The sequence below is a fragment of the Ixodes scapularis genome, unplaced genomic scaffold (genome assembly GCF_016920785.2).
Source record: "Ixodes scapularis isolate PalLabHiFi unplaced genomic scaffold, ASM1692078v2 PGA_scaffold10__122_contigs__length_95168666, whole genome shotgun sequence".
NCBI lineage: Eukaryota > Metazoa > Arthropoda > Arachnida > Ixodida > Ixodidae > Ixodes > Ixodes scapularis.
The window spans coordinates 40,967,651-41,038,020 of record NW_024609836.1 but is presented as its reverse complement, the minus strand read 5'-3'; the positions used below and the strand labels follow the sequence as shown (position 1 = coordinate 41,038,020).

The following is a 70,370-nucleotide window of genomic DNA, read 5'->3' as shown; positions in this document are numbered from 1 at the left end:
GTCATCAGGTACTAAAGTACCTGATGACCGATAGAGAAGGCACTGTTTTCACTACAGGGAACTCTATGATCCCGACGGACTCTGTCACTGCTGAGGGATCTACAAACACCACTTATTCACTCACCTCACCGCCATTTGACTCAAAAGAGGCATCGATTCTGGCGTTGCTGGACGCGATGCGACCGGCGTGCTCGCATCCGGCGGCTGGAAGCGCTGGGCCGATGAAGTCACGACGGGCTCCGGCTGGGCATCGGGAGGGACCGTTGATTCCTTTGTAGTCGTAGCTGCTGAACTCTCACGGACAGCATCCTTGCCAGGCGATGCTGTGGAAACTTTAGACTGCATACGCATAAAAGGCACAGTTATCTTGTCAGTAACTGAATCGTTATCATCGTCATCAAAATATTCTTGTGGCAAACGACTTGTATTTGTGGTTGCGCCTGCTTGTAACGAACTCCTCTGTAACTGTGAAGGTACCGCCGTAAGTTTCTTCGCATTCAATTTTCGGCCACCTTGCATACGGTACGTTGCTGGACCAACTTGCTCTTCAATAACTTGCGGTTCTGTATACCTGCTATGGAGCTTACTCTAATGCAACAGACGAAATAAACGGACTGACCGTCCAACTGAAAATCTCGGTTCTTTAGCCGTTCTTTTAGTGTCTGCATATCGCTTCATCTTGAACTGATACTTCTCAACTCGTTCATGGAGTTGTGCTTGATTCCTATGCTTTTCTGTCACCTGTGGTGTCGGTACACCTTGGATATCCATTCTTGATCTATGTATTCTACCATGCAAAAAAACTGAAGGGACTCGCCCTGTAGCTGGATGTGTCGTGTATCTGTATGCTTTTAAGTATTCTTGAACCGCTTCAGGAAGAGGTCGGTGTTGAACTGTAGCAAGTTGCAGACAAGACTTTAGAACCCTATTAAACCTTTCCACTTGGCCGTGTTTGACTGTGGATGGTACAATGACGACTTGAGATGTTTAATGCCAAGCTGTTTTAGAAACCTTCAAACTCTCTGGAGACAAACTGTGCACCATTGTCTGTGGCGATCTCACGAGGAAGTCCTCGAGCGAAAATGTTTTTTTAGAAACTCGATCACTGTTGCTGATGTCGCTGTGGATGTATGCTGTACTTCTGGCCACTTAGAGTGGTAGTCAACGAGGACTATGAAGAACCTCTGACTCTGCGGTGTTTTATCTACTGGTCCTACAATGTCCAACCCAAGCTTATCCCACGGTTGATCTGGGAACTGGACTGGTTGCAGTGGAGCAGATGCCGTGGCTAGCAATAACGATCGCGGATGATGCTGGCGGTTTTAACGATTCCTTGATGTGTCTCATGCACCATATCTACAATGTTTTCTCGGAGAGCTTGCGGGACAACTATCTTTTCGCCTTGCACCAACAACTCATTATGCACTGATACCTGATTTCTTACACTGTAGTACGGACGCAAATCTGGCACACTGGCTCTATCCGGTGGCCATGTAGACATAGTATACCGTATCACACCAGGCAGAACTGGATCATTGGCCGTAGCTGTCTGAAAATCTGTGCGAAACAAGGGAGCAATGACTAGGGATACTATGCGTCCTCTTCGAAAAACATACCGTTCTCGGTATCAGGACTGGGAAGCCTAGACAGGGCGTCTGCTACTAAATTATCAACACCTTTCTGATACTCCATACGGAAGTTGTAGTTTAGCAAACGAGATGCCCATCTAGTGATACGCAGCGGACGTACTCCTGAGCCTTTGTTAGAGAGCAACGTCACCAACGCCTGGTGATCTGTACGAATGGTGAATGGACGTCCCCATAGGTAAACGTGCCATTTTTAACACGCCCATAGGCAAGCTAGGGCTTCTTTTTCACCTGTGGAATATCTACGCTTGGCGTCGGTGAGCGACCTGGAAGCGAAAGCAACTGTTTGAAGATGCTTCCCAGCTCGTTGCTGAAGTACAGTGCCTAGATCGTAGTTAGAGGCATCAGCCGATACTACGACTGGCGAGGACGGATCGAACATGGATAAGATGGGAGCATTCTGGATGCTCGCCTTAACTCTCTCAAAACTGGCCTGAGCTTCAGGGGACAACACATAATGCATGCCTTTTCGCAGTAGGCGTCACAGAGGCTCGACTATGGTTGAACAGTGCGGAATGAACTTGCTGTAATACTCAATAAGACCTAGGAATGCTTTAAGCTTGACTGCATCTGATGGAGCTTCATAATTCTGAACGTTGTCTACCTATAATGGAAGGGGTGCTAACCCGTCCATGGACAGACTATGGCCCAGAAATGAGTGCTCGCGTACATTGAACACACCTTTCTTGTTTCATTCCCGCTCGAGAGATAGCTGACAACACCTCTCGCAAGTTGTGATCATGCTCCTTCTGAGAGGATCCGTAAACTATAATCCAAGTAGAACTGTACTCCTTTACATTCTTTGAGGGTTTCTGACATTACCTGCTGAAACGCTGCAGGAGCGGATGCCAAACCAAAACATACTCTCTTGAATCTAAAGAGTCCTTCATGAGTAATAAATGCAGTAAGATCTCGACTCAGCGGGTTGAGTCGGATCTGGTGGTACGCGGGTGCTAGGTCCAGCTTGGAAAAGTGTAATGCTCCTTGTAAAGAGTTGAGGAGCTCATCGATGTATGGCAAAGGGAAAGAGTCTGTGACGACGGCCTGGTTGGGCGCACGCAGGTCGACGCACATCCTGATGCTGCCGTTTTTTTTCTTTCTTAACTAATACGATTGGTGAGACCCATTCTGAGGCGTTGACTTTCTCGATGATTCCTTGGCGTTCAAGTTTGAAAGTTTTTTCGGAAACTGCATCACGTAGGGTGATCGGCAGACCACGTAGCCTTGACTGTACAGGAGGCACGTTCTGGCGTACTTTGACAGTATGCGTCTGTTTCCATACCAGACCAAGTTCTGGCGTGAACAAGTGCTCGAACTCCGTGAACCCAGGAGGAAGGTTTGACGTGTCCCAGCGCGAGCGAGCCGGAGAACAAAAAATGCTTTTCTACCGCCGTCATGAACGTGTCGAATTCATCATGTAGCTCTGTAGCAGGAAGACTTGTTAACCCAAAACAACTGGTTGTTTCACCCCTGTAGACTCGATGTCCACGACGTCTGTGCCTGGAGATGAGAGCCGTGGAGCGTTGATACTTGGAAGTACTGGTCGCGATGGTCCGTCGCCATGAACGCTTGGTACCCTTGAATTCTGCCAGTGGAAGTTGACACCTGGTTGTAGTGAAGATGATCCGTTGCCTGGGGCATACGGTTGACTTGATCCCAAATGACTGGACTGCTGTGACGACACGGTGAACGGAGTCCTCCGGGAGTCGTCGGCCGGTCTCACAGGATGACTTGCTGCTGGTCCTTGGACAGCTGCATCAACATAGGAACATTCATATTCCGCGTCTGACATGGTCATCTTCAATTCTCGTACTCCATCAATGCCAAGTAGTGACCTCCCGCCCCGAATAACGTAGAACTCTAATGGCGCTTGTCTGTTTCTGAACTTGACTTGAGCAAGGAAACAACCTAATACTGCAATAGGCTGATGCATGTCGTGCATGAAACGTCTTCGTGGTCGCTGTAGACGTATGTTCCGAGCTCTGTTAATTTGCTGGAAGATCTCGTTTAAGATGGAGATGTGTGATCCAGTGTCAATGAGGAGATTAAGAGGAACTCCATTTTCCTTGACATCTGCGATGAACTGGTTGTACTGGCTGTGATCCTCAGCCTGCGGTTCGAGAGATTGAACTGGAGGGTCGCCCGTGGTAACGTTGTAGTTGCACGCTGATGCTGCTGACGAATCAGGCCTCCATGGACGTCTGGAGTTGTCGTCGTCCTAGGCTTAAGGCTGGATGACGACGGCGATCACCATCCGCAGCAGGTGGTGGTGCACGGCTGCGACAAACTATCGCAAAGTGTCCCATCTTACCGCACCTATACCACTGTGCGCTCAATGCCGGACATTGTTCTCTTGAGTGGGTCCCCCGACCACAAAACCAGCAGGAGGTGTATGGCTGTGGTCCGCACCTCGCAGGAGGCATGTCATGACGTTGCATGTGACTACTGGGGGGTGGGTCAAGTGACCTCGGGTGGCGGGGGGGGGGTCACGTGACCTTGCGGGTCACGTGACCTTGGGGTGTCACGTGATCTGGGGGTCAAGTGACGATGACGTCATCAGTGACGTCATTGATGACGTCATCAGTGATGAGGACGATGCGGAGGCCGGTGACGTCATCAGTGACATCATTGATGACGATGCGCATGCCGGTGACGTCATCAGTGACATCATCGATGACGATGCGGAGGCCGGTGATGTCATCAGTGACGTCACTGATGATGTCGACGGGGGTCACGTGACCTCAGGAAGTGACGTGGCCTCGGGAGGGGTCACGTGACCCCCTTAGGTCACGTGACCTCGAAGGGGTGCGGTCACGTGACCTCGGGGGGGTGCGGTCACGTGACCTCAGGAGGTGACGTGGCCTCGGGGAGGGGTCACGTGACCCTCGTGAGGGTAACTCGTGAGCCTCGTGAGGGTAACACTCATAACCCTCGTGAGAGTAACTCTCATAACCCTCGTGAGAGTAACTCTCATAACCCTCGTGAGAGTAACTCTCATAACCCTCGTGAGGGTAACCCTTCTGAGGCTAACTGACCCTCGTAACCCTCGTGAGGGTTGCGAGGGTTAGGAAGCCTCGTAGCTCTCGTGAGGGTAACCCTCGTGAGAGTAACCCTCACGAGGGTTACGAGGGTTAGTGGCGGTTACGCCAACGGCGACGCCGACGCCGCTCAAGCCGGGAACGGGCGCCTAAGAGCTGCGCTCTAAAAAGGGGGGGGGGGAGACGATGTGTGGACGCTGATGGTCCTCAATTCCCGACGTGTTTTATGTATATGTCTCTCGATTTTGATATAGTCTCACTGACTAGCAGTCTCTTTAGGGTCCGTGCGTGTGGTCTGCTACACAGGCGACGCATGACTCGGTCGTTTGCAGGGTCCCACGACCCAATTGCCCCCACCACCACTGCCTCCACTACCACCCTCTGGAACCGCTGCAGTAGAAGCTGCCGCACGGGCTCGTTCTTGGTGATCCTTTGTAGGCGAGCTTCCTCCAGTGCGGCGCGACGGTTCTCGAAGGGGCAGCAGACGTCGATGATGAGGGCCTCTTCACCTCGGTTGATCACCAAGTCAGGTCGCAGGCTCGTGCCAGCGACGGCCTGGTTCTAATGAGTTATGGCGAACCGGTTAGCAGCTGCAGCCCTGATACGGCTCACCACTTGGTTATGCCTGTCCGTGAGGGCCCGGCTCTTCACCATGCAGTAACAGAGGACGTGCAGCAGCGTCTCCCGGGGGTAGCCGCACGCTCTGCACCGCTGGTCGGCCGCTGCAGCCCACGGTCGTGCGCCGCTCAGGGGAAGCAGGTTCAGCCTGGCACGTTGCACAAACCTCCAGTCGGCAGACAGAGTGTGCCGCCCTGACCTCATGAAATGGGAACTGTTTGGGTCAGAGGTGACACACTCCCTCACCTTGCCCCCCGCAGGGGGCACCTGTGAAAGCAGGTGTTTGGAGAGTGGCGTCTCCACGGACCCCGAGCCCCGCAGGGGGCGCCTGCACCTTGTGTGCTAAGTACTTGGTGAGTGGCGTCACCACGGACCTCAGCCACGTGGGCCAACATACCCGCAAGCAGGGGGCACCTACTTTAGTAGGTGCTTGGTGAGTGGCGTCACCACGAACTCCGAGCCATGTAGGTTCGCCCACCCACGTCTGGCTGTACGTGGCTTAACCCGTGTCCGGGGAAAAGGGGACCCTGGTGGTTGAGCTAAGCCCGAGGTATGTTTGGACCCTTTGGGGCTCCCCGGGCAAAGCAATACACCGCTTCGACCCCTGCTTCTCGTAGACGGGTGTCCTGGCTTTACCCGACCAGGATAATTCATCCAGTCGCCTCTTCTACCCTCTTCCTTCTTTCACTTTTCCTCCCACCTCTTTCTCTTTTCATCTACACTCTCTTCCTTCCTTTTTCACCTTCTTAGGCGGCAAGGGCCAACCTTGAGTGGAAACAGGTCCTGTCCCTGCAACCGCACTAGGGTATAGTGCCCGGGCAGCACTGGTAGAGTAATTGCGTCAGCCAAGCCCATCTTGCTATGGCACATTACCTACCCCCTTGTTGGGCTTCGTGGTGGGCGGTGCACCCAAGCACTGAACTTCCTTTCCCATCTATATGGGTTCCAAAACTAAACCAAACGATCGGGCCCTGAAACGGACCCGCACCGAAGCTCTACCAACATTTCTTTCCAAGGACAACGTGAACGACCATTTTACAAGGTTTTTTTGTTCTTTACTCCGACGACGCATCCAAACCACTTTCAAATTTGTCTTCGTTCCTTGTTGCCAAAGTGCTTCAAGGCACGCTAGGAGCGAAGTATGAAGCCAAAAAGCTCTTCTCGGGTGACCTTCTTGTGGAGGTTTACGAGAAATACCAAGGTACCGCTTTGGCAAATCTCCAAATGATCCAAGACTTTAAAGTAGCAGTGTCAGCTCATCGAACACTGAACACCATCCGCGGTGTGATCCCGGAAGACGATTTGATAGACAGTACCGAGGAAGAAATTGTAGGTCTGCAATCCCAAGGAGTTGTTGCTGAAAGCACATTACAATCTGTCGAGATGGTGGGGAACGACCCACTAAACACGTCCTTTAGACCTTCGAGAGGCACACTTTGCCTCCATCTATAAAGGCAGGCTACATTAATTGCAAGGTGCGACCTCACGTCCCAAATCCACTCTGCTGCTTTCGGTGCCAGCGGTACGGTCACGGATCGCACACTTGCTGCGGTCGTGAGACTTGCGCCAGGTGTGGTGGCAGGGACCATACTGCTGATGGCTGTAAAGCTGCAAACAGATGTGCCAATTGCAGTGGCAACCATCCTGCCTACTCCAGATCACGTGAGCACTTCAAAAAGGAAAAAGAGATCCTTGCAGTTAAGGTTAAAGAGAACATAAACTACCAAGATGCAAAGCGTCGCCTTTCCGTTTTCCAGAAGGGCTTTTTTGCCGAGGCGGTGTCCAGCAGGGGACCTGCGCCGTGTAAGGTATCAGTGGCAACCCAGGTGTCCCTTGGGAATTAACCCTGGGAAACCGCTCCAGTTCTCTACGCCCAGGTTGAAGCTTTCTCTTCCTGGGCATTTCCTCTCGGCTGCCAAGGCAGCCGAGGCACCCGGTTATTCCAAAGACGGGTGCCATTGAGGCAATGCAGGTGACTCCATTGCTCAAACCTCGCAGGTCGTCCTTGGTAGAGAGCGAGCGAGCCCCTCGCTTCTCTCAGAAGAGGACTTCCTCACCCAAGAAACCTCCAGCTTCGGGAGGAAGTACACCAGCTGACTCCCGGAGTCAGAATGGGCAGGCAATGCCTGTCCGTGATTTGAGGATTTCCTCCGGTTAGGAGCGGCACTCTCACCAAACCTCGCTGGAGAGGTCCTCCTCATTCACAGGGCAGCATCGGGCTGCCCCTTCAGGATCTCGGGGGCAGGAACAGAGGGACTCGGGCAATATCACGCCCAGTATCTCCCCTGCCTCTTCAGTGGGGGGTGGTCGTGGACGGGGTTTTCCACCCCGCGCTGCGGACCTACCCAAAACACTAGGAAACGTCTCGTCTGAGGAGGTAGAGGCAATTGACGAGGCTACTGATCCGGCTACTCCTGCGTCTGACCATGAAAACAAGGAGTGGCAAACCGTAAATCGACCCCGCAGGAGGCACCTGTGAAAGCAGGTGTTTGGTGAGTGGCGTCACCACGGACCCCGAGCCATGCGGGTTCGCCCGCCCACGTATGGCTGTACGTGGCTTTCCTGGGGAAAAGGGTATCCTGGTGGTTGAGCCGAGCCCGGGGTAGGTTTGGACCCTTCGGGGCCCCCCGGGTGAGGCAATACACCATTTCGGCCCCTGTTTCTCGTATACGGGAGTCCTAGTAAGGCCCGGCCAGGATGATTCAGTCTAGTCGCCACTTCTAATATCCCCTCTCTACTTTCACCCTTGTTTTCTCCTTCTTTTCACTCTTCTCATTTCTCTTCTTTCCTTTTCAACTCTTTTGGTGGCAAAAACTAACCTTGGGTGGCGACAGACACCTTGTCCAGAACCACTCTTGGTTATAGAGACTGGGCAGCACTAATAGAGTAACGTCTTCAGCCAAGCCTTTCTTGTTATGGAGCGTTACCTATTTCCTTGTTGGGCTCGGTGGTGGGTGGTGCACCACGGTTTCCGAAAACCCTCCCCCTTCATATGGGTTCTCAAGCAAAAAAAACCTTTTGATCGGGCCCCGAAAAGGGTTCGCACCGAAGCACTACGCATAAAAAAAAACAATGTACACATTTTCGAAGTTCCCCAGGTTTCTTGTCATGCACACTGAGGATGAAAAACCGCTTGGCAAGTTGTCCCCTTTTCTCATCTCAAACGTTCTTGAAGGATTGATTGGGAAGAACTACAATGCAAAAAAGATGGCATCTGGTGATCTCCTAGTGGAGATACACAGTAAGCAACAAAGTGATTCACTATTAGCACTAAACTGCGTGACTGATCACAAAGTCACTGTCCCACCTCATAGAACACTTACTGTATTTACTCGCAGAATGAACGCTTTTTGTATTTCCGAAAAATCGATACAAAGTTGGGGGGGGGGGGGGCGTTCATTACCCAAAGTAAATTTTTTGCGTCCGTATTTACTCGCATAATGAACGGTCCTTTTATCCTAAAAAATCGAAGTAACTTCTTATCTCTTTGCGCGCGGCGTCCTACACCGTAACCAAACTAAGCTGTGCAAATAAAAACTCTTTGTTTTCTTTTTCTCTTAGTTCCTTGTTTGTTTTGTTTTTTTTTGCAGCCTTTCGCAAGTTGTTTTGTTTGCTTAGGCGAGGGCTCTCCGCTTATCTTTCTTATCTCCTTGCGCGCGACGCACGACCCCCCCCCCCCCCCCGTAACCAAAAAAGAAAAAAACCTTTTCTTTCTCAGTTCCGTGGTTCTTTTTTTTTTCTTTTCGCTGCCTTTCGCAAGCTGTTTCGTTTGCTTAGAGGGCTTCTCCGCTCCTCTTTCTTACCTCCTTGAGCGCGGCGCGTGACCCCCCTTATTCAAACTGCGCTGTGCAAAAAGAGAAAAAAGCACTTTGTTTTTGTTTTCTCTTCGTTCCGTGTTTTTTTTTTTTTTTTTGCCTCCTTTTGCAAGCTGTTTCGTTCGCTCAGAGCGCTTCTCTTTCTTACTTCCTTGGGCGCGGCGGCGCGCGAACCCAAAATCCAAACTGCGCTGTGGAAAAAAAAAAAAAAAAAAAAAGCTCCTCTCCATGTTTTTTTTTTCTTGCTTGTTGGATCTTTGCGAATTTTTTAACGCCTTTTGCAAGGCGTTTTGTTCGCCCACGCCGCCCCTTCATTCGCGAGCTCGCTGCACCAGGATAGAAAGTGCGTTCATTTCGCGCGCGTTGGGGTAGGGGGGTCAAAATTTTGACGTCAGAGTTGGGGGTGCGTTTATTACGCGAGTGAAAAAAAAGTCAAAATTTTGAGAGCTGACTTCGGGGGTGCGTTTATTACGCGAGTGTGTTCATTGTGTGAGTAAATACGGTAATACAATTCAAGGGGTGATCTCGGAATACGACCTGTTCGAGTGTACAGAAACCGAAGTAGTTGAGGGCCTTTCTACACAGGGAGTAATCGCTGCTCGGCGTATTACCCTTCGATGCGATGGTGTTGAACGCAAGACCACACTCATCATCCTCACATTTGAGTCAACTACTCTTCCTGAAGTTGTGAAGGCAGGAAGTCTCCAGTTCCGCGTCCGCCCCTATGTGCCAAACCCTCAGCGTTGTTTTAAGTGCCAGCGGTTTGGCCTGGGTCACGGAACTGTCGAGGAAGTGACACTTGTGCCAAGTGTTCTAGCAAGGAGGTCACGTCGCTGATGTGTGCGAGAATGAGCCCCGCTGTGCTAACTGTAGCGGTAAGCACCCAGCGTACTCCCGATCTTGCCCATTATGGAAACAGGAAAAAGAAATCCTCACCTTGAAGGTTACCGAAAATATTTCATACGCTGATGCAAAGAAGCGCTTCGCCTTTGTATCAAAAGGCTCTTATGCCGAGGCCGTACGCAGGCGGCCGGTACAGCCTATGGTTTCGACAGGAACGCAGACGTCTACGGACAATCTGCGCCTCCCGTCGAGGTCTCCTTCGTCCTCGGGAGCGGTGCCAGAGACACCGCTCAGTGACACCGCTCAGTGACACCGCTTTCGAACCGTAAGGTGGATGCTGCCTCTTCAGCATCCACCTCAGGGCAGGGGCTGACCCCCCCTGCTCCACCTGGCCCTTTGGCCCTTAAGGGCCGAGGCCTACCCCCTCGCACCTCTGCTCCCCAGAGGAAGCCCGGGGAGCCGCCGAAGCAGTCGACCTCCAAGGGTCAGCTGCCGGTGGCAACAGACGAGCCCATGGACGAAGGTGGGCCCAGGTCCGAGGTGGATGCTCCCCTCTCATGATCAGAGTCCTGCCTTTCTGTCTCCAGTGAGCCCACTTGGAGGCAGAAAGACCCTCAAAAACAACACGCCACGTGTTAAGATAGATTTTAAACCTTAAAATCTCCTTTTAAATCTCTTTTCGTATATATACATTTTTCCTCTCTAGATGCCAAAGTATAGTATCATGCAGTGGAATTGTCGCGGCCTTTTTTTTAAATATTGATGACAAATTTTTTTCTCGATGAGCTTCGACCTGTGGCCATATGTCTGCAGGAGACTAATCTTAGGACACGCATGCCAAAGTTTTACGGCGCCATCAAGTTTTCAGAAAGGACCGTGCATCATCTAGCAACTCGTCTGGTGGAGTGGCTGTTGTTGTCCAGAGCGGCCTAGCCTGTGCTCTAGTTCCTCTCACGACCTCGCTGGAGGTAGTGGCAGTCCGTGTGCTTTTTGACCGCCTTATTACACTGGTCTCAATCTACCTACCACCAGATATTTCACTGCATCTACAGGACCTTCAAGGACTCATTAGCCAGCTTCCCCAACCTTTTTTAATTTTAGGAGATTTTAATGCGCACCACCCCACGTGGGGCAGTCCCCGCCAAGACTCCCGTGGTGGGGTCATTGAACGATTTTTGTTATCATCTGGCCTTTGCCTTTTAAATGGAAGTGATCCAACTTTTTAGTGCATCTCATAATAATTTCACCTCTATAGATTTGTCTCTTTCATTACCATCCTTACTTCCATGCTTTTCATGGAAGTTTTTAGACAATCCCTTTGGAAGTGACCATTTTCTTGTGATTTTAGAAAGTATTGCATCACTCCCTTCTCTTCGAACCAGCATACCCAGGTAGAAGTTGGATGAGGCGGACTAAGCTCTTTTTGCGTTGGAAGCGGTACTTGACTCTACCGAATGTTTATCTATGACGCCGGAGAATGCAACCTTGCACATTACTGACCGAATCATAAATGCAGCATCTATTTCTATTCCACAGACATCAGGGAATCTTTCGAAGCGGTGCAAGCCTTGGTGGACCAAGGAGTGTACTGCCACACGTAGGTCTCAGAACAAAGCCTGGGGCACTTTTTGTCGCTACCTAAGTACTAGGAACAAGATTGAATTTAGAAAAAGTAAAGCAAAGGCTCGTTGGACAAGGAGGCAAGCCAAGAGGAGTTCGTGGATGAAGTATGTTTCTAAAGTAAACAGTTGTGGTACTTCAAAAGAGGTGTGGGACCGAATGAGAAAACTTCGGGGCAATTACATCTCTTTTAGGATACCTCTTTTACCCTCAGCTATGCCAACATTAAAGGGCCAGGCAAATTTTCTTGCAAGTTATTTTTAAGAAGTCTCCAGTTCATCCAGTTACACTGCCAAATTTCAGAAATTGAGGGCTATGGCGGAAAAGCAGCCAATTGGTATGTCTGGATCAGATGCTCTAGAATATAACCAGCCTTTTACATTGTGTGAACTTGAGGTGGCCCTTGCAACAAAAAAGGAATCTGCACCTGGACCTGACAGAATTAAATATGAAATGTTGCGGCACTTGTCCCGTGAATCCCTAGGACATCTCTTGACTTTTGTTTTTTGAGAGGCCCACCAGGGGGCCATTTTTTAACCATTTGTGGGGAGCTTCTGTTTTTCCTCAGTGCTGGAAACGTGCGCATATAATTCCCTTGCTGAAACCCGGTAAATATTCTTCACTGCCTTCGAGTTATCGTCCCATTGCACTGACCAGTTGTCTCGGAAAAACGTACGAGAGGCTGATAAATAGGCGACTAGTGCAGTTTTTGGAGGCTAAAAAAATTTTAGATACGAATCAATGTGGATTTAGAATGGGTCACTCAACCTTAGATCATCTTGTTCGCCTGCAAACTTCCATACGTGAAGCTTTTGTACATCGACAGCACTGTGTGTCGGTATTCTTAGACCTAAAGAAGGCTTACGACACTACTTGGCGTTATGGGATTCTCAAGGACTTGCACATGTATGGCATCCGTGGCCGAATGCTGCGTTGCATACAAGATTTTCTTACTAACCGAACTTTTCAGGTTAGGTTTGGCTCCACACTCTCTGATGTTTTTCTTCAAGAAAATGGGGTTCCCCAAGGAGGTGTATTAAGCGTTACTCTGTTTTGTAGTGAAGATAAACAGCCTTGCTGCAGCGATACCACCATCTGTCTCCTATTTATTTATTCATATTTATTCATATTACCCCTAAAGGCCCTCGTGAGAGGGTATTGCATAGGGGGGGGGGTTATATGTAGACGATGTGCGGATTTCCTTTTCTTCCTGCAACCTCTCAAGTTGCGAGCGCCAACTGCAGGTCTCTATAAATAAAATGAGTAAATGGGCCGATGAAAATGGGTTTAGATTTTCTCCTAAAAAGACAGTATGCGTGCCCTTTTCACTGCGGCGTGGCCTCTCACTTGAGCCCAGTTTACAAATCAGTAGTATATCTGGACCTGTAAAGCAAGAGCACAAATTTTTAGGAGTTGTTTTTGACAAGAAACTTACGTTTTTGGCCCATATCAAGGAACTAAAGAAGAAGTGCCTGCAACCGTCTATATCCTCAAAGTACTTTCCCACATGTCTTGGGGGTCTGACAGGCGATGTCTCATCCGATGATACAATGCCCTGGTTCGTTCCCGTCCGGACTACGATGCAATTGTGTATGGATCAGCACGGGAATCTGTTTTAAAAATGCTAGATCCAGTCCATCATCTTGGCCTTCGACTTGCTACAAGAGCTTTTCGGACTTAGCCTATAATGAGCTTGTATGCAGACGCTTATCAGATTTCTTTAGAAAAAAAGAGACAATATCTTAGCCTTTGTTATGGATACAAAGTTAAATCTGACCCTGCACATCCCGCCTTTAGCTGTGTACAGACTTCTTCTCTCTTACGACTTGAAAACAATTCAAGTATTTCAACCTCCCTGCAGCTTACAATCCCTGAGAATAGCATGATTACAAGGGTCGAGAGCATTTCTCCCTGGAGTGCCGTAAAAGTTTCATGCAACTGGTCACTGGCCAAATTTCACAAGAAATCAGTCAAACCTCTCGTGATTCAGCAGGAGTTTTTAGCATTGCTGGAGAAATATCAAAATTACATACAATTTTATACTGATGGTGCCGAAACCTCATCCTACATAGGTTCTGCAGTGTTTTCACCACAGTACAAGAAAGCAAGACGTATCGATAGCATTGCACGTATTTTTACTGTTGAGCTTTATGGTATAATGATGGCCCTTGAACATATCTTAGAGAATCATGTGATGAAAGCTATTTTGTTTGTTGACTCCCAGAGTGCCCTGCTCTTAGTTTGCTCCCTTACCGACACAAAAGCTGGCTTTCACAACAAGTGCGTGTAAAGCTGCACCGCACTCTCCTACTTGGACTGGATATTAAACTCTGTTGGGTACCGAGCCATGTAGGAATTATCGGTAATAAAAGGGCAGATGAGCTAGCCGCCTCTATCAAGGATAAGATTAAAATATCCCTTAAACTGCCATAAGAAGGTTTTAAGCCAGCTTTCAGAAGAGCAATTACTAAGGTATGGCAGTCAGAATGGGATAGGGAAATTGACAATAAACTACATGTTATCAAACCTTGTTTGGAGGTGTGGGAGAGCTCCCATCACAAGAATCGTTTCCATGAAGTTTTGATGTCCCGATTGAGGATTGGGCACTCGCGCTTGACACATCTCCATTTGCTTTGTGGTGAAGATGCTCCACTGTGTGAGCCCTGCGGCAAAGTAGTGACTGTATTACACATCTTGTGGAATTGCAGGCACCTACATGAACAGCGACGGGCACGTTTTCCAGAACTTTTTAGATGTCATCTCCCGTTTCACCCAGCCTTCGTTCTTGGCGATAAACCTCTTGTCCCTTTTCGATGCGTTTTAGAATTTCTTGAAGTAACTGGCTACATACACCGGTTGTAACTTTTATTCATAAAATATATCACTCCCATTGTATATATCTTAAAATGTTGTAGGTTATGGTCAGTGTGTAATCTTAAAATTCATAGACATAGTAATTTTTATGCCCAGAACTCATGTTTATATGATACACGATTCATGTTCATAGTCTTATAAAATCATCAGCTACTATAGCTCTGTTTCTTCAACCCTTGTTTCTGCAATAGTTTATGCACTTGGCACATTTGGCCCTGGTAGCTCTCCCGCCATAAAACTCAAATCAATCAATCAATCAACCGTAAATCGAAAGGGAAGAAGCCTGTGACTGCGCCTAAATAGATTATACCAATTTACCTCTTTAATTGCGAGCATTAATTTTCTTTTTCTCCTTCCCTTTTTATTAAAGGGCAACTCCACTCAAAAAGTCGACCCTATCGAAATGACCGATATCGCTTTAGGGGGGCAAAATACGGTCATACCCAAAATATCACGTCAAACCGACGCCGCATTACCGATTAAAACCAATATTAAAAATGTTCTCCCGGCTCGCTTAGCTGCCCGAAAGCGGGTGAGCAACGCTGGCACCGGGTGAGCTAGTGAAGCAACACTCGGCAATGACGTAGATTTAGTCCTACGCTCCTACGGACGCCGCGGACGCATCGTTTCCCCTGGCATTCTGCGATTCTGCTGACGGCAAGAGGTGCTTATCACGTTATCCTGTGTTCTCCTATTTTTATTAGCGTCCAGGCAGTTCATTTAACTCCAGCATTGCTTTCGCGACAGCGCGGAAGAGAGCAAAGCGGTGCTGCTCGTTCCCGCACGTGTCGTGGAGCAGGAGAGACTTGCCGGACTCGCGTTGGGCAGTGTCGAGCACGACTTGTAGTGCTGTGCGTTACACCAACAATCCGGTGCGCAACCCGGAGCTGCGGTTCCACAAGTTCCCAAGAGACCGGAAGAGGTACAAGGTGTGGGTCGGTGCCGTTCGCCGGATAGACTTCGGAAGACCGTCGACTTCGAGCTCCAACGCGAAGCTCTGCTCCCAGCACTTTGCGTCAGACACATACACACTGTATCTGCGGCTGCTGACTGTTGCGTGTTTCTCCACGAAACACGCGTCTTTGAAGAACAATGCGCTGCCATCGCTGTTCGCGTACCGTCCGCCGGCTGCTCCAGCACGATCGGCCGGACGCAGCAGGTCGCGGCTGATCTAACTAGCGTGCACATAAAGGCACCTTAGCTTAGCAACTCACACCGCTTGTGGATACATATGTCCCTATATCTCCCATTATTCCTTTTTCTCTCGGTCCGCGAGCAAGAAACAAATACAGTCACGCTGCGTCGGCACTGACCGCGTCATATTTATAGCAGTCGGATTCGCTCTTTGGCCCGGCAAATTTATAAATGCACACTAAATCTTACTACATTTGGTGCATATTAACAAAGTGAAGCGGTAAAATAGAAAATGTGCAACTTACCTTCTGTTTTAAAACTCCACGTGCGACTGAGCCGACATTGTCGGCGCGTCGGCTCGGGAGCGCGGGACAAAAACTAGGTCATGCCGACGACGCGCCACTAATATCAATGTTGCCAGGCTGCTTCAGCCGGTAGTTTCGGTTTCGCCGTGCCGCCGTGACGATACTTGGATTCGCGATATCTACAAAACTATACACACTACCGAAAAACAAATTATATCTCGTGATTCAGGGTCGCCGACTTCGACTAAATAGATCATAACCCAAAAATTGTAAAAATGTGGTGGAGTTGCCCTTTAATTTATTCGTGTACTTTTTTACTTGAGAGACTTTCATTCTATACAATGGAACTGTCGAGGTCTCTACCCAATATCGATGATGTTAATTATTTTATTGCTGAGCTTCGGACAATTGCCCTCTCTTTGCAAGAAACTCATCTTCAAACACATCATACACAAATTTTGCAACATGATCAAGTGTTCCGCAAAGACCGTTCGAACTCCAGTTCTGGTAGGGTAGCAGTGGTCGTGCAGAGTGGGGTTGCCTGCTCGGAGGTTCCTCTTTGCACACCGCTCGAAGCTGTAGCGGTACGCCTTCTTTTAGACCGCCTCATAACAATTTTTCCATTTATTTGCCACCAAACGTTATCATCTAACTTGTGTATTTTAACGGGAAAGAACCTACTTTTTTTAGTTCTGCTCACAACTCATTTACATCTATTGACCTTTCTATTACTTCACCTTCATTACTTCCATGCTTTTCATGGAAGGTTTTTAATAAATAATCCTTTTGGGAGCGATCACTCCCCTATCGTTTTAGAGAGTACTGTCTCTTCCGACTCTTTTAACGCGAATGCCTCGGTGGAAGCTAGACAAGACAGATTGGTCCGTCTTTGAATTGGAGGCACTAATCGATTCTTCTATAATCTCAAACATGAACCCAGATGAAGCAACACTGTATGTAACGTAGGTTATAATAAGCGCTGTTACACGGAGTATTCCTCAAACGTCTGGTCGCCTTCCTAAAAGATGCAAGCCTTGGTAGAATGATATGACTGTAAAACAACACGAAAGTCCCAGAACAAAGCTTCGTGCATCTTTCGTACCCAGTTAAAAATAACCATTGGCTCCAATTAGGATATTCAATTGGAACCAACTGGAGTCAATGGAATTCAATTGGTTCTGGGTCATCCAACTGGTCATTCTAATTAGTTTCAATGTTTCCAATTGGTTACACCAACTAGGAACAACAAAATTCAATTGGCACTCGGCCACCTAATTGGTCACTCTAATTGGATTCAATGTTTCCAACTGGTTACCCCAATTAGGACCAACAAAATTCAATTGGCACTCAGCCACCTAATTGGTCACTCTAATTGGATTCAATGTTTCCAACTGGTCATCCCAATTGGGATCAATAAAATTCAGTTGGCACTGGGCCACCTAATTGGTTACTCAATTGGATTCAATGTTTCCAACTAGTTATCCCAATTAGGATCAATAAAATTCATTTGGCACAGGGTCACCTAATTGGTCACTCTAATTGGATTCAATGTTTCCAACTTTATGATTGATCTCCGATTGGGATCAATAAAATTCAATTGGCACTGGGACAGAACTTGCCATTATCTCTTTCCTCACCACAGTTTCCAAAGATCGCAATTTATTTATTTTCTTTTTTCAGTATTGCGTTGCAAAAAAAATTTTCAACATCGCAATTTGAAAGGGGGAAAAAAATTCGTACACTATTTAATAAAAAAAAAAAAAATCTGTTTCTAGAATTAGTCGGAATTGCCGGCAGCGTCGGTATACACTGGGCGGCAAAGATGGCGCCGCGAGGACGGAGGAAGCACGAAGCACATGGCGCCGATGGCGTGTACGGCATTCGTAGCATGGTTATGGCAATGATTCAAGAAAGCTTTTTGTGTTTTACCGCTGCAGAGTGCTCAATGGTGCGGTGATAACTACTTCATTTGACCTGCCAGCTTGTTAGAGCGCGAATGAGTGGCAACAAACGTTTATGGGAGCAAGGTAAGAAATTTTCTTTGTCCTTGCTGTGCTGCAGTTTGGGGATTTCGGATTGTTAAATCTGTTGAGACACTCGTTGTTTGATCTTCAGTGAACGATGCGAGCGTGAATATATAGCTTTAGAGAAGAAAATTTTCCGGGCAGCTATCAGTTCGGAAGTTGTTGGGTATCCGCGAGGAAAGTTAAGTGCGTTTTAAGCATCTCAAAACTAAACTATGAATTGCTGAAAACACTGACTGGGCACAGTTTCAAAAATTGAAGCTTTGGGATTCAAAATTAAGCAATTTCGGGGGCATTTTCGATGAGTGGGAAGTGGGGTGGGGGGGTCGGTCGGTCGGTGATGTCGGGTCATTGCTTCCGGAAGTTGATGACTTCTAATAAAATAACAGTAGGTGCCGAAAATTTTGCATCTCATCCGGCGGACTATTTGCAGCTATGTTTCAAAATTTACTCTGTCTCCACTCAGGGTAAGTTCAAAAACCTACCCGCGTCTTGCGTTGCCTCTGATCCATTCGAGTAAGATTTGGAACACAGCCTGCAATGCACGATTTCTTTTCGAGATACGAAAGACACTTATTTTTTCACCCATGCACACTTTAAGCATATTTCAGGTGCACTGGCCAGCTTTACAGAGATGCCTTTGAATTGACTGTTTCTTCTCCTTATAGCAGAGATTATGTCTCACAGGCTCATAGGAAACATAGTAGTCTTAAACCATCCCAGATGCAAATTTAGCCCAGTCTCGGCAAAATCTTCATCTCCTAATTTTGACCAGAGTGTTTCCGTCACCCAGGGATGTTTGCCTTTTAATGCAAGGCCTGCAGGTTTATACCACTGCAACTAATTTCTTTGCAGCGAAAAAAAAAGTTTAGTATGTTTCTAAGCTTGATTTAAACATTTATAATCCAATAAGGTCATTTAATGCATATTTATCCTTTATTTTAGGGAAGCTGCAGCTGCTATCCTGGAAGAAAACGACGATGCCTAGAAGCAAGAAATCATTTCTAATAAGTTAAATAAAGACTGTGTGATTATCTACCTTTAGATCTAGTTGCAACTTTTTCTAGTTTGGGATATCCAAACACTAATGGTTGTCCCAATTCATATCTGTCAATATGATTTGAACAGTTGGACCAATTGCTTTTTTCCTATTGGGAGTCCGAAAACAGAAATAGGTTTTTTGCAATTGGTTGCATCCTATTGACAATGCCAAACTGGTTCAAATTGGTGATGTTCAATTAGATTTCGACAATTGAAACCAATCGACTTTTTCTAACTAGGAGTCCGAAATCACAGATAGGATTCCCCATTGGTTCTAATTGTCGATAACTAATTAGAACCAATTGACTTTTTCTAACTAGGAGTCCGAAATCACAGATAGGATTCCCCATTGGTTCTAATTGTCGACAACTAATTGGAACCAATTGACTTTTTCTAACTAGGAGTCCGAAATCACAGATAGGATTCCCCATTGGTTCTAATTGTCAATAACTAATTGGACCCAATGGTTATTTTTAACTGGGTAGATATACAACTTCTAGGAACTTACTTGAATTTAAGAAAAGAAGAGCTAAAGCTCGCTGGACAAGACGCCAGGTGGAGGGAAGCTCCTTGAGGAAGTATTTGACGTCCTTAAGTAGCTTTGTATCTGCAAAAGAAGCGTGGGATCGGCTTAGAAAGGCTTAGAAAGGTCAGAATTACACTTTTTCCTGCATCATCTTCAACGTCCCTGAAAGATCAAGCGAATGTTCTTGGGGAACATTTCCAAGACGTTTCTAGTTTACGCAACTGCAGTGAAGCATTTAAAAAGTTCAGTTCGACAGCAAAGAAACAACCAATCATTCTGTCTGGGGCTTGTGATGCTCCGTACAACCGGTTTTTTAAACTCTGAGCTCGAAGTGGCTCTCAGTGTAAAGAAACAGTCTGCTACTGGACGAGACAATATTCATTATGAGATAATAAGGCACCTGTCACCTGATTCTCTAGGCAGTTTGCTGACCTTTTATAACTCATTGTGGCACTGCTCTGCATTCCTCGATGTTTGGAAAAGAAAACATATAATCGCTCCTCTGAAGCCTGATAAATATTCTTCTCAACCAACTAGCTACCGTCCCATTGCACAAACAAGCTGCTTGGAAAAAACCTATGAAAGAATGATTAATCGACGTCTCGTTCATTTCCTGGAGACTGAGAATGTGCTTGACATTAATCAGTGTGGTTTTCGAGCTGGACGTTCCACCCTTGACCACTTAGTCCGCCTTGAAACCTCTATTTTGGGAGGCATTTGTACACTGCCAGTTTTGTCTCTCTGTGTTCTTTGATCTGCAAAAGGCGTACGACACGACCTGGCGCTATGGGATCCTACGGGATCTCTATGCTTACGGTGTTCAGGGCCGCATGTTGCGACGTATATAAAACTTCTTAATGGGACGTACCTTCCAAGTACGCCTGGCTCCAACTTATCCGACGTGTTTTTCAAGAAAGTGGTGTCCCTCAGGGAGGATGCTGAGTATCACACTCTTTGCTGTTAAAATCAATAGCCTGGCTAAGGTGATACCACCGACAGTGTCTTATTTTCTGTATGTGGATGATGTGCAAATTTCAGTTTCTTCTTGCAGTCTGCATAGTTGCGAACGTCAACTGCAACTTACAATCAACAGAATGAGCAAGTGGGCAGCCGAAAATGGGTTTCGTTTCTAACCAGACAAAACCGTATGCGTTCCTTTTTCGCTGCGTCGAGGGTGGTCACCCGATCCTACCTTGCATCTGAATAACCTTACCATCGCTGTAAAGGAGGCGGATAAGTTTCTAGGCGTGATATTCAACAAAGAGCTCACATTCGTATCCCACTTGAAAAAACTAAAACAAAAATGCCTACGATCTTCCAATATTCTTAAGGTGTTGTCGCACACAACTTGGGGGTCTGACAGACGATGCTTGCTGCGAATTTATAACTCTCTAGTACGGTCCCGGTTGGATTATGGTGCACCGGTATATGCGTCGACACGGCCATCTGCTTTGAAGATGTTAGACCCAATCCATCACCTGGGCCTGCGTCTAGCCACAGGTGCTTTTCGCACGTCGCCCGTGCCGAGTCTGTATGCTGAAACGCATGAGATCCCCTTAAGCGACGCAGACAATATCTTAGTCTCTGCTATGCCTACAAATTTTATAGTGATCCACACCACCCTTCATTCTCTGCATCATTGTGCCTTTTTGAGAATAAGCCCAGTATTGTTCGGCCCTTGACCTTCGGGCTGAGAGCATGGCACGGTCGCTGCACCTTTCTTTTGATGAGCCTCCTTTGTTGAGACAGGCCTATAGGGTTGCTCCTTGGGATTTGGTGCCAATCTCTTGTGATTGGTCACTTTCAAAGTACAGCAAAAAGGTTGTTCCTCCTCTTGTTCTCTTGCGGGAATTCGCGGACCTAGAGGAGAAATATAGTGACTATCTCCACTTTTACACTAATGGCTCGAAAACATTGAATTGCGTAGGATGTGCAGTTTACTCCCTCGCTTTCAGTGAAGTTAGGCAACTCAACCCTCTAGCAACTATCTTTACTGCTGAACTGTATGGTATCCTGATAGCTATTGAATATATTCTAGAAAATAACATTAACAAAGCAGTTCTGTTTGTTGATTCCCAAAGTGCTCTCTTAGCTATTTCATCTTTAGCAGACAGCAAGAACGCTCTTGTGCAACAGGTTCGTTTTCAAATAAACAAAGCTTTCCACCTAGGACAATTTATAAACTTCTGCTGGGTGCCCAGTCATGTGGGCATTCCCGGTAACGAGAATGCAGACCACCTTGCACTTTCTGCAAAAAATTCCACGGTAACGTATTTCGGCCTGCCACACCAAGACTTCAAGCCAGCCTTAAACAAGTCAATTATTAAGTTATGGCAACAGGATTGGGACACACAGATGGATAACAAACTTCACATTATTAAGCCCAACTTAAAAGTGTGGGAGAGTTCCTCCCATAAGGACCGCCGTTCAGAGTTTCTTTTGTGCCGCTTGAGAATTGGCCATTGTCGATTGACTCATCTGCACTTGCTCTGCGGTGAAGATGTAAAACTGTGAAAAGCGTGGGGAAATGTTAACTGTCCTTCACATCCTGTGGAATTGTAGATTTGTCGATCATTAACGTTGAAGATATTTTTCAGAAACCACCTTCCATTTCATCCTTATTTTTTGCTTGGTGATAGACCTTTGGTACCATTTGCTCGCACCCCAATCATCATCATCATCCATCACCTTGCCCTGGTTGAGCCTCTGATGGAGGGCCGTGTCCCCTGCTGCTGTCAGGATGAGCCGAAGAGTCCGGATCACCCTGTGGCGATGTTTGGCGGAGACCGAGACGTCTCCGCAAGTGATTCGGGCACCGTCGGGCTGCAGCTTCCAGCCCACTTCAAGGCGATGGAAGGCCTTCCGGGCCTCGGTCCACACAGACTGGACCTGCGTTGAGGTGGCCCGGAAGTCGCCCTCGGTCTCCCCGGTCAGGTACCTCTTGACGTCCTCTGCAGCTGCAACCCGCCTTAAGCGTTTTGACTCCACCTGGGTCACGGCTCGGAGAGCCATGTCGCCGATCTCGGCGTCGGCGGAGGAGAGGAGCTTGAAGGCCCCGTCGACCTCGGCAGGCGACGCTTGTGTCCACCGCTACAGGTACGCCCGCCGCACCTGCCGCCGCGCTCCCATACAGGTATTCGTTGCAGGCGTTGCTTGGCAGGTACAGCGTGCGCTTGAGCAGCTGGCGCAGTGCGTCGTCCAGTCTCCGCCATTCCACCTTTCCTAGGATACCCGCCCTCATGGCAAAGTTGAGCGCAGGGAAGAGGAACGTCTTTACCGCATCCAGCCTCTGCCACACGCCGACACCGTGTTGAGGAGGCACTTGCTGAGGTCCACGGCATCGCTGATGGTTGCATTGTCGTGGAGCACTCTGTACCCGACGGGTCTGCCCAGAAAGGCGTGTCCCACGAAGTCCCCGATGGTCGGGACAGGCTCACGCTCGATCAGGAAGCGGGTGGGTCTTGTGCCGACCGGGTGCTGGCCGGAGAGGTGGAGGGTCCTGCACTTGGCCGGCCGGGTTCAGCCGGAGTTTAATCCGGGAGAAGAGGGCCGCCAGAATGTTGATGCGCTGCTGCAGTGTCCCTGGGTTGTCGGCCAAGGGGGTGAGGTCGTCGGCGTAGGCGAGGATGTTGTGCTGCCCTTTGCCTCCCTGCACTGCCCTGATGACAGGATCGAGAACCAGGTTGAACAGCAGCCCGCTCAGTGGGCAGCCCTGTCAGATCCCGGATGAGATGTTGATTGGCTCCGTGATGCCCGCCTCACCGACGATGGATGTCGTGTTGTCGCTGTACAGGTCTTCCACTATGGAGGCGAATGCCTCCCCGGCACCAGCTCCCCGGACCGCGTCGACGAGGGCATTGTGGGCGACCGACCCGAAGGCGTTGGCATAATCAAGGAAGGCCACACAAAGGTCTCCACCGCCCGTCCGGGCCGCATCCTAGCGCTCCTGCAGCAAGAAGTTGTGTTCAAACACTGTCGTGTGGCATGAATTCTTTCTGGCACCGTGACAGGACGCGGTGGTCAGACAGCCACTGCTGCAGACGAGCCGCAAAGCATCCGGCGTAGAGCTTCGCGACTGCAACCGAGGGAGATTGGGTGCCAGTTAGTGGGGTCTTGCCGATCTCCCTTCTTGTAGATGAGGATTGTCCTCGACTCCCTCCAGGTGTCTGGCACTCGGCGATGACGTAGGTAGATGTTCAATGCCGCCGCAAGGAAGGAGGCCTCGGGATCAACAGTTCGCCAGTGTTGGTAAGTCAAGCGGTCGCCCCCGGGTGCCGTACTCTCGCAGCGTCGCAGGCGGTTCGCCACCTCGTCGTTGGTGAAGGCAGCCATGGATATCTCGCCTACCGCTGGCACTCGGGCCATTAGGAGGTCCGTGTCAACCTCCCTAGGGGCCTATGTAGTGGTCAAGTGGGCCTGGTGCTCGTCCAGTGGGGCTGGACACTGCGTGGAGGGACTCTCGATGATGAGTCTCAGTGCCCGGCGGCGGTTGCGGCGGTACAGGGACTGGATCTGCTGCGGGCAGTTGGGATTGGCTTCACGGCGAGGCCTCCCTCCAGATGTTGCGGATGGGAGCTTCACGGCTGTCGTCACTGCCTCGATTCCGGCCTCAAGAATGGTGGTGAAGCTGCTCCAACCTGCAGCAGACACCGGTTCCCTGAGTAGCCTCCGCAAGCGCTTTGTGTGTTAAGAGAGCACGCAGGACTCGTCGGTTGGTTCCCATGGCACTGAGGTGCCGGCAGGGTCCTCACAGTGGCCGACATCACCGGTTTCGGTCACGTTGTCGGCATCAGTTTGGTCGTTGGGGGTTGAGCTTCTTGATGCGCTCGTGACGTCTCGGTCCCCGGGGTTGGTGGGGACTTCATCTGGAGCTTCGGCCCCCACGGTCACACTGCTGGCCTCGGTCTGGTCGTTGGGAGTTGCACCATTGGTGTGCTCGTGGGATCTTGGTTCCTGGTGTTGGAGGGGACCTCCTCGTGAGCAGCTTCGGCTGCTTCGGTGTCACTACCGTCCTTGGCGGGATCGTCGGCGGTGAGACAATAATGTGTCGGACGGGTCCCGGTCTTTAGGTGTGCTCTGGGTTGGGGTGGCGTCCAGGGTCGATTCTCCAAGTGGAACCTCGGCCTCAGGTGGTTGCTTGGGGTTGGGGCTCGGCAGTGCCATGGGTGTGAGCTGCATGTACGGCGGCTCCACAGTTGACCCCACAGTGGCTGGCGTGCTTGCGTAGCTGTCCCGTGTGCGGCTGGCGCTGTACGGGATGCGTCGCGCTGTCCCACATGAACTGGCAGGTCGACAGGATGCCTCGGTAGGGGGTCGGCCGTGGCTCACACCGCTGCTTGTGTCTCCATGGCTGGCAAAGACCCCGAGGTCAACAAGGGCCTGCCGACCGGCCCGTTGTTTGCAGTGCCACTGGTGGTGAATGCCCAGACCCTTCCTGGACGCAAAGGAGGCAGGGCATTCCGGGCATTGGTGATACTGTTGGATCGGAGCAGCAGTGTGGCTGCCGTTGGCGAGACATGGGTGCGCAGACGGCCGGGCTCCCAACGTAACTGAGCAGAGTGCGCAGTGATTGGTCGTTCGGCGTATCTGCACGCCATGGTCGCCCTCCAAGTGCCGCTGCAGGGACTGTCGCCTGCTTGTCAAGACAGCTGCGGAGTAGGCAGAGGGGCACCCCTCTTCTGTGCATCTAAACACATGTGGTGTTGGGAAGGAGATGCTAAGGATGTCTCCCTCCCTCCACGGCTGCGGTCCTACAGCTGGGCTTCTGCCAGCTGGTGCCACAGTGGGTGGCGTCCGAATCGCTATGCCACTCCTTCGGCATGCAGGGCCGGCAGGGCAGGCCGAAGGCTCTACCATGTTGGGATGGGTCCCCTATCGACCTCCTGGTCGACCAGTTAGATCCCGGAGGCAAGTCCCGGATGCAGGCCCCAGAGGCAGCTCCCGGAGGCGGGCAGCTCCCTACAGCAGAACCCAGAGGCAGATCCCGGTGGCAGATCCCAGTGGCAGGTCCTGGAGGCAGATCCCAGAGGCAGGTCCCAGAGGCAGATCTCAGAGGCAAATGCCGGAGGTAGGTCCCGGAGGCAGGTTCCGGAGGCAGGCAGGTCCCGGGGGCAGGTCCCGGAGGCAGGCAGGTCCCGGAGGCAGGCAGCTCCCGGAGGCGGGCAGCTCCCGGAGGCGGGCAGCTCCCGGAGGCAGAACCCAGAGGCAGATCCCGGTGGCAGGTCCCGGAGGCAGATCCCAGAGGCAGATCCCAGAGGCAAATCCCGGAGGTAGGTCCCGGAGGCAGGTTCCGGAGGCAGGCAGGTCCCGGGGGCAGGTCTCAGAGGCAGGCAGGTCCCGGAGGCAGGCAGCTCCCGGAGGCAGGCAGCTCCCGGAGGCAGGCAGCTCCCGGAGGCAGGCAGCTCCCGGAGGCAGGCAGCTCCAGGAGGCAGGCAGCTCCAGGAGGCAGGCAGCTCCCGGAGGCAGAACCCAGAGGCAGATCCCAGAGGCAGATCCCAGAGGCAAATCCCGGAGGTAGGTCCCGGAGGCAGGTTACAGAGGCAGGCAGGTCCCGGGGGCAGGTCCCGGAGGCAGGCAGGTCCCGGAGGCAGGCAGGTCCCGGAGGCAGGCAGCTCCCGGAGGCAGGCAGCTCCCAGAGGCAGGCAGCTCCCGGAGGCAGGCAGCTCCCGGAGGCACGCAGCTCCCGGAGGCAGGCAGCTCCCGGAGGCAGGCAGCTCCCGGAGGCAGGCAGCTCCCGGAGGCAGGCAGCTCCCGGAGGCACGCAGCTCCCGGAGGCAGGCAGCTCCCGGAGGCAGGCAGCTCCCGGAGGCAGGCAGCTCCCGGAGGCAGGCAGCTCCCGGAGGCAGGCAGCTCCCGGAGGCAGGCAGCTCCCGGAGGCAGGCAGCTCCCGGAGGCAGGCAGCTCCCGGAGGCAGGCAGCTCCAGGAGGCAGGCAGCTCCCGGAGGCAGATCCCAGAGGCAGATCCCAGAGGCAAATCCCGGAGGTAGGTCCCGGAGGCAGGTTCCGGAGGCAGGCAGGTCCCGGAGGCAGGCAGCTCCCGGAGGCAGGCAGCTCCCGGAGGTAGGCAGCTCCAGGAGGCAGGCAGAACCCAGAGGCATATCCCAGAGGCAGAACCCAGAGGCAGATCCCAGAGGCAGATCCCAGAGGCAGATCCCAGAGGCAAATCCCGAAAGTAGGTCCCGGGGGCAGGTCCCGGAGGCAGGCAGCTCCCGGAGGCAGGCAGCTCCCGGAGGCAGGCAGCTCCCGGAGGCAGGCAGCTCCAGGAGGCTGGCAGCTCCCGGAGGCAGATCCCAGAGGCAAATCCCGGAGGTAGGTCCCGGAGGCAGGTTCCGGAGGCAGGCAGGTCCCGGGGGCAGGTCCCGGAGGCAGGCAGGTCACGGAGGCAGGCAGCTCACGGAGGCAGGCAGCTCCCGGAGGCAGGCAGCTCCCGGAGGCAGGCAGCTCCCGCAGGCAGGCAGCTCCAGGAGGCAGGCAGCTCCCGGAGGCAGATCCCAGAGGCAGATCCCAGAGGCAGATCCCAGAGGCAAATCCCGGAGGTAGGTCCCGGAGGCAGGTTCCGGAGGCAGGCAGGTCCCGGAGGCAGGCAGGTCCCGGAGGCAGGCAGCTCCCGGAGGCAGGCAGCTCCCGGAGGCAGGCAGCTCCCGGAGGCAGGCAGCTCCCGGAGACAGGCAGCTCCAGGAGGCAGGCAGCTCCCGGAGGCAGCTCCCGGAGGCAGAACCCAGAGGCAGAACCCAGAGGCAGAACCCAGAGGCAGATCCCAGAGGCAGATCCCAGAGGCAGATCCCAGAGGCAAATCCCGGAGGTAGGTCCCGCAGGCAGGTCCCGGGGGCAGGTCCCGGAGGCCGGCAGCTCCCGGAGGCAGGCAGCTCCCGGAGGCAGGCAGCTCCCGGAGGCAGATCCCAGAGGCAAATCCCGGAGGTAGGTCCCGGAGGCAGGTTCCGGAGGCAGGCAGGTCCCGGGGGCAGGTCCCGGAGGCAGTCAGGTCACGGAGGCAGGCAGCTCCCGGAGGCAGGCAGCTCCAGGAGGCAGGGAGCTCCCGGAGGCAGATCCCAGAGGCAAATCCCGGAGGTAGGTCCCGGAGGCAGGTTCCGGAGGCAGGCAGGTCCCGGGGGCAGGTCCCGGAGGCAGGCAGGTCACGGAGGCAGGCAGCTCCCGGAGGCAGGCAGCTCCCGGAGGCAGGCAGCTCCCGGAGGCAGGCAGCTCCAGGAGGCAGGCAGCTCCCGGAGGCAGAACCCAGAGGCAGATCGCGGCGGCAGGTCCCGGAGGCAGATCCCAGAGGCAGATCCCAGAGGCAGATCTCAGAGGCAGATCCCAGAGGCAGATCCCGGAGATAGGTCCCGGAGGCAGGTTCCGCAGGCAGGTTCCGGAGGCAGGCAGGTCCCGAAGGCAGGCTATGGCACTTTAACCCAAGCGGGACGTCCGTACTTCGAGTGGCATGCGGCACAGCGCAAAAGGTACTTTAAAGGATAATTTTACAACCCCCCCCCCCCCATAGAGGGGCAGGTGGACAAACGCCCGAAGGCGACATAAGCCCGAAGGCAACACCCGCCCGAGGGCAGATGTACAGTGCTAGTCGGCCGGCACTGATCCAGCCACCACGGGCTGGAAAGAAAAGTTTAGTGACATATTTACAAAGATCTTGGCAAAGCAGCCACACCTCTGACAACAGTGCTAAGAGTTGGTGGCACGCAGGCCACACTTCACCACTCATTTATGTCACATTCCATACCATACAGAACCGGAGTAGGCCGCTATCATTTCCGTAAAAACCTGATGCACCTCATATCGCCTGTGGAGCAATGCGTACCAGTTAAAAAACACTGTAAAGGGAATGAAATGACATCATGATAGATTATGTTAAAAGTACTGGTTCTTTACCTTGAAACATGTTGTATTTATAGTAGGTTACTTCAAGTACACTGCACCCGGTGTACTTACTACTTTACTTGAAATACATAACCTCTCATTTGTTTGGTACTTTACTTCAAGTACTTTTTAGATGTACTTTACGCAACACTGTAAACAAGCAAACGCTGTCTAAAAATCAAGCTCAGGCAGTGCTAAATCTTAAAGTATAAATGGCACGTTTGCAGTACATCTTTGACCAAACAAACAGGGAAGTACAAAACAAGTATGCACGCAGAAGCAGAACCAGCTATTAAAGCATTTCTTTGAAAAACAATCCAATTCATATTTGGCTAGCACAATTCGGCTAACGGATCAAACCTATGTACTTTCTCTTTACCGTAACAAAACATATAAAAGTAACTTCGTAACTTCAAAAGTAATTTGCTACTTTTTTACGGTAATTAGTGATCTACTCAATTACTTTCTATTTGAGTAATTTCTACTCTACTCAAATTACTTTTGAGGTCAATACTCAGTAACTTAACTTAATTACTTTTTTGAGTAACTTGTACATGTCTGGTAAAAGGAATCTGAAAACGCTGGTTGAGCGGGCGCATAAACGATAACGCACGCCGGTTGCGAACCGAGATAAAGATCGAAACAGATAACGCGGCCGTCTAAGTCGAAAGTGCAAAAACTACTAGTGAATAAGCACGGTCGAAAAAAAATCACGCCCACACCCGTGCTGCGCGAAGAACTGTAAGAAAATTAACAAGGAAAAGAAAAACGAGCTTTAAAATCTTTGACATCGCGAGTACCGTAGAAGTTAGTTTCTTGTACAAAAAAAGGTCACAGCCTAAACCCCGGGCGAAATGAACAACTTCACGTTGCTTATCCTCATTCCGGAAACCCTGGACGTTGTGGGATAAGATGCGAAGGGCCTGTTGAAAATCAAGGTTTAACCGATCCTTCCTAGCGCGCGGGCATGGGAGCGGGGGGGAGAAAAAGAGGAAGTTGAAGTAAATCGTTCACCAGTGCTGGGTCGTCCTGTTCCTTTCCCCTACGAGCGCCCTCAAGGCGCAACATTTTGGTGCCGAAACCCGGGAGTTGAACAAAGTTGGACGCCGCATTGGTGAATATGGATCGACTAAAGAAGAAACGAGCGGTTCGACGCAGCCGGAACACCAAGCTCGTAAATGAGATACGAGCAGCGCTAGAGTCGGACCCTATGGACTCCAAGAGACTTGAAAGTTTGCGTGACAGACTGCTTGCTAGCAACGAAGAGCTTCGGAAGGTCAATGAGGAGATAGAGCCCCTCATCGACGACAACGACTCGGAGGAGGACTACAACACCGTGGCTGACTTCGAGGACGAGGTCGCAAGGATTATCAGTGAGGTTCGAGCCCAGACGACACCGCAACCGCCACGCTCCGGAGGCGACAAAGGCAGCAGCTCCTACTTGACTGGAATCAAGCTCCCGAAACTACAACTGCTGCAGTTCCAAGGTGAGCTCACAGAATGGCAACCATTTTGGGAGCAATTCGACGTCGCGGTACACCGCAACACAAGTCTTTCTGAGCCGGAGAAGTTCCAGTACTTACGCTCACTTCTCGTTGGACCAGCAGCCAGCATGATTTCTGGACTACAAGCCACTGCGGCATGTTACCAAGATGCGGTAGAGATGCTGACTGAGCGGTTCGGTGATAAACAACGAATCGAACGCGAATATCTGGGAAGACTGCGTAGGCTACCAGCTGTGAAGTCTGAGCGTGACGTACGGGGACTACGGGACGTCTACGATCACGTGCAAACAAACATCCGTGGCTTGCGTTCCCTGGGTATTTTGAGTGATACATACGCAACTATGCTGGTTGATATACTTCTGAACAGCTTGCCATCCCACATCGTAGTGGAGTACTACCGCATCAAGAGCTATATGCCACAACTGGCTCCTCCTACTCTATTACAAAAAGAAAAAACACAATCATGGTCGAAAAAAAAAAGACTGGAACGCGACATAGAATTGGTGACGAGTAAGGCCTCTTAGTTACGGGGGCTGGCGTCCAATAACGGGACGGTCTATCAAACTCAGACGTCGAACCTTTTTCTTCGTACCTGTCAAGCGTATGGGGCCAGGTCCAGAGTTTGACGAGGAGGGAGGACCCCTTTCCGCCGCTTGGTCCAGCGCCGGGAAGCTGACGGAGTCGCTCTCTGACGGCGGCGACTTCATGCTTTCCGTGTTGTCGGTGGCAGATTCCACGGGAGTTCGTGACCTCACACCTAGGTCGCTTGTCGAGGAGGATGCAGTGGCTGCTCCGGTTTGAGCTTCTGGGCTTCCGGGCGACTCGCTTTCTGCCGACTCGTCGATGACAAGGGGGGGGGGGACTCAACTTCCGAGTTGGGGCCGTCGCGCCCGCTGGCCTCCGAAAGCGCGGCTGGTGGTACCTGGGGAGCGTCCGGTTGGGTCACGCCGGCGGTCGGGTCGGTCTCTGCAGGCTGGGGTGGAGCACCCGGAGTGCTGTCGGTCGGGTCGGGTGCCGTCAGCGGAGAGGGCCTAGGATCCGAAGGACCCTCGTCTCGATTCACTGCCGAGAAACTCCGGCGCTGCGTGCAATCCGTGGTGGCGTGGTTGTGACTGCAACGCTTCCACGGGGCATTACAGCCGTCAGTGCTATGGCCGAAGACGCCGCACCGGTTGCAGCGTGGTGTGCGACAAGCGGCTCCAAAGTGGCCCTCCAGGCCGCAGCGGGCACAGACTTTCTTCATTCCTCGATGTTCGCACATCACACGGTGCCCTCCTACGTTGACGAAGTTCGGCACGGGCGTCTTCATCTCCATGCGGAGGAGTCGCGAGCCGGTGAAAAGCTTTGGCCGGTCTTTGTAGGTCAGGTGGGAAATGGCGAGCACCTTCCCGTAAGAACTGAAGACTGCCTGGAGGGCGTCGTCGGGGACGTAGGGAGGGAGCCGGAAGACCGTCACGTGGATGATACGCGGTCCCACCTGTTCGAGCAGGACCACGACGTTTCGAAGCAGCAGGTGGCCCTGCGCTACGATCTTTTCTGCAGCTGCCATTGAGCCGACTGCAGCCAGGATCTTCATGCAAAAATAGTCCAAAAGCCGGGAGATGTCATGATTAAAATAAGATCCATGGACCTTCCCGATAAATAGGACTGCGTTGACCGAAGCCCTCTCATTCCTGTGTATGTACTGATGATGCCTCCCGCATGGGAGGCGAAACGTTTAATGAAGTTGTTTTTCTTGTTATGTGAAGTCGGTGTTCTTATTTTAATCAGGAACTTCATTGCACCGAAGTGTTGCAAATGCGTCAAACTGCCCTCACCAACGAGGTCCCTGTCCATTATTTCATCGACAGGGACTTCGGCGGGTGCCGAGAACACGAAAGACTGAGCCTTCGGCGGGGCCTGGGATGGTTGCGGCATCTTCCGTGGCAGTAGGGTGGGGGCCCCGGTGACGCGCGACTGAGGGACGCGGGCCACAGGGAGACGATTCTTGCGTAGAAACTGTCGACGAGCTCGAAACTTGATCTTAGCCAAAAGGCCGAGAAGCGATACTTTAGCATGAAGAAAATTTAGCCCCACCTACAACAAGCTTCCCAGGTGAAAATTTCGCAACTGGTATCCAACTGGTCCCAGTTCAACTGGTTTAAGGAACAATTCCCAGTTGGACCAGCTGGACCAACTGGGACCAGCTGGCCCAGTCCAACTGGTCCCAGTTCAACTGGTTTAAGGAACGATTCCCAGTTAGACCAGCTGGGATCTAACTGGGACCAGGTAGAACTGGGATCTAACTGGGACCAGTTAGATCCCAGCTGCAAATAGGACCAGTTAAATCCTAGTAGCAGCTGCTCCGTTGTCGCTGGTCGCTTGACACTAGAAAATCCTCTTTGAACTAGTTCAAATAATTAAATGCGATGCAATTGCACTTTATTTACAATTTATTCCAAAGAGAGCTGCACTAGTAAGATGCTCATTATATCCTTTGATAGGCCTCTTTGCGCCTCATTGACTTAATAGAATCTTGTATCTTCTCTGACAAGATTTTTCCAAGGTTGGAGACCGCTGCGGTGACGTCCACCTTCTTTAGCCCTGCCCAATGGTGCAAGGTAGCTGCAAATGAATTGACCAAATATTATTTTTTGTTTCATGTTGTTTAGTATTACGTACCCACCTTCAACAACATTGACCTTTTCCGGGGTCAATGCGGGTTTGGGCAGCTCTCCCGAAGCCCTCTTGCTGGCTGGCAGCTGGCCCGACATACTTCTTACTGCCAGCCCAGGTGTAGTCCAAATGGACTGGGCCGTCTCTTTCACGACGAGAGACGGCTTGGTGTGTGCCATCACTCGTTTCGCCTGTGTTGACGTAAGCACTATCCCCTTCTGGAGGTGAAACTGTAAGCAGATTGAACATAATTATGTAAAACGGTGCTACTAGATGAGGTCAATAAGGAACATACACGACAGGAAAGGCACTGACTCACAAGTATATGATTTACTAGGAGGGAATGAAGACAAAGTATAAACTGTCACAAGTGTGTTTGCCAGTCTTATTATAACTGATCTCCTAGTTCACACTGGCATGCACGAAACCTTCATTATCCCCTTTAGAAATTCCAACTCTTCGTCTGACAATGCCATGATGCATGGATCACATGGTCACTTCCACCGCTGTTGATGTGATAGGTCTCCATCTCCTCACAAGTTGTCAATTGTCCTTGTGCCTGCCTAAAATAGTAGTGCTGTGGAAGGACAGTCCACAAACACACTCAATACAGTGAACTAGAACATATCCCGCACCGTGGCTCTAGGAAACCAAGCGTGTCCTCGGTGTCTGTCACTCAGGCACTGCCTTGTCTAGCCAATGCAGTTGCTGCCACAGAAGAGTGGAATGCTCTACACACCTCCCAAAAAAAACTGAACAAACAGTCCAACATACTTCTTGGTGCGTTGTTCCTGTAGCAGCGTGGCGCTGCAAGTCACGGCGCACCACGGCGCATCGGCTGTGCGCACCCCGGTCACGGATGTCACGTGACAAGCGCCTATAAGTATAGCACGTTCAATAAAGAAGCGCTTTTTGCCCGTTGGAATGTCGTCTGCTCAAGTTATCACATTGGCGACGAGGATGACAACGCACCCGCGCTGCCCAGCGGAAGCGTCGCAGACGGCAGCAGACGAGCACCATACGAGCGGGGCCAACTGAACGGACAGCGACAGCCAAAGCAGCGCAGTCATTGCATCTCAAGCGGGCGACGGACGGAGCGGACACGACGGACGGAAGCCAGCAACCGATAAGTACACCGTCGGTTTGCCGAAATATGGCACCTCTTGGAAAGCTTGACGAATACGACGAAAAACAACAGAATTTTGACTCGTATTTAGAGCGTTTCGAGCACTTCGTTAGCGCAAACGACATCAAACCAGAAAAGAAGCTAGCGGTGTTCTTGACCGTTATAGGACCTCGAGCTTACGAAGTTCTGAAAAGCTTGGTCGTACCGGCAGTACCGGGAGATAAGTCGTTCGAAGAAGTGAAAGTTTTGCTGAAAAACCACTATAGCCCGAAGAGCTCGGTCATAGCGGAAAGGTGCAAATTCAACAGACGTGTACAAGAGGAACAGGAGAGCGTTGAAGATTTCATTGTAGCGCTAAAGCATTTGGCAAGGAAGTGTGACTTTGGCCAGTTTCTGCAAGATGCTCTGAGGGACAGGCTTGTGGCGGGAATACGGCGCGAAGAAACGCAACGTGCGCTATTCGCCGAAGAAAGCTTAACCTTCGAAAGGGCATGCAAGATCGCATTGGATCAAGAGCAGGCGGCACGACAGACAGCGTTACTACACGCCGGAAGCAAAGACGCGTCGTTGAACGAGATAAGAGCGAACCAGAAAGATAACGTCAATAAGCGTGACGTTCGAAAACACAAGCAAAGCAAGAAGTCTTGCGAAAGATGTGGAAGGGCGCATGCGGCAAGCAAATGTTGGTACAAGAATGCTACGTGTCACAAGTGTGGCAAGTTAGGCCATTTGCAAAAAGTGTGCTCGAACGAGAAAAAGGGACCCAAGAACGCGAATGCAGTGGACTGCTCGGAGGACGATTCAGAACTGGACGTCTATCACTGCCTTAACACGGTGCGTTCGGGTTATGAAGTGAAAGTCAATGTTGAAGGGGCGGACGTTTTCATGCAAATTGATACAGGAGCGGCTGTAACAATTGTTCCTGAAAGTGTTGCGAAAACCGTGTTCCCTCATGTCAAGTGTGAGCCATCTCGGGTAAACCTAAAAACGTACACGGGTGAACGAATCCCGGTAAAAGGGCAATGTGACGTTTCCGTCACATACGAAAACCAGACTTTGAAACTGCCCGTTATCGTCGTCGATAACCAAGGCAAGAAATTGCCGTTGCTCATGGGGCGGAACTGGCTTGAGAGGCTCAGACTTGATTGGAAAAGCGTCATGTCACTGGAGCATGTAACTGATTCACACCGAATAGAAGCGCTGCGTAACAAGTTCCCGACAGTATTTTCTAATCAGTCTAGTGTCACGAACAACTATCAAGCGAAGATAGTTCTAAAACAAGATTGTACGCCGGTTTTTTGCAAGGCGAGACCGGTGCCTTACGCGTTACGCGATAAGGTTGGAGAAGAGCTGGACAGGCTAGAGAAGAGCGAGGTTTTACGCCGCGTAAGTCACAGTGAGTGGGCGACTCCGGTAGTTGTAATTCACAAGAAAGATGGATCACTCAGGTTGTGCGGGGATTACAAGGTAACGATCAACCCTGTACTAAAAACCGACCATTACCCACTGCCGCGACCTGAAGATCTGTACACTGCCATCGCAGGTGGCAAAGTGTTTTGCGTGCTGGATCTTTCTGCTGCGTATCAGCAGGTACCGCTGGCTGCCGAGTCCAAACCACTTTTGACTATAAACACGCACATGGGGTTGTTTCAGTTCCAACGCCTACCGTTTGGTGTGGCCAGTGCGCCAGCCATTTTTCAGTCCTTCATGGACGAGGTGCTTAAAGGCATACCTCATGTGGGATGCTACATTGATGACGTCATCGTGTCTGGAAAGGACACCCAGGACTGTCAAAAGACGCTGGAATGCGTCTTGCGTCGACTTCGTGACTACAATGTCACTTTGAAAACGGACAAGTGCCGTTTTTTCCAAAGCTCGGTGACCTACCTGGGTCACACGGTGAGTGCCGATGGCATTTACCCGACAGAAGCAATGACAAAGGCTATCACAGAAGCGCCCGAGCCCACCTGCGTAACGGAACTGAAGGCGTATTTGGGGATGCTAAACTTTTACGCTAAGTTTCTCAAGAATGTTTCGTGCGTAGCTGAACCGCTTTATCGGTTGTTGAAAAAAGGTGAAAAGTGGTCGTGGACTCTGAAGTGCAGCGAGGCCTTTGCTGCTACGAAGCAGTTGCTCGTAAACAGCCAGGTTCTTACGTTCTACGACGTAGACAAGCCAATTGCATTGCTGTGTGATGCTTCATCGTACGGGATTGGTGCTGTCATTTTTCATGTAACACCAGAAGGGGAAGAGCGCCCAGTGGCGTTCGCGTCGCGAACGCTCACGTCAGCGGAAAAGAACTATGCGCAGTGCGAGCGAGAAGCGCTAGCTCTGATGTTTGGTCTGAAAAAGTTCCATCGCTACCTGTATGGTAGGGAGTTCACTCTCTATACAGTCCATCAGCCACTGCTTGGGATACTGGGGCACGATAAGCCTGTACCTACGCTAGCGGCAGCTCGAATGCAAAGATGGGCAATGATTCTTGCAGCCTATAGGTACAAACTCAAGTACCGTAAAGGAAAAGATGTCGAGGTGGCTGATGCTCTGTCTAGACTCCCACGACCGATGACAACAGCTGACGACCCTGCTGAGTGTCTTTTGTTGTTTGACAGTACTCCCTTGACCGCGGAAGACGTAGCTAGAGCTACAAAACGTGACTTGACCTTGTCTCGCGTAGCTAACTACGTTCTGAACGGATGGCCTGCCCAAAGTAGCGAAGAGCTAAAACCGTACCATGTACGACGTGACGAGTTGTCATTTGAGCAAGGCTGCGTCACCTGGGGCTCAAGGGTGATTGTACCTGAAAAGCTGCAGTCACAGGTTTTGGCACTGTTGCATGAGGACCATCCAGGTGCTAGCCGCATGAAAATGCTTGCCAGAAGTTTTGTATGGTGGCCAGGGCTAGACCTAGAAATCGAGAGCTACGTACGACAGTGTCGCGTATGTCAGTCTGTTCAGAACGCTGCTCCACCTGTACCGTTACAGCCATGGAGCTATCCAACTAAGCCGTGGCAACGAGTACACGTGGATTTTGCTGCTAAAGAAGGCCATGTCTTCCTAGTACTGGTGGATGCTTTCTCGAAATGGATCGAAGTGTGGTCCATGTCTTCCACCACTACTGGTAAAACACTCGACAAATTGCGAAGTGTATTTGCGGCTTATGGGCTACCAGAGGTACTGGTGAGTGATAACGGACCTCAGTTTGTTTCAGATGAGTTCTCTGAGTTTATGAGGGTGAATGGCATCAAGCACGTTAAGACGCCACCCTATCATGCTGCCTCGAACGGCGCAGCAGAGCGTCTCGTGCAGACCACAAAAAAAACTCTGCTGAAGCAATTGTTAGACGAGAAACAGAGTGGCAAGAAACACTCTTTGCTCGAGCGTTTGGATAGCTTTTTACTGAGCTATCGAAACACCCCAAACAGTACCACTGGTCGCACTCCAGCCGAGCTGTTTTTGAAGCGACAGCCACGAGTGAAACTTTCTTTGCTTAAACCCGATTTTGTAAAAGCCATGCAAAACAAACAGCAGCACCTGAAGGAACAGAGTGATGCGTCGCGAGGTGCTAACCGGTCTTTTGTTGTGGGTGATACTGTGTTGGTCAAAACGGTGCGAGGCGAGCTAGTGTCATGGGAAGAAGGTGTGGTGACTCAAGTCGTCAGTCCTGTGACATATTTAGTGAAAGTGGCGCAGGTTGTGCGGTTCACACACGCCGACCACATCCGAGACCGCCTTGCAAGCCCGACGTCCCTTGCTGCACCGCCTACGCCGGAGGAGCCTACGCTCCCAGATGTTCCGGTGCCTCGAGAAACCCAGCCGATGGTGCCACAAGTTGCTTCTGCTGCTATGCCAGCGGACTCTCAAGCCGGCAGTCAACAAGCTACACGGACGCGTCAGCAGCCGCTTCCACCACCGAGTTCCACAAGTGCGCCAGTGACGACACCGGAGCCTTGTACTGAGGCTCCGACTTCCAGAAGAAGTACGCGAGTGCGGCGTCCACCGGACAGGTACAAACCGGAGGACTTCCGAAGCTGATGTGAGGGGGAAGGAATGTAGCAGCGTGGCGCTGCAAGTCACGGCGCACCACGGCGCATCGGCTGTGCGCACCCCGGTCACGGATGTCACGTGACAAGCGCCTATAAGTATAGCACGTTCAATAAAGAAGCGCTTTTTGCCCGTTGGAATGTCGTCTGCTCAAGTTATCACAGTTCCCATACAGTCCCTTGGCCTTCGCATTTACTCTAGCATATTTCATTTGTTTTCGGGGGCTGCTGAAAAGACCACTAAACTTCAAACCAGCTTTCAACATTTTTTTTTCTTTTTAAATATGAGACATCTTGCGACAGTCTCCTTTTTTTCTGTACTGCGATCAGTATCCTGGATACCCCTCTCCTCTTCAACAGGGTACCTGCCCCATCTAAGGCAGATAATGATCGATACCCTGCTGCTCACAGTCCTTCAATTAGTTTTGTGAAGCTATCTGCCAGTGTGGGAAAACAACTTTTGCAGTGCTGCACCCAGACATGAAAGAGCAATACCCCTCTTGATTGCTTTCAAATAGGCTCGCTCAAAGAAATGCATTTTAGACTACAAGTTGCCCCATTCAAAGGTAATCAAGAGAGGTATTGCTCTTTCATGTCTGGGTACGGCACCGCAAAAGTCGTGCTTTCGCACCCCCCATTGATAGCTTCAAAAAACAAACAGATAAGCAGACAGCTTATCTTCTTTGCCGTGCTCTTGAAGTCTCCTTGCACATAAAGTTTATTAGCTAATGAGCCAGAGACTTTCCTGTTCTTTTTTTTTTGTGGCACTAACTTTTCTACATACACCTTAAAAGACAACAAGATACTTACACGACCATCAGCCATGTATGTAAATTCTGCAGGGCATGAGCCAGTCAACGCTGAAATTAAAAATCAGTCAAACATTTAGGTAAATTACCCTCGACACAATTCCCAACTTTGTTTTCTCAAAAGTCATGCATGCAAGCAGGAGGAAATAAAATCAAACAAGATCACAAAAGTTTCATAGGGAGGTAAATTTTTTTTCAAGTGGCAAGAGTAAACTTACCTGCAACAGGACCCACAGCTTGAGGCGCTTGTGCCAGCCCTCCATGTGCTGCAAAGAATTAATGCAGGTCAGTGTGTCTCATGAAGAAATGCGGTATACACAGAGTCAAAACAATGGTCATAAAACTATTGGCCCAAAAACTCCATGCAGCACGCCTCGGATAGCTACATAAAGCACACTCAGTAAAAAACTGTCTAAATGTCAACTTACCTGCACCAGTACTGGCACAAGAAGCACTCGCAGCCCTCGAAGCACTTGCAGCCCCGGCTTGTTTAGCTGTAAATGTATGCAGTGCACTGAGAACGCTGGGAACACTGTGCAGCTGCAGCATTTGCTGTAGGTGTAAACAGTGCACTCAGAGCAGTCAGTTTAAGATGCAAAAATCTGCGTAAATGTCCACTCACCGGTGATCGAAGCACTTGTGCAAGCAGCTTGGCTGTGGCTGCTTTGGCTGCCTTGGCTAGCTGTGAATATATGCAGTAAATAAAATATATTATGTTTCACGTGTAAAAGCTGCACAAATGCCAACTTACCTTCTACGGAGGATCTCTTTTTCATATTTGTTTTAACCAGCAGCCCCGGGTTTGCTGTAAATATATATAATATATTAAGAATCAAGTGGTCATATCAAAGGGTCATATGTCCGGCCAACTTACCCTCTGCTCTGGGTTTCAAGCCCTGTGCAGCTCGAGGCTCGGCAACCACATCAGCCTCTTCTGCTGTATTATAAAAGTAGCTATGCTTCAAGAATGCGAAGTAGTCATGCGACTGTTGCCCCTCCTTAGAATCTTATTACGTACTAAACCATTGCAACATTAACTTAAAACCTCCCAAGCACTCTAAGCATGGGTTAATTACAAATAATGTATGCCAACTCATACATTCCGGTGTACAGCTGGGTAAATATTTATATATGCCAAGCAAGTTAGTCTTGGGATAGACCTGTAGGATGAAATCAAATCAGACAGATCAAATCACGTAGATGCAAATTTGCTAGCTCTGCGACACTCATACCATCAAAAACCTTACTCATACCTGGACTGCCATGATTCAGAGCTGCCTTCTTGTTCTGGTTCTGCTGCTCTTCCACTGATAAAACAATTTAATGAAAATTTATTTATAAAGTACAATTGATCACATTTTTAGGGCTTAGCTAGATTAAGGCAGACATTACATATTGTAATTAACAACTTGCAGAGTACACCCTATTATGTAATAGGTTCAAAAGCAAAACGGGCAAGCAAGAGCTAACTCAGTCTTACTCACTTGTGAAGAGCTTGGAGCCTAGGAGTGCCTGCTGGGCACGCACTTGTTCTTGCAGGAAGACGTTGTCTTCCCGCAGCTCCTTGCACCTGGCCTTCCAGTATTTCGTCATCTTTCTGGCTTCCTGCAACTCGCTGCTGGAAACCAGCGAGTCATCGGAGTCCGATGTGCTGGAAGCCCGCTGTCTTTTCTGCTGTACATTATTTTGAAACATACAAAAAACGCTGATTAATGCCATCCTGCTAGGATGAGAGAGGGTAACATAGATTTTGAAATGTCACACAATTCGCAATACTCACTGTGAGGGGGTTGATACCAGAATTCTTCCGGTGAGCTTGGTTCATCTGGTTCCGAAGGATAGCTTCGTAGCTATCTTTCTTGGCAGCAGCCTGATTGGATTTCTTCTTTTTTGCTGCCTGTGAGTGAAAGTGATGCGATAAATGATTACAATTAGTTTGGCCAGAGCAGCCCAATCAAATGACGTAGCAACTTGCTGGCAAGGGAACTAAGTAAGTGCCAAACATTGGGCGCGTTAAGTCCGTGCTCCGGAGCATGAGAGTTTGACGCTCTTGCACTAAACAGACAGGAGTGTCATCGGAGACTAACACTTGAGCGCGCTCTTCATGCACCAAGAATTTCTCGGAGCGCGAGTGACTTCTTCGCGCACCGTATGTGACGTCACGTAAACAAACAAGATGGCTGCGCTGCTGTCGAGACCGTCGAGATGAAAGGCGTAGCCAGACCGCTGCTCCTTTTCAGTTGATTAGTGCTTAATCTAGCAGGTAAAAACAATTTGATTTGAAAGCCAAGACAGCAATTAGCGTTCTGAAACAGAAATTTATCTATCAAACAGTCGAGTGCCGATTGTACAGCGACAGAAAAGTTGTTAAAATGAGGAGACATTCAGACCGCTGCTTCTTTTATAATGCTCAGCCCAGTGAATAAATATGCTTTGATAGTATTCAGTGGTGGTCTATTTACATATTATTTACAGGAGAAGACTGCCGAGATCGGAGGTGAGCTACGAGCCCTGCGAACATGTCGCTAGCTCAATCAGGAACAGTGCGTGAGGCGTGGCCCGTGCTGAGGCCGCGCGTCTTGCCTATTGCAAAATGAAGACGACGAAGTCCCATCGTAACACTTCCCCCTTCTCGATAAAACTAATCAGTTTCTCGAAAACGCACTGGTTTGCTTGTAACGCGCTTGGGGCGTGTTCTGGGTAGAGGAACCGGAACAGACGAGGAGGATGGTCCAGGAGAACTTTCTGATGTCGGTTCAGTATTCGGCATAACAGAGCCCTGTCCCTTGATGATCGGTGTAGGCTCTGGAAGTGAAAACGCACCAGATGTGTTCGCTGGTGAGAATTCCGTCTCTGAAGATGCCTGGCCTGAGGCACATACATCTTTTTGTTCATCGGGATCCGAGTCGAAAAGTGGATAACTTGAAATTCGAGACGATGTTGAACTGCATTGTTCCGAATGTTGGGCTAACCGACTTCGCATGTCGTCAATGTGTCTTCTTTGTATTCTTCCATCTGAAGTCGTTACTTCAAATGATCGGGAACCAACCTGACGGAGCACCTTAGCTTCTATCCATTTCGGTTGTCCCGCGAATCCCTTAATAAAGACGGCTTGTGAATTTCTGAACTTAGCGTCTTTGTAGCCTTCTTCACCTTCCTTACCCCGTGGATGAATATAATCCAATGGGCAAAGCAATTGTCGTCCGAACATCAACTCTGCTGGTGTTTTCCCAGTTGTTGAGCTTGGTGTTGTATGTTGCTTATACAAGAACCGTGCCAGTCGGCAGTTCAGACTTCCTTCTGAAAGTTTGCGGAGCGACTCCTTCGTTTCCCGAACCATTCGTTCGGCTTGGCCGTTGGTTGCTGGGTGATAGGGGGCGCTTGTGATGTGCCGGATGTTATTGGCTTGCAGGAATTGATTGGTTTCCTTGGCTAAAAATGGCGTGCCATTGTCGCTGCAGACGACTTTCGGGATGCCAAATGTGGCATACATGGATCGGAGGGCGTCAATGACGGTGGCAGCAGTTGCTGACGCGCAGATGTGGACTTGCAACCATTTGGAATACGCGTCAACAACTATCAGAAGCATCTTTCCTTCAAAAGGACCGGCGAAGTCCATGTGAAGTAGACTCCATGGCTCCTGAGGGCGTTCCCAAGTTGGACTTGGTGCTGGAACAGGAGCACGTACTTGTTGCTGACACTTTGAGCAGAGTTGGACGCATCTGTCGATTTCTTTGTCGAGGTCAGGCCACCAAAGATGACTTCGTGCACAGCGTTTCATGGCTGTTACTCCTGGATGGTTTGCGTGCAGGAGTTTCATGGCTGCTGGCTGTGCCTCCTTCGGAATAACCACACGTGATCCCCATAAGACGCATCCCTTGTGGGTCGATAGCTCGGTAAATTGCCTCATATAGCTTGCGAACTGTTTTCCGGTCATGCATTTGGAGGCTCCGGACTGGACGGCTTGGTAGACCTTCGCCAGGAGGGGGTCCTTTGCCGTAAGACGGGCTATGTCCTTTGCTGAGAGGGATGGTGTCTCGAGCGCCTCAATCATAAGGATGTCTGCTGGACCGTGTGGTTCGTCCACGTTGCTGGGCAGTGGAAGACGGCTCAGGGCATCCGCATTTTGATGGAGTGCACCGGGTCGGTAAACCAGGTTATAGTCATAGGTTTGGAGATGCAGGCACCAGCGTAGCATCCTCGGGGACAGTACCAGTGGCATCTGCCTGTCTGAGTTGAGGATGCCTAGCAGGGGCTTGTGGTCAGTGTATATTGTGACGGACCTTCCAGCAATATACTGATGAAAGTGTTTAACTCCGAACACTATGGCCAACCCTTCTTTGTCAAGCTGGGCATAGTTCCTTTCACTCTTACCGAGCGTTCTAGACCCGTAAGCAATGGGAGCTTCGCGGCCTTGGTTGTCTAGCTGGGCAAGTACGGCTCCTACACCGTAGGGAGAGGAATCGCAAGACAAGAAGAGCGGCTTATCAGTATTGTAGTGCGCCAGGACCTCTGCTGACGAGAGCAGGTCCTTCAGCGCTTGGTAGTCCTTATGTCGGGACTCCCATTTCCATGGCACATTTTTGTCGAGCAAGCGATGCAAGCTTTCGGCCACAGTTGCTCGATGTCTGAGGAACCGATTGTAGAAGGCAATCATTCCAAGAAATGATTGTAGTTCCGACTTGTCTTTTGGCTCTGGCGCTTCTACAATCGCCTTGACTTTTTCTTGTGTCGGCCGGATGCCTGCAGCACCAACTCGGTATCCGAGGAATTCAACCTCCGACATGTCGAAATGGCACTTTTCTTTCTTGACCTTGAGGTTAGCTTGACTCAAACGTCGTAGAACTGCTTCGAGTCGCTTTAAGTGCTGGTCCTTGGTGGAGCCAAGGATGAGGATGTCGTCAAGGTATGTGGCGACGCCCGGTAGCCGAGCAAGACATACGTCCATAAATTTTTGAAAGATAGCCGGGGCTACAGATACGCCGAAGGGTAAACGCTTGACGCGGTACAATCCCTTGATCGTATTGATGCACAATACCTCAGACGTAGCTTCATCGAGTCGAAGCTGCTGGTAGGCTTGCGCCAAGTCAATCTTTGAAAAGTGCTTTCCTCCACTGATTGTGGTAAGGAGCTCTGGTACAGTCGGCAGTGGGTAGGTCCCAGGCTTGACAGATGCGTTGACTGTGCTACGATAATCACCGCAAAGTCTTAGCGATCCATCCTTCTTCCTCACTACCACTACTGGAGTTGCCCACTGAGAAGATAGGACAGGTTCTATTATTCCTTGTTCTTTCAAGCGATCCAGCTCCTTCAGCACAGAATCCCGGATAGCGAATGGAACTGGGCGGCACTTCAGGAACTTGGGTGGTGCGTCCGGCTGCATTGGAATAGATATGGGTGACCCTTTGTGACCGGTCTGTAGTTCAGTGAAAACATCTTGGTATCTATCCAAGACGTTCTGCAGTGAGGTGGAGGCCACAGCGTTCACTACAGAAAGGGAAATGTTCAACGGTGCAAACCAGTCCCTGCCGAGGAGACTTGCTCCTTGTCCTTTTACAACACGCAGAGTGAGTTGGACTGGCTGCGTTCTTGCGGTGGTTGTTTTCAGGACGTTTACCTGAATTTTTCCGAGAACTGGCAGCCTTTGCCCTGACCAGGTGTACAGTTGCTTTTCTTCAGACTGAAGCTTCGCTGTTCCTTTAGACCATAGTCTGCGAAAGGTTACTTCACTGATGAGCGTGATTGCAGCTCCCGAGTCAACTTCCATTTGCAAAGTTTTACCGTCGATGGTGAGGGTAATCTGAAAATGGGGTCGACTTGGTGATTCCTCATACGTTTTGTAGAGGGTGTAAAGTTCTGCATCATGGTCAGCACTCGACTCACTCACTTGATGAGTTTTCTTGCTTTCTCCTCGTCTTTTCTTTGAGATACAAGCCTTCTCAAGATGTCCAATCTTTTTACAGTAATTGCAGGTGCTCTTGCGATAGCGACAGTCCTCCGGTCGATGATTATCGTTGTTGCACCTGTAGCAGCGATTTTGGGCCCGATTTTTCGGCTTTGCCGTTGATCCAGAATCGCGTTGTTTGGAGGAGTTTTGATGGATCTTGTCGACATCGTCTCTCATTTTCGACTGATGAGTTGTCGTTGATTCCATTGCCTTAGCCAAATCAAACGCTTTCTGGAAAGTAACGGCTCTTTCAGAGAGTAATCGCTGCTGGAGGTGAACGTCTCGAAGGCCACATATGAAGCGGTCGCGTAGCATAACTTCCAGTGGAAGGACTGTAGATGTTACTAACTGGTCCACCGACGCTTGCTGCATGGTGCTCCCGGCGCCACTTGCCGATTGTTGGGTAATGGAGCCGCTCGGCGCTTGTGCGGTTGTCGTGGCAGATGCCACGGTCGTGACCGTTGTTGTGCCGAAGTTGCAATCTTTTGCAAGAGCTCGCAGAGCATCGACGTATTCGGGAATGGTTTCGTGAGGCTCCTGATCACGCTTGTGAAATCGCCATCTCCCGAGTAGTTCCGATGGACCAGACTCGAAATGCCGTGATAGACGCTGCATAACGTCGTCGTAGGAGACCCCAGATGGCACTTGTGGGTGAAGCAAATCTCGAACCTTGCCGTAGGTTTCCTCCCCACAGAGGCTGAAGAGTAGCGCTCGCTTCTTTGCCGGGTCTGTCACGTCGTTGGCCTCGAAATAAAATTCGAGCCGTTCCTTCCAGGACGTCCAACTCGTACCGGGAGTGTAGTCCGGAATTCGACCTTGCGCCATCCTCGCTGAACCATTCAGGTTTATCCTCGTCGCCAGTATTCAGTGGTGGTCTATTTACATATTATTTACAGGAGAAGACTGCCGAGATCGGAGGTGAGCTACGAGCCCTGCGAACATGTCGCTAGCTCAATCAGGAACAGTGCGTGAGGCGTGGCCCGTGCTGAGGCCGCGCGTCTTGCCTATTGCAAAATGAAGACGACGAAGTCCCATCGTAACAGATAGAAAAGCCGAAACATCAGTTACCGTCAAGTAAAAGGTTTGTTTGTGCGTTTTGCTTGAAAACGAATTGATCTTTTGAACGAGTGTGCCGATAGCTCGGCGACAGAAAAGTTGTGATGAAAGGACAAACCACTGCCCTGCTTAGAATGCTTAGCCCAGTTGCAGAGAACAGAGATACTTAGATTGGGAAGCCGAAACACCATTTACAGCGTTGCGGGAAAGGTTTGTTCATGCATACCGCCTAATAACAAATTGGTGTGATATCGAAAGACGGTGTGCCGGTATCTGCGTATACCTTCCGTCTCGCTGCGAGACGGAACCGACAAAACCACGGAATCTCTGACAAATTTGAGGGTTTCCTGCGTCGACAAGCGGGTTCAAGAATGTTGTCTTTAACTTAATTCGGAACAGCATGCATGGTCAATAAATGGAACGGCCCAGGTAACCTTCCACATCTGTGCACGAAGCGAGTCTTCCAACCTTTCAGGAATATTAAAACGTTCGTAAAACTTGATAACGTCGCCATCTCTTTTGCTTTACACTTTGCCGCTCCACTTGGGCCTAATTATTTATCTTCGAAATATTTTCGGCTTCTGCCGTATTCATGATTGGAAGAAGCTCATGTGGCTCGTCGATAGTTTCTGGGCTTCCGGACGAGTTTTAGAACTTACTCGATCTAACTCTAGGGTAAAGGTGGTTATCGAAAACCTACCCGCGTCCAGCGTTTCTCCATTTTTGTTGTCACGTGACACAATCCGCCAGGGTAACTCGGATCCATTCGAGTAGGTTTGGAACGTAGCCTCGGTGTGTCGCGCTCCTGTACGCTATGCATCGTTTAATTGCTGCGCTCGGAGTATGAAACTCGGAGCGTCGGAGTAGAACCAAAGGAGTGCGGACTTAACACGCCCATGATTTTCTTCGGAACTGAAACGGGGGCCGAGGCATCTCAGGAGGCGGTCGTCCGTTTTTTTTTTTTTTTTTACATTTCTGATCCGGTTGAAATGAATATGGAACTAGCTGAAATGAAGTTCAGGATTGAAAATTACCTGTTTCCTTTTCTGAGTGGACGTCTCGTCCTCTGAGCTCTCATCCACCGTCACTTTGGGAACTGGAACTCTCTTAGGGCATTCCCTCACCCCTTCTCCGGAAACTGCAAAACGAGGGGAAAAAATTAATTAATTAATCCAAGCATACTCAATTGAGTAAAGCTATACGCACTCCGGAGTGCACTTCGGATGAAAATGGCTATACACACTCCGTGGAGAGCTCATGCCGCTCGGGCCACCCTTATCGAACAGCGCGTGTATCACTGGGAAGCTAGTTAACACAGCCCCCCGCCTGCGTTCACACCGCTTTGCGGCGACAGTGTGTGGCTGCTAATTACAAAACTTAACCAGTACACGCCACTTCGCGACGTCCGACCGGCAACACAAGCCCCGCTGTCCCTGATCGCACCTCCAGAAAGGGAGTCCCATACCATTTAGTTCTCCGAAGTTTCGTCGACAATTTTCGGGTTTTTAGTGTTCATCGCAAAAAAGAAATGCCGTAAATATCGCCAAATACCTCGACAAAACAAAATGTCCGAGAAGAAGAAAAAAAAGAGAAAAAAGTAGGCCCATTGTCGATCGATTAGGGGTTGAGACTGGGCAAAATGTTCAAAAAAGGGAGAAAAAAAAAATGTAGGCCCACTGCGGATTGAACCTGCGCCCACTTGCGTATAAACCGGGGACCTTAACCCCTATGCTACGCCATCGCTCAATAGAAAGAAAGAAAGAAAAAAAAAGTTTTCTTTGTATGTTTATACAACCTTGATAGGGAAGACTAGATAAGAACTTAAGCCAGTGCACTGCAACCACTAACCTGGGATTTTTAACGATCACGCAGAAGTGATCACACGAACACGTGCCGGTACGAAACTCATCCAGATCGAAACGGGCGGGGGTGGTGGGGAATCGAACCCAGGAGGTTCCCAGCACAAGCCGCGCTCCGAGCTGAGACGCGTTAGCCCACTCGGCCACTTCCTTCCCTTCAGAAAACTCGTTGTGACAATTTGTTTTATACGAGTTAAGCGGAATGCGTATAGCCATTTCCGTCCGAAGTGCACTCCGGAGTGCGTATAGCTTTACTCTTTTTAATTGGTGCTAAGGGAACCTAAACGAGGCGTAACAATGAGTGCTTACCGCCGAGCATCAGAATTTGTGCGGAGTAGTTTCCTGTGTTTTCACTGTCCACTTCGTCCTTCCAGAAGACCGTGTATATAGCTTTGTTGTCGAAGTCCATCTTGTGTTGTGGAGCAAAATTGCGGATATCGCGCACGGGTAGCACATGGCGGCGGTTGTCCTGGTCTTTTAGAAATCGCACCAGCGCATACATCGCGTGAAAGTCGTAAAAGATGAAAAAATACTACGAGAAAATATGTTAATTAAAGCACAAAAAAGACGGAGAATGATTGCCGCAAGAAAACAGCACTAAAGAAAAAGAAAGGCAAAAACACAGAAACAAAGTTCGGGAAGATAGGGCACGTGCGATAAGGAAATCAGGGAGATCAACGAACAACCAAAAGTGCGTACATAACAACGTTGGTACATAAACGTTGCCAGATGCCAAACTCCATAGAACCCAACTCCAAGCAGCTTCACCAAAATTGTTGATCGTATCGTTTTTTTTATCAAAATTTCATGAAATTATATATTAACCTAATATGCTCTTTATTTTATGTTTTCAAGAATAGTAAATAAAAATATCTATCAAACCTCATTTGACAAGGCGCCATTTAGTCATATAATCAGCCGACAGAATCCGCATGCTTCTGGATTTGGATTTTGCCGTTGCGTACGAGCAAATGCGAGGCACTTACGGGCTTACGGCACTTATGTGCGAGAGCTCAGGTGAAGCTAAGGCACCTTAGGGGTTGAGTCTGTAGAAACGGGTCAAACCACCGACATGGCTGAACCACCAAAACGGCGGAAGCTCTATTTAGAGCCGTTTTTTGACGGGGCGGGCCTTCCGAAGACGACGGAATACAGATCAGATTGTGCCGAGAGAAGTCGCGCACAAAGGATACGTGATGACTGCGGTGTGTCGACCACACCTGCCAATGATCCATCGGCTCCTGGCAACTGCTCCCTAAACAACAGTGCTCCCGATGATAGGCTAGCTGTGCACGACGTCGAGGTAGGTGACTACGAACAGTCTGGTGGCCTGGCGGCAGACGAGCAAGATGACTGCGAAGTATCTGGCAGCCCGGTCGTGGACGAGCAAGATGACTCCGAAGAATGCGGCAGACGGGTGGTGGACCAGGAAGAGAGCAGCGGCACATTCCCTCCCGACTCCGACTTATCGGTAGAAGACCTAGTCACACTGGTCATGGACTTAGCGGTCACTTCGGTATTGCCGTGGACACAGCTCGAGAAACTCGTGAAGTTTGTGTGTTTCCTTTTGAAAAGAAACGATCTTCCTGACACGAAGTTCCTCTTCAAAAAATTCGCAGGAATTTCGCTGGAGGGCTTAACATTTCATTTTTACTGTCCCAACTGCATGGTTCTCCTCGCTGAATGTGGAGGCGATCTTAAGGAGAGGCAGAAGGTGCAGATGACGTGTGGGAAGTGCAATGAGAAGTATACTGCAGAAGCTCTTACAAGAGATGGCAATTTTTTGTGAGCCTGCCTATCGAGCAGCAGCTTGCTTCTGTGCTCTCGTCCCAAGAAGTCGCCAGACCGCTTAAGTGCTTTTTGGAGAAGATGTCCGAGCGTGGTGACCGAGCTGTCGTGTCTGACATTACAGATGGAGCGTTATACCGCAAGCAACGAGAAGAGCTCAACCTCAGCAAAATGGACCTATCGATGACAATGAACTCTGATGGTAGCCCTCTGTTCAATTCGTCAAAGTTTTCCATTTGGCCTGTCCAGATGACGATCAACGAGCTGCCTCCACATCTCCGAAACAAGCATGTGACCATATCTATCCTCTGGTATGGTCAGTGTCATCCCGATATGACTATGGTACTGCAGGCATTCACCAAGCAAATGAACTTACTTGCCCAGACGGGCGTGGAATGGACCTGCGATGGGGAGACCCTCCACTCAAAGGTATAATTGTACTGAAAATTGCAGTTTTGGTTCTCATTTTAGCCGTATGTGTTCTGGAGTTTTCACCGAGCCAAAAGAATCAAACTTGTTACTTCAAACCCACAAGGAATTATTTTCATTTTCTCAAGTGCCTTTTTTACATTTGTTTTTTGCATCTCTCACTCTTATTCTTTCTAAAGCACACATGTCAGGTGCAGGTCAGCACCTAGTGTGACAGATAAAGCTTCCTTCAAAAACTATTTGGCAAGTTGAGTGTTTTCCTAGTAAAAGTTCTAAAGCGCATACCACCGAAACAGTTATTTTCATGTTTTTTTTCTGTGGTAACAGTTTTCAGTCTACTTGAGGGCAGTTCCTCTGTGATTTTTGGTTTCTTTTCATGGAAAGCATTTAATGCATTCATTTGTGTGACTGCTGTAAGGATACACTTTTCATCTCTATAAATCAGTGAGGTGACATGGCATACTAGGGTGATTTCAGATAAGGTCGACCAAAAGATGGCTTGTCGACATTTTCAAATCAACTGATGTTTTTATATGTTATTGTCTAGTGTCTGGTATGAACGAATCCAAACTTAGTTTTGACTAGAAAAAATACTTGGGGACAGGAAAAATCGTAAGGCATGAAGTGGTGGACAGTTGCATTAACGCGCACTGATGGAGGGGGCCCGTTTGAGAGTGAATAACTAAAGCGATAACATTAGGAGAATGCTAATACGTTTTAGGCGCAAACTATGGGTATAGCTTGCTTGTAATATAAAGTAATCATATTTATTTAAAATTTATTTATTTTTCTAAAAATTGACAAACATGCCTGCTCGAACGACAAATGGCAAACTTTGGAGGTCTGTATCTCATGAAATAATTTAATCATTATGATATAATTTGCAGATATTCTTCTACTAATATATAGCTAATATATAAAAAATAACTAAGGTATCTGTGTGATACAATAGTTAGGATATATTTAGTCAAACATGGAAAAAAAAAGTCAAACAAAGAAAAATTCCGATGCGAATAAAAAAAAAACACCACCCTCGATTTTTTTTAAATTTAGGTAACCTGTTATACTCTATTTCGGCATTCATTTCCATTAAAAACATGTTGCATCATTTTATTGAGAAAGAAGATACAACTCCCCAAAGTAGGGTCCTTTTTCAAAGCCTACACTTAGCAGTGTTTTATACAAGAACTGACTCTGAGTTCCAGTTTCATGAAACCAACACAGATCTTTTATATATTTTTATTCAGATGAGGCCAATGATAACTAAAGAAATCGTTCACACACTTAAATTAAGGAGAAACTACTGTGTACAAAGAGGTATCATATTACGGACTAGTGATCCGAGAAAAGATCATGCAGCCATCGGCCACTAGGAACTTTGTTTACTTTATTCTCCTGCGACACTATATGCCAGGGGTGGCCAAGCTGACCCGGCTTCAGAGCCGGAAACAAAACCAAGAAACCTCCAAGAGCCGCGGGGAGGGGGGGGGGGGGGGGAGGGGCAATCTCTTGTCTAGAGCAATAAACGAAACTCGAACTACTTTCAATCTATCCGGGTCAAAAACAGTCCAACTGCACGTAAGGTAGCAGTAGCACAAGAGTACCAATCCGCTACCTGTCTTTCGATTTAAAACATGTTCCATCCATTTTTCTTTTGGGGGAAGCTAGTGCTCGTGTGACCGGGAGGGTGGCGGGGGGGGGGGGGGGGGGTAGGGAGGGTTTTGCGAGCCGCACTTTGACACGCGAGGAGCCGCATGCGGCTCGCGAGCCGCAGCTTGGCCACCCCTGCTATATGCTATTCCCTCTTCCGCTCTTCCTTCATCTCTCTCTCTCTCTTTCATATATATCCCTGATATATATCCAGAACAAAAACATGTTCAAGCATTCCCTTTCTGCGTGGTAGTGTTCTGTGGCTAGCAAAAATCATTTCCTCGCTAAGCTCACGATTATGGCAAAATAGTTGCCGGAAACCGCAGACGACACTCGTCGCTAGTTCTGGCAAAACGGCCGATACAATCTTTTTTTCGCATTTCCCCGCTCGCTGTCAAGGACAAGGGGGTTCGCTTCAACCAGCAAAACATGGCCGCCGACGCCTGTTTACTGAGCAGTCATGCCTGTCGCCATCTCACTCGCTGGCGTCACGGGCGATAATATCAGGCACAAAGGGGCACACCAACCGGCAGCATTATCCCCAAATACTCGAGCCTCGCGTAAATACATAGAGTGTAAATGCTGTCGCCATGTTATCGTAGTAAGACCGCCCCCCCCCCTCCCCCAACGGGGGACTGCAGTACGCGACGGCGTACTAACACAACGGCGACGATATCGACATCGCGGGCTCCGAATTTTCCCATAGTTCTACTCCACGGGCATTTCTCGAAACGCTTGATATTGTGTACGCCCGCCTGGAAGGATTTCAGGCGCGTAGTTAAGATAAGGCGGTTCTCCGCGGCAAAAGAAAGCAATTTCACAAAAGCTTAAAAGAGGCGGCGACGCGTGTGCGGTGAACGCTTGTAGTTTTGGTGTAGACAGGGTGTGTGTGTTCTCGTTGTTGACACCAGCCGGCGATAAGGCACTGCAGGCGGTAGCTCAGTACAGCAAGGGCTAATCCGAGTGACCATCAACGTAACCCCACCGCCAACCCCTCGCGAACCGGTCGCCGACATGGCTCAGGCTGTGTCTTGAACCACGTGGTACAAGCTCGGGTGCTTTCATATCAGCGCGTGGAGGGACGACAGTGCAATTCCGGAAAGTCTTTTTCGAAGGCCGCTGACCACAATTTTTTGTCTGGAGACTTTCCCTCTTTCTTCCTTTGACGTGGATCAAGCTTTGCCGACAGCCTCAGTTGTGACCTCTCTTTTCAAATGTACGTTTGCAGTGAGTGAGCTCCTCAGCCTCGTACTTGTCACTTGTGCACCCAGTAGTTCTTTCACTTGGCAATTATATGCCATCAGTTGGGGTTTAATTTCTATTATTTATGTATACATTATGAAGACGTCCTGGAGCTCCGAACGAGTGTTTTGTGCAGATTACTTTTGCAAACACAAAAAGACTATACCAAAGCAGCGGAATTTTCGAAGTGTTGGCGAGTTGGACCTAAACTCGTTGAAGCAAATTCTTCCGCCTGACTGTTCCACCAAAGTGAGTGCGACGGGGTCGTCCGAACCAACATGCTCCACATGCACTGAGTGGGTGGACAACTTTCGGCAGGCCTTTGAAACCGCCACCTCTCTCCGGGAACGTTGTCAACTGCTTACACTCCTGCCGTCAACACTGACGAAGAATGAGGTTCAAAAGATGATTCCACAGGCCTCAATGTACCTCATCAGTAAATCCCGAAAACTCAAGGAAAAGCATGGCGTGTGGTATGAGCCGGATCCTTACACGAGGTGCAAGGTGAGCCCTGAGAACCTGTCTGCTGCCCTAGAGTACTTCACGAAAGACGAGCTACAATGTTCGCGCCAAAGTCCCAACCAGAAGGACGTCATCTCTGTCATGCTCAACGGAGAGAAAACGTTCGTGCCAAAGCGCGTCATGACACGCTCAATACGAGAGGCCTTCCGTATATACAAAGACAAGCATCCCGATTCCGGCGTTGGGCTAACGAAATTTTATTCGTTGCGCCCTAGATGGGTCCAATGTATTCCACACCAGGAAGTGTGCGTTTGTGTGCGCTGCGCCAATTATTATCTTTGTATTGCCGCTCTAGAGAACGTTACAGGCTCAACATTCAACACTGGTGAAATGAACTCGGCATTTCTGTGCGACCCAGCAACAGAACTGTGCCTTCAAGGAGACTGTGATCACTGCCCAAAAGGCCAGTTTCTTTCACTCCAGGAACTTGATATCCCGGAGGATGAAGAGATTGTGCTTGCAACATGGGAGTCCGGCGACCTTGTGAAAATAACTTTGGAACCTGAGACTTTCCTAAAAGTCATCCAAGTGACGGTTGTAAGTTGGGTACTTCACAACCATATCCGGCAAACGCAAGGTAAAGCGATCTACGATGAAAAACAGTGCATGCAACGCGGGAGCATTGTCTTTCATTTTGACTTTGCTGAAAACTGGACCATCGTGCTTCCTGACGAAGTGCAAGCATATCACTGGAAAAAAAAACAAGTTTCGATATTTACATGTGTAGTGACGACAAGAAAATCTACAAACAGCTTTGCCATCATCAGTGAGGACCTGTGTCACGACGCCGCTCACGCTTGCTTGGCTCTAGAAAAAGTGAAGGAGTGGGTTGAAGACAACGTTGCGGTATACTCGTACGTGACGTACGTAAGTGACGGCGCCGCCAGTCATTTCAAGAATCGCTACCAGCTTCACCAATTTGCAAAGGACGATTGCCCACAAGCCCAGTGGTTATTTTCTGCATCTGGACATGGGAAAAATGCATGTGACGGAATTGGCGGACTCGTGAAGCACCAGGCCACGCTGAACAACCTGAGAGAACGCTCAGTAAGCGCAATTCAGACGGCCAGGACAATGGTGAGCGTTCTATCAAAGAAACTGAAAGGCGTGCATCTTGTATATCTGGACGAAAATGAGGTTGTTCGGTATCGTGAACAAAAAAAAAAAAGAAGAGTGGCTGACGGTGCGCGCCTTCCCTGGCATTCAGTCTTGGCACGCGTGGCGACTCAGCAAGTCATCAACAGAAGGGACCTGTGACGTATATGTAGCACGGACAGTCGGATCTGCTTGGAAGCAACTTTATTAAATGGGTACAGCGAGGAAAACCTTAGCGTAAAGTGCCGAATTTGATTTCCCAAGGACTGCTCATTTTGAATGCAGGGACATCTTATTTATCACATTTTTCTTCACGGGGTATTTAACCTACTGTATTTGTTGGTGGTTACTAATAATTTTTATCTGATCACTATAAAAAAAATCCCAAAATGTTATCCTCGAGCAGGATAAAATATATCGGCTTGCCACGATTCATTCATACACCGAGAGCATCGAAGCTGCTCCAGTTAGGCACTATGGCATCCGTCACCTGAAATTGTTTGTAATCGTAAATGCACAGCCAACCTAAATATCTTACTATTATATCTTTGTTTTTGTGTGTGGAAGTAAAGTTATTTATTTTACTCTAGATGTAAAATATACCGGAAGGTACAACTTCACACTGCATCATCTTTTCTGAAATCATTAGTCTCTAAGATGATACCACTTTGTACGCTTATGTAAAATGCTGTATATAGTTTCTCCTCCCTTTTACTGTGTGACCGATCGCTCTTTTTATCAATGACCTCATCTGAATAAATGTATATAAAAGATTTGTGCAAGTTTCATGAAACTGGAACTCAGAGTCACTTCTTGTATAGGACACTGCTAAGTGTAGGCTTTGAAAACGGACCCTACTTTGGGGAGTTGTTTCTTCTTTCACAGTGCAATGATGCAACATGTTTTTAATAGAAATGAATGCCGAAATAGAGTATAACAGGGTACCCAAATTTTAAAAAAATCGAAGGTGGTGTTTTTTTTTATTCGCATTGGAATTTTTCTTTGTTTGATTTTTTTCCCATGTTTGCCTAAATATATTGTAACTATTGTGTCACTCAGATACCTTATTTATTTTTTCAATAATAGCCATATATTAGTAAAATAATGTCTGCAAGTTATGTAATAATGATTAAATTATTTCATGAGATACAGATTTCCAAAGTTTGCCATTTGTCGTTCGAGCAGGCATGTTTGGCAATTTTTAGAAAACTAAATAAATTTTTAATCAATATTATTACTTTATATTACAAGCAAGTTGTACCCATAGTTTGTTTGTAAAAAGTTTTAAAATTCTCCTAATTTTTATTGTTTTAATTATTCACTTTCAAACTTGCCCCCTCCATCAGTGCGCGTTATTGCAACTGTCCACCTCTCCCTGCCTTACGATTTTTCTTGTCTCCAAATTTTTTTTCTGGTCAAAACTAAGTGTGGATTCGTTTATACCAGACACTAGACAATGTCAGATAAAAACATCAGTTGATTTAAAAATGTCGACCAGCCACCCTTTGGTCGATCTTATCTGAAATCACCCACTAATTATCAGGGAGTAATATCTAAAGCATGGAGAATGGCTCGTATTCCACATTTTGTTTCCTTCATGCGATAATAAAAAAAGCACATTTAAATTGAGTTACTTATTTTACAGGTGTACTGTCTCAACTGCTGCGCTGATTCCCCAGCCAGGGCCATCATGCAGAACATGATGCAGTACAACGGGTACTTCGGGTATGGCTGGTGCCTGCACCCAGGCACCTGGGTGCAGGCACGCCAAATAATAATAATAACGCCAAAAATACTAAGAAAGAAATTCACATTGCATTGATCAGGTTCATCAACTATGCACTGTCAGCTAGTAAAATATCTGGAGGTAGCTCATTCCATCCCGGTATAGTTCTCGGGGGAAAAAAAAAGAAAAGATTGTATAGTTCGACATTTTATTTCGCGCATTTTCTTCTCGTTATTCCTCCTGCTCGAAATATAATGGGGAAAATAATTTGATTTGTTGATTTTAGTTAAATCATTATTAATAGCTTAGATAATTTTAAGTATATTTTTCTGTCACCTTTTGTCAAGAGATTCAATACCCATACAAGCTTTCATCTTTGTCACACTTTCTGCTTGAGAATAGTTATTTACAATAAATCTAACATCACGATTTTGAATGCCCTCTATCTTGTCTATGATATATTTTTGATGCGGGTCGCATACTACACTTGCATATTCAAGGTGTAGTCTAACTAGTGAACGATGCACAGATATTGGTATCTCTTCTGATTATAGTAGGTATTATAATGTTTTCTCCTCAAATGTATTTAACAGGGACTGTCAAGTACCCTGTTTCTGCAGCAAGTGTGCCTGACAGGACAAAAGAGGGCACAGAGAGCAACATGGCAGAGGCTTTTGAGACCAGTGCACATGTTCGTGGCGTAAAGGGGCCATCGGCGTTGATAAACTTGCCGGCCTTCGACATTGTATGGAGCTTCAGCCCAGACTACATGCACTGTGTGCTGCTTGGTGTGGCACGGCAGTTTCTGGAGTTGTGGCTTTCCAATGTTGGTGCACCATACTACATTGGATCGCCACAACTCCTTAAGGACATTGACGAGCGACTGTGTCACATCAAGCCCCCACAGTGCATGGCACGTCTGCCCAGGTCTGTCCTTCTGCGGAAGTTTTGGAAGGCTTCCGAGTGGCAGCAGTGGCTGCTGTATTTCAGCTTGGTATGTGTAGACGGCATTTTACCCGAGCGTTACCTGAACCACTTCAGCCTGCTAGTGAGGGGTATCTTTTTGCTTCTCCAAGATGAGGTATCTACTGCCGACATTTCTGACAGCACAGACTGCCTGGTGCAGCTTGTTGTAGGCGTTCAATTTCTTTACTCGGCGAAAGAAATGACATCTAATGTTCATCTGTTGCTACATCTTGCAAAGAGTGTGGTGCTACAGGGGCCACTTTGGGCACATTCATGCTTCACTTTTGAAGCGAACATGGGGAGGCTGAAGAGCCTCGTCACCTCAGCGAAAGGTGTACCCCACCAAGTAATGACTCGTGTGATGATGGCACACAGAGTTAATGCATGCAAGGCGGTTGCAAGTCCTCCTGTTCGGGACTTTCTCGGGTGTGGAGCACCTGAGGAGGAGCCCATTGCCCTTCTTGGCAAGCCAAGACCTGTGGAGGGGGCTTTATTGAGATTGGTTGAGAGGCAAGTTCCTCAGCAGATCACTGGCCCTGTTGTGGAACACGACAGAGTTCGCATCTCTGGACGTCTGTTCCACAGCGAACAGTACCAGAGACCAGACAAAACTGACTGCACAGCTGTAAAGCTGTCAAACAATGTGTGCGCAAAGATTGAGCACATTGTATCTGTGAGCTGCAGTGACATGAATAGGGTCTTTCTAGTTACTAGGAACTATGTTGCCTCAGCGTCATTCGGCGCACCACTCATATTATAAAGGTTGAGAGGTGGTCGTCGCAGAAGGTGACTGAGATTAATGCTAGTGCAGTTGGATGCCTCTGGCTAGAGTGTAAGGGAAAGTTTTTTTTTTTTTTTTTGCAACCTTGTGAACCGTTTTTCAATCTTAAGCATTTTTTCTAATGAAATTGTTGTGCATATCAACAGGTTTCTTCACTCTGTTATTTATTCTAAGTATTCGTGCTTCCTAGATTTTTTTGTTTCCTAGGAAGGCCTATTTTTATCTTCTATTTTGATCTTGACTTTTCTGTCCGAAGATTTTGTGCTTTAGCTATATACTTTTATATCATGATCGTGTGCAGGTTGTGGTTAAGGTTTTGCTTTTGTCCCAGTTACTGTTGTGTTACTACAGAACTTTTTTTGGGGTGTTAGTTTTTGTGGGGTACAAGCACACTACAAACTGCACCAGGCCGTCTGTGCTGTCAGTAGTTTCGAAGGTAAATACCTCGTCTTGAAGGAACAGTAAGATATTTCTACTAGCAGGCTGAAGTAGGTTTGGTAGCGATCAAGGAAGCTGAGCTTTTGGCTGCACCTCATAATATTCCCATGTGGTCTAAATGAATATTTTTTTCCTTGGCTGGGGCACGCCAGTTACCCTTCATTGTCTTGGCACCAAACTTTTCTAATTCGATGTCTGTTCTTATAGTACTGGGCCTTTATGTGGCATGTATGTGTAGTGGTGAATTGAAGGCTCATACTCGCCATTTTCTTACACACCTAACCCTTGCTGTGACCTTGTCCAAGGTAAATTTTATCTTGTACAGTGTCGCCCCATACTTACCAAAATAGTGTCATATTTTTTCTTGATAGTGTCAGACAAGCTGTTCTTTTTTTGTGACCTGTTCAATAATGCCTACAGTGGTCCTGCTTCAGTTCATAAGAGTCTTGCGGACTGAGAACATGATATATTTTCATTTTCACATATGCAATGTAAGCCATGTCTGTATGCATTAGAATTTTGTGGAATTGACCTACCCATGTGGTGTAGCACATAAAATTTTATTCCAATGCATTTTCTCAGATCTTGAACAGTAAATGCACACCAAACGTCTGTGCAGGCGTTTTTCGCGTTGATTTTAAAAAGAGCTTTTGAAAATTTATTACATTTTAATGTACCTGTGTTTTTAGATTGCTTCCAAAGAATTGGTTGTCCCTGGGTTGACATGCTTTTCACACTGCTTTATACTATCATTGTGGTGCGCATCATCTTTTGAAGACACAAAATAAACAGTATAAAACAATATTCAGTTACTTTGTACTTTTCTTTCCCACATGAATAACATGTCTGTTATACTGGGTGTGCATTTGATATGCGTGCAGCTTTATAAAAGAAAAATGGAGCATTCTGCATAAATGAAAACCACTGCGTTACTAGCAAAGTGAGAGCACATGTAAGTATCTTTTTCACTTGGGCATAAATAATTAATACTAATTCATCGAGGTGTCATTGGAAACTAGGGCGCCTTTAAAGAAAACACGATTTATTTTTTTGCAACATGATACACCGTGTGCTTTTTCAGGGAGCCTGTGAAATATAAAACATGCTCCGTGATGAGGCGGGTGCATTGTCATGTGGTATTTTGTTATTTTCACAGCTCAACTGAACCTAGTGGCTTTTAAATGGTCCAGTTAATTGTCTGGTCCCAGCTAACTTGGGAACTGCAACCCCCTGACTTCCAACTGGGTACCAGTTGACTCCCAACTGGGATTGGTTGACTCCCAGCTGGTACCAGTTGGCTCCCAGCTGGGTACCAGTTGACTCCCAGCTGGGACCAGTTGCCTCCCAGCTGGGATAGGTTGACTCCCAGCTGGGATAGGTTGACTCCCAGCTGGGACCAGTTGCCTCCCAGCTGGGACCAGTTGACTCCCAGCTGGGACCAGTTGCCTCCCAGCTGGGAACACTTGCCTCCCAGCTGAGACCAGTTGACTCCCAGCTGAGACCAGTTGACTCCCAGCTGAGACCAGTTGACTCCCAGCTGGGACCAGTTGACTCCCAGTTTGCACCAGTTGGTTCCCAGTTAAACCAGTTGGACTTTCAACTGGTCCCAGTTGGGAAATTTTCACCTGGGTAGGCAAGGATGTTTTGCTGCCCTTCGCCTCCCTGCAACGCCCTGATGACAGGATCGAGAACCAGGTTGAACAGCAGCCCGCTCAGTGGGCAGCCCTGTCAGATCCCAGATGAGATTTTGATGGGCTCCGTGATGCCCGCCTCACCGACGATGGATGTCGTGTTTCCGCTGTACAGGCTCCCCGGACCGCGTCGACGAGGGCATTGTGAGCGACCGACCCGAAGGCGTTGGCATAGTCAAGGAAGGCCACACAAAGGTCTCCACCGCCCGTCCGGGCCGCATCCAAGCGCTCCTGCAGCATGAAGTTGTGTTCAAACACTCTGTCGTGTGGCATGAATTCTTTCTGGCACCGTGACAGGACGCGGTGCTCAGACAGCCACTGCTGCAGACGAGCCGCAAAGCATCCGGCGTAGAGCTTTGCGACTGTGCATCCTAGGGAGATTGGGCGTCAGTTGGCGGGGTATTGCCGATCTCTCTTCTTGTAGATGAGGATTGTCCTCGACTCTCTCCAGGTGTCTGGCACGCGGCGATGACGTAGGCAGATGTTGAATGCCGCCGCAAGGAAGGAGGCCTCGGCATCAACAGTTCGCCAGTGTTGGTAAGTCAAGCGGTCGGCCCCGGCTGCCGTACTCTCGCAGCGTCTCAGGTGGTTCGCCACCTCGTCGTCGGTGAAGGCAGCCATGAATATCTCGCCTGCGGCTGGCACTCAAGCCATGAGGAGGTTCGTGTCGACCTCCCTAGGGGCCCATCTAGTGGTAAAGTGGGCCTGGAGCTCGTCCAATGGGACTGGACACTGCGTGGAGGGACCCTCGATGATGAGTCTCACTGCCCGGCGGCGGTTGCGGCGGTACAGGGACTGGATCCGCTGCGGGCAGTTGGGATTGGCTTCATGGCGAGGCCACCCTCCAGATGTTGCGGATGGAAGCTTCACGGCTGTCGTCACTGCCTCAATTGCGGCCTCAAGAGTGCTGGTGAAGCTGCTCCAACCCGCAGCAGACACCGGTTCCCTGAGTAGCCTCCGCAAGCTTTTTGTGTGTTCAGAGAGCACGCGGGACTCGTCGGTCGGTTCCCATGGCATTGAGGTGCCGGCAGGGTCCTCACAGTGGCCGACGTCACCGGTTTCGGTCACGTTGCCGGCGTCAGTTTGGTCGTTGGGGGTTCAGCTTCTTGGTGTGCTCGTGACGTCTCGGTCTCCGGGGTTGGTAGGAACTTCTCCATCTGGAGCTTCGGCCCCCGCGGTCACACTGCCGACCTTGGTCTGGTCGTTTGGAGTTGCACTGTTACTGTGCTCGTGGGATCTTGGTCCCTGGTGTTGGAGGGGGCCTCCTCGTGAGCAGCTTCGGCTGCTTCGGTGTCACTGCCGTCCTTGGCTAGATCGTCGGCGGTGAGACTCAGTAATGTGTCGGACGGTTGATTGATTGATTGATTAGGGTTTTATGGCGCAAAAGCATCTTAGGCTATGATGCGCCAGATACAGACTATTGCATAGAACGTTTCAGAGGAGAAAGAGCTTTAGTAGCTGTGGTGGATTAAAACTATGTATATGACTTGTAAATAGTGATGGAGATAAAGTTGAATATAAAATTATAGCCGGTGTAAAAGACCGATAGCTCTCAAAAAGTTAAAAACACAACTGTGTGGTACAAGTCGGTCGTTGCCAAGTAGAATACTAAGGTGTAAAGGCGTATGCTCGTTATATAATTGAGAAAAATGTTTTCGACGTTCTTGGTCATACGCTGGGCATTCAAGTAAAATGTGTAAAACTGTTAGAGGACTAAAACAGTTCTCACACTCTGGGGCCTCTTCCCTGCGCAGGAGGTGGCCATGAGTAAGGTGTGTATGACCTATCCTCAGTCGACACAAGACAACCTCATAGAAACGTTCGCGGTGTCGAGCACTCTCCCACTCACTGATCAATGGTTTTATAGAATGGAGCTTGTTATTAACTTCTTCATCCCATTCTTGCTGCCACTTCCTTCTAATACAATGCTTTAAAAGTGTGCTATACTCTTTGTATGGAATGTCATGCAGGTCCACTTCTTCCTCACCAGCAGAACTTGCAGCAAGGTCTGCTTCTTCATTTCCGGGTATACCAACATGGATAGGAACCCAACATAAAATTATTTTAATATTCCTTTTTGAAGCATCAATAATTTTATTCTGCAACTCCATGATTAGTGGGTTTTTCGAAGTCTTTAATGATGAGAGTGAGCGCAGAGAACTCAGTGAATCAGTGTACACGACTGACTGCTTGCTCTTTGTTTTTACAATATGATCAACTGCAAGACGGAGACCGCATAGCTCTGCTGTTAAAATAGTGGCTGTACACGCAATCCGTTTTACACAGCGAACAGAGGGGCCGACCATAGCACATCCAACAAACGATTCTGTCTTAGTACCATCCGCTGTATGAGTTGTGTCCAGAATATCTACTCTGAAGCTCAAAAATTCCTGTTTTATGTATTCTGGTGGAGTTTCTTTCTTTTTAATTTTTGTTAGTGAAAGGTCACAGGAAATGAGGCAGTGGTCCCACGGAGCTATAGTTTGTGGAATAGGAGTGACGGGCATTGTACTACTCAGTCCAATTGAATCTGCTTTGGATGCATTTCTCATACTAAAAGGTCTTATTACAGTGGGCTTGTTGTCAAAAGTACGTTTATACCTCATTTCTTCAACAGCTTCTCGAGAAGGGTGCAAGGGAACCGAACGAATTCTAAGCGAATACATAAACCCTAAAGCAAACCTTCGCTTCTCCAGAGACCATTCATTTGACTCTGCGTAAAGGCTGGGGATAGGCGACGTGCGAAATGCACCTGTAGACAGTCGCAGTCCCTGGTGATGAATAGGGTCAAGCATTCGTAGGGCTGAAGGCCTTGCCGATCCATACACACTACTACCATAATCAAGGCGCGAGCGAATCACCGATCTGTAAATTCGGAGGAGGCAGAGGCGATCAGAGCCCCAGGAGGTGTGAGAAAGCACCTTAAGGATCCTTAGTGCTTTTTGGCATTTTACTTTGAGATACCTGATATGCGAAAGAAAAGTCAATTTACTGTCAAAAATAAGCCCTAGGAATTTATGTTCAGGTTTTGTTGGAATTGAAGCGGATCGCATGGTCAACGAGGGCTTCACTGAAGTTCCCCGTAGGCGAGAAAAACAAACAGACACTGTTTTTTCAGGTGAAAAGCTGAAGCCGTTCTGGTCTGCCCACTTGAGAAAATTGTTAATTGCTAGTTGGACCCTACGTTCGCACAAAGCAAGGTTGCAGGATGAGACGGATACCTGAAGGTCGTCAACATAGAGTGAATACTGTACAGATGGTGGAATGGCTCGAGCTATTGAGTTCATTTTAACTATAAAAAGGGTCACACTCAAAACGCCTCCCTGAGGAACGCCATTTTCCTGGCAGAACTCTCTAGAGTAAGTAGTGCCCAATTTAACACGGAAGGTACGTATCCCCAGATAGCTCTTGACGAATGCTAGCATTCTACCACGAATGCCAAAAGTATACAGGTCTTGCAGGATGCCATGACGCCATGCCGTGTCGTACGCCTTTTCCAAGTCGAAGAAAACAGACAGGCAGTACTGCTTATTTACAAAAGCCTTACGAATAGTGGTCTCCAGACGAACTAAATGATCCATTGTAGATCGTGACGAACGAAACCCACACTGGTATTTGTCAAGGATATTTTCTTTTTCCAAAAAATACATGAGTCGTTTGTTAAGCACTCTCTCCAGAGTCTTACTAAGACAGCTTGTTAGCGCTATTGGGCGATAACTGGTCGCGCACGATGCATCTTTTCCAGGCTTTAGCAAAGGAATAACAGTGGCCACTCTCCATGAGGATGGAAATGTGCTCTCGTGCCAAATGCGATTAAACAAATACAGGACTATGTCAAGTGTAGAGGGGTGGAGATGTGTAAGCATGTAATAATGAATTCCATCTGGTCCGGCAGCCGTAGGTTTGACTTCATGCAGCACCCGCTCTAGCTCACTCAGCGTAAGGTGCGAGTTGTAAGCTTCTCGAGCACCACCGGATGTTCGAACAGACTGCCGCTCTGCCTGAGTCGTGTTTCAGAAAAGCAGCTGAAGAGTGCTCGGAACTAGAAACACGTTGAAAGTGTTCCCCATGGAGATCTGCCTGCTGTTCAAGGCTCTCGGGGCAAAGTCCATTTGCAGAAAGAAGCGGTACTGAAAAAGCACGGCAGTTCCCATTGACTTTATGAATTTTGTCCCACACTTCTTTGCTAGTGGCAGTGCTGTTAATTGAGGATGCATATCCTTCGAAACTTTTACGTTTAAAATGGCGGCGTATGTATCTCGCACGAGCCTTCATTTGTTTAAATTTGATTAAGTTAGTTTGCGTTGGGTAACGCCTGAAAATCCCCCAGGCTCTGTTTTGCTTTCTTTGTGATTTTTCACAGTCGGCATTCCACCATGGTTTAGGGCGACGGGGTAGGTGAGACGAAGTCATGGGGATAGCTATCATTGCAGCATGAAGAATGTGACTACTAAGCAGACTGGTGATTTGATTGACAGACAGATTGTCAAATGATGTGCATGCGAGCTGAGTGGCCTCACTAAAAGTACCCCAGTTTGCCTCTTCAAACTTCCAACGGGGTGTTCGTGTGGATAGTGTAGCGGGTGGATTGATGCGGTTTAAAATTATGGGAAAATGGTCGTTTCCATATGGATTGGGATCAACAGCCCATGAAAAAAGGGGGAATAATGTTGGGTCACTTAGTGACAGATCAATGGATGTGAACGAACGAGTTGGAGCGCTGAATTATGTAGGCTCTAGTTTGTTTAACAGGCATAAAGCAGTAGAAGAAAACACTCAATCATCGAGCCACGTGTGTCACGTCGTCCACTGCCCCACATAGGGTTATGAGCATTGAAATCTCCTAGGATTAGAGCTGGTTGGGGATTAGAGCTGGTTGGGGTTGGGGGATAAAGAGATTCTAGCTCTCTGCGAGATAAGGTGTAGCTTGGAGGAATATACACAGAACAAACAGTTATCAGTCGATCAGATAAGATGCGAACTGCCACAGCCTCTAATGTGGTATTAAGTGGTACCTCGACACAAGGGGTAGACCTTGCAACAATTATAGCTACACTGCCAGAGGTGTGGGATGAATGGAGACAGTCCCTACGAAAAACCTGGAAGCGCATTAGGATGTTAGTATGATTATTGTTCAAATGAGTCTCCTGAAGGCAAAACGCTAGTGGGTGATGAAGATCTAGTAGAGAGCAAACGTCGTCATAGTTACGGAGTAAGCCTCTGCAGTTCCACTGGAGAACTGTTTCTGCCATCTCACAAACAGGAAAAAAAAATATATATATATATCTTAAGAGTATATGTTTCACTAGACCTTAAAATCTATTTTGATGCGGGGAGCATTTTTCTTTTTAGCTGTATCTTTCGGCCTGCCGGTGGTACCACCGGAGGCCGAAAGTAGGGACTCTGAACTTGAGTGGAGTCTGTCCACGTCGGACTTCGACCCACTCTCGTCCATTGGTTCACCGGGCGTTGCCGTAGGCTGATCCTTTCGGGCCTGCGACCCCGACGGCTCACCGAGTTTCCGGGCGCCTTCAGAGGTGCGAGGGGGAATTCCCCGACCTCGAGGCAGCTGGGTTTTAGCGGGCGCAGGGGGTCCACACCTCTGCGCTTGGGTGGATCCTGGCGGACCAGGATCCTCCCTTTGGTTAGTGAGGGAAGTGGCTTGTACCCCTCCAGGTAAGGTTGAAGGGGACTTGGGGAGGACACACAGGTCGTCCGTCGACGTCTGTGTTCCTGCTGACACCGTTGACCGCGCAGGTCCCCTGCGCGCGGCCTCGGCGAACGAACCTCGAGATAAAAATGAGTGTCGCTTTCTTGCTTCTGTGTAGGAAATGTTGTCTTTGACTTTTAGGGAAAGAATTTCTTTCTCTCTTTTCCACACAGGACAGCTGCGAGAGTATGCCGGGTGAGGTCCCTGACAGTTGACACAAATAGTAGTGTTGTTACCACAGTTATCGGTGGGGTGGTCAGTACTTGCACACTTGGCACAGGTAGCCTTTCCCCTGCAAGAGGCCGTTCCGTGTCCAAAGCGTTGGCAACGGAAGCAACGCCTTGGATTTGGGATGTAGGGCCGAACCCTACAGTTTAGATACCCGGCCTTGAGTGTTTGAGGAAGCGTAGTCGAGTCGAAGGTTAATACTAAATGTTTTGTGGGTCGCTCTTCACCATCACGCCGGAGGGTAATACGTCGCACAGAAACGACACCCTGACCTGAAAGTCCCTCAACGATCTCGTCGGTGGGAATTTCGAGAAGGTCGTCTTCGGAGATGACGCCCTGCGTGCTGTTGAGTGAACGGTGTGGGGTCACAGATACTTTGTATTCTCTTACTTCGTTGAGAGCCAGAAGTGCCGTACTCTGCTTCGCAGTAGTGACTTCTACAAGGAGGTCGCCAGAGGGAAGTTTTTTTCGCTTTGAAGTCTTTTCCTATCACGTTGTCTAGAGTCTTTGCAACTAAAAAAGGTGAAAGCTTTGAGAGTGGTTGGTTGTCGTTTTCCGAGTGCATTACCAGAAACTTTGGAAAGGTAATAACTGGCATTGTAGGGCTTGCTTTTTGTGATGTTTCTTCGGTCCGACCCCTTTTCAAGGGCCGATCTAGAAAAGATTTTGCTTTGGAACCCATACGAATGGGAAAAAAATTCAGCACCCATGGTGTGCCACCCACCACCGAGTCCAACAAAGGGAATGGTCAACAGCCCATAACAAATAGGGCTTTGCTGGTACCGTTGAGCCATTAGCACTTGCCCGGGTGCTATACCCAAGCGTGGTTAGAATTTAGATAATTCATTACCACACAAGGTTGGCCCTTGCCGCCAAAGGAGATGAAAAGGGCGTAAGGAAGGTGGGGTGAAAAAAAGGGAGAGATTTATAAGTAAAAGAAGAGAGGGGATAGTAGGAGAAAAGGCGACTGACTGGATCATCCTGGCCGGGCCTTACCAGGACACCCGTCTACAGGAAGCAGGGGCCAAAGTGGTGTGTTGCCTCGCCCGGGGGGCCCCGAAGGGTCCAAACCTATCCCGGGCTCGGCTCAACCACCAGGATGCCCTTTTCCCTGGACACGGGCTCGCCACGCACAGCCAGACGTGGGTGGGTCTTACCCACTTTTTACTCAGGGTCCGTAATGTGACCAATGTGGCTGGGGTCCGTGGTGTCGCTACTCACCAAGCACCTAAGGCGCAGGCGCCCCCTGCGGGGCTCGGGGTCCGTGGAGACGCCACTCTCCAAACACCTGCTTTCACAGGTGCCCCCTGCGGGGATGTGTCGGAGGGGTCCCGGTCTTTTGGTGTGCTCTGGGTTGGGGTGGCGTCCCGGGTCGATTCTCCAAGTGGAACCTCGGCCTTTGGTGGTAGCTGGGGGTTGGGGCTCGGCAGTTCCATGGGTGTGAGCTGCATGTTAGGTGCACAGCCGTTTGCGCACATGGGTGCGCAGACGGCTGGGCTCCCAACGTAACTGAGCAGAGTGCGCAGTGATTGGTCGTTCGGCGTATCCGCATGCCATGGTCGCCCTCCAAGTGGCGCTGCTGGGACTGTCGCCTGCTTGTCAAGGCAGCTGCAGAGTAGGCAGAGGAGCACCCCTCTTCTGTGCATCTAAACACATGTGGTGTTGGGAAGGAGATGCTAAGGGTGGGTCTCCCTCCCTCTATGGCTGCCGTCCTACAGCTGGGCTTCTGCCAGCTGGCGCTACAGTGGGTGGCGTCCGAATCGGTATGCCACTCCTTCGGCATGCAGGGCCGGCAGGGGAGGCTGAAGGCTCTGCCATGTTTAGGTGGGTCCCCTATCCAGCTTCTGGTCGACCAGATAGATCCCGGAGGCAAGTCCCGGAGGCAGGCAGGCCCCGGAGGCAGGCAGCTCCCGGAGGCAGACAGCTCCCGTAGGCAGGCAGCTCCCGTAGGCAGGCAGCTCCCGGAGGCAGGCAGCTCCCGGAGGCAGGCAGCTCCCGGAGGCAGGCAGCTCCCGGAGGCAGGCAGCTCCCGGAGGCAGGCAGCTCCAGGAGGCAGGCAGCTCCCGGAGGCAGGCAGCTCCCGGAGGCAGGCAGCTCCCGGAGGCAGGCAGCTCCCGGAGGCAGGCAGCTCCCGGAGGCAGGCAGCTCCCGGAGGCAGGCAGCTCCCGGAGGCAGGCAGCTCCCGGAGGCAGGCAGCTCCCGGAGGTAGGCAGCTCCCGGAGGCAGGCAACTACCGGAGGCAGGCAGCTCCCGGAGGCAGGCAGCTGGACACATACATAATACGCACACTTGTCTTCAAGCTTATTTATAGTTATTGGATCCTTTGATACAATGGGTACACTTTACACGAGAACTGAACACACTATATTATCCCTCACGCAAAAATGGCGTACCAAAGACACTGATTCAGGAAAAAGAAATACGTGAGGAGAGATAAAAACGGCAAACTCGGATGCCATTTCAGTAAAGACCCTATCACACCAAGAGAAGTGGCGTGAAGGAAAGAAGGATTCGGCCGTTGGCCAAACGGACGTAGAGGCAGGACGCTGCTGGCCCACTGCAGCACAACGATTTTGCCAAAGCACATGCTGGCCGACTGCTAATAGGAGGAGGGCGAAGCCTCGTCGAGGATAGCGGCCGCCCGAGACGTAGTGCACAATGCCCAGAGTTCGAAAACCATGGTGCACGAGACGCCAAAATGATCGCGCAACGCTGCAAGTCGCAAAAACGTGGGAGTTCGTCTCCACTTCTCCACAGTTCGGGCACCGGGAATCGGGCACCATGCCCCAACGTTGCAGACGATCCCTTGTCGGAAGAACCCCCCATCCTCGACGCCACTCGAAGTCCTCCACGGGTCCAGGAAGACGGCGGGAAACAAAGGAGTCTGCGGAAAAGCGTTTGCCCGTACTCGCTCATCAGCTGTGATCCGCGTCAAGCAGACCTCCTCAACTATACGAGCCAGTGGCTCGTCTCGCACCATTAAGTCTGGCACCATTTTGGCAAATCCTCTTGAAAAGTCACCACCGTTTGGTAGAGAGGGGGTGTAATCTCAGCGCTCGGGTAGAGGTTTCCTAGGGCCCGAGGTACGAGTCTTCGACGCGAGGGACCCAAGAAATACAATGCCAAAGAGCGCGCCGGGTGGTCTGTGTCGTCAAACACCCGCAAGATGGTGCGAAGCGCGAGTACTCGCGACATGGTATCGGTACAAGGCATTCTCCTTTCTCCGAGTGACGTTGAGAGGCGGAGGAGAGCTCTGGTCACGAGCTCCATGCCCTGGCTCCAGTAAAACCTAAAGAGGCAAGTGGTTACACGCCGGCAAAACCGAGGTGGAGGGAGGCCGACATGGGTCGCATAGAAAAGTTGACCGCAAAAAACTGCTCTCACAAGATACGCTCTGTCACGAAGCGACAACGCAAACGTTTCCGCCACGGCAACTTGGCGCTCGAGCGCGGTGGTTTTAGTCTCCCACATGCGTGGCGACACTCCAAAACAGTCAAAAAACTTTCCTAGGACACAAAACACGGCTACAATTTGGATGTCTGCATGTAAGGAAAAAGTGGAGCTTCCGAAACGAAGAGCTTGGCTTTTGGAGGTGTTTAAACGCGCTTTCGAAGAGAAACCATACTCTGAAAAAAGCTGCGCAGTGGTCTCAAAGCTCTGCGAGTCACGCAAAAACAAACTGACATTGTCGGCGTACGCGCTAACTGCGACCATAGGTCGGCATTTTAGGCAGTCCGCACTCAAACTCACGATCACCATTTTTTCCTCAATCAGAACTCACGCCCACTCACGATCACGATTTATTCAAAATAGGGTCATCACCCGGACTCACCCTTACGGTTCAACGCAAAACCAAAACTCACTCACTGTCATCATCACGGTCGTCACGCTCACAGATCATCACGGTCATCACGCTCACAGGTCATCACGAATCATCAGGCTCACAGGTCATCACACTCACAGATCCTCATGGTCCTCACACTCACAGGTCATCACACTCACAGATCCTCACGGTCCTCATACTCACAGGTCATCACGATCCTCGCGGCTCTCACACTCACAGCTCCTCACGGTCCTCCCACTCACAGGTCATCATGCTCATCACACTCACAGGTCCTCACAGTCCTCACACTCACAGCTCCTCACGGTCCTCACACTCGCAGGTCCTCGCGGTCCTCACACTCGCAAGTCCTCACGGTCCTCACACTCACACAGGTCCTCACGGTCCTCACGGTTCTCACACAGGTCTTCACGCTCATCACACTCGCAGGTCCTCACACTCACAGGTCATCACACTTGCCGGTTGCTTTCTTTGTGCTTTTCTTTTGTTTCTCTCAAGCCGTTGGTTTGTCTTCGCGTGAGTCGTGCGGCGGGGAAACTACCCCAAAACAGTGAACTTCTGAGCCACTAATCCAATTTGAAGGAAATGTACTATGTTAATGTTTATGCTCCGCACATTTCTACCAAATTTCGTAAACCTGGATGAATTGCAAAAGAAACTAAATGCAAGCTGACTAAAGTGGGTGCGTTTAACTTTCGCCTGCTGACAAGGGCGGCGGAAAAACACAAACGCGCCTTCCGACAGGTTACACAGACAACGTCGCAGTGATTAGAGCATCGCCTCGCTGTGCATTCCTCGCTCATTTATACACAGATAAGCAATTACTACATATATTACCCCCGTTTCTTTTTTTTTGTGTCACCCACACGTACTTCTACGGAAGTTTATGCAGAATGTATACATAGTAAACATAT

General features: G+C 49.4%; 3 protein-coding genes, 1 long non-coding RNA gene and 2 pseudogenes across 5 annotated transcripts; 4 read left to right on the top strand and 2 right to left on the bottom strand.

Annotated features, from left to right (window-relative positions):
• Window positions 1–17,713: 17,713 nt before the first annotated feature.
• On the top strand, window positions 17,714–18,955 carry LOC120842490. Its single transcript, XR_005715939.3, has 2 exons — window positions 17,714–17,920; window positions 18,863–18,955. It is a non-coding gene; the product is annotated as an uncharacterized LOC120842490 (long non-coding RNA).
• An 11,423-nt stretch (window positions 18,956–30,378) lies between these two features.
• On the bottom strand, window positions 30,379–31,505 carry LOC120842472 (annotated as a pseudogene).
• Window positions 31,506–32,265: 760 nt separating this feature from the next.
• Window positions 32,266–46,815, bottom strand: LOC120842484. Of its 2 annotated transcripts, none has more exons than XM_040213619.3 (12): window positions 46,525–46,815; window positions 40,268–40,384; window positions 39,972–40,161; window positions 39,741–39,794; window positions 39,362–39,424; window positions 39,239–39,292; window positions 39,110–39,169; window positions 38,916–38,981; window positions 38,706–38,753; window positions 38,489–38,538; window positions 32,520–32,739; window positions 32,266–32,458 (listed from the first exon to the last, which is right to left on the bottom strand). In XM_040213619.3, exons 2-12 carry the CDS (start codon window positions 40,310–40,312, stop codon window positions 32,322–32,324), a joined length of 987 nt encoding a protein of 328 aa, XP_040069553.1. In that variant the 5' UTR covers window positions 40,313–40,384; window positions 46,525–46,815; the 3' UTR covers window positions 32,266–32,321. The 2 variants fall into 2 exon arrangements, with proteins under 2 accessions (XP_040069553.1, XP_040069554.1); XM_040213620.3 differs by having other exon boundaries at window positions 39,972–40,158.
• Window positions 33,588–37,823, top strand: LOC115320102 (uncharacterized protein K02A2.6-like). The gene is made up of 2 exons (XM_040213618.2): window positions 33,588–35,102; window positions 37,329–37,823. The coding sequence occupies exons 1-2, from the start codon at window positions 33,663–33,665 to the stop codon at window positions 37,668–37,670; spliced, it is 1,782 nt and encodes a 593-aa protein (XP_040069552.1). The 5' UTR covers window positions 33,588–33,662; the 3' UTR covers window positions 37,671–37,823.
• Window positions 46,816–47,739: 924 nt separating the features above from the next.
• LOC115325818 lies at window positions 47,740–55,906 on the top strand (annotated as a pseudogene).
• LOC115325816 lies at window positions 55,903–57,612 on the top strand. The gene has a single exon (XM_029986516.3). It carries the CDS (start codon window positions 56,367–56,369, stop codon window positions 57,525–57,527), a length of 1,161 nt encoding a protein of 386 aa, XP_029842376.2. The 5' UTR covers window positions 55,903–56,366; the 3' UTR covers window positions 57,528–57,612.
• Window positions 57,613–70,370: the final 12,758 nt, after the last annotated feature.

Bases quoted from the DNA above. Each gene is read 5' to 3' on its own strand.
- LOC115325816 (XM_029986516.3), top strand. From the start codon at position 56,367: ATGTTTTCTCCTCAAATGTATTTAACAGGGACTGTCAAGTACCCTGTT.
- LOC120842484 (XM_040213619.3), bottom strand. From the start codon at position 40,312: ATGAACCAAGCTCACCGGAAGAATTCTGGTATCAACCCCCTCACA. The intron at 32,740-38,488 runs GTAAGTATCTTG...ATCTGCTTACAG, and splicing joins CATACATGGCTGATGGTCGT to TTTCACCTCCAGAAGGGGAT. The intron at 32,459-32,519 runs GTGGGTACGTAA...ATTCATTTGCAG, and splicing joins AAAGGTCAATGTTGTTGAAG to CTACCTTGCACCATTGGGCA.
- LOC115320102 (XM_040213618.2), top strand. From the start codon at position 33,663: ATGGCACCTCTTGGAAAGCTTGACGAATACGACGAAAAACAACAGAAT. The intron at 35,103-37,328 runs GTAACGATCAAC...AAAGTGGCGCAG, and splicing joins GGTTGTGCGGGGATTACAAG to GTTGTGCGGTTCACACACGC.